Source organism: Rattus rattus, chromosome 2 (genome assembly GCF_011064425.1).
Source record: "Rattus rattus isolate New Zealand chromosome 2, Rrattus_CSIRO_v1, whole genome shotgun sequence".
Classification (NCBI taxonomy): Eukaryota; Metazoa; Chordata; class Mammalia; order Rodentia; family Muridae; genus Rattus; species Rattus rattus.
In genome coordinates this window covers 103,872,457-103,944,545 of record NC_046155.1, presented here as the reverse complement: position 1 = coordinate 103,944,545, position 72,089 = coordinate 103,872,457, and the positions used below count along the sequence as shown (strand labels likewise).

The 72,089-nt window shown below is 37.2% G+C and overlaps 4 protein-coding genes, 1 non-coding gene and 2 pseudogenes across 6 annotated transcripts; 2 read left to right on the top strand and 5 right to left on the bottom strand.

Moving 5' to 3' along the window:
- The first annotated feature begins 16,177 nt into the window (after positions 1-16,177).
- LOC116894129 (olfactory receptor 52E8-like) lies at positions 16,178-17,049 on the top strand. Its single transcript, XM_032895848.1, is given in 2 exon segments — positions 16,178-16,250; positions 16,253-17,049. Coding segments are annotated over 2 exon segments (870 nt in total).
- Positions 17,050-27,050: 10,001 nt separating this feature from the next.
- On the top strand, positions 27,051-27,989 carry LOC116894128 (olfactory receptor 52E8-like). Its single transcript, XM_032895847.1, has one exon. It carries the CDS (start codon positions 27,051-27,053, stop codon positions 27,987-27,989), a length of 939 nt encoding a protein of 312 aa, XP_032751738.1.
- Positions 27,990-34,511: 6,522 nt separating this feature from the next.
- On the bottom strand, positions 34,512-40,065 carry LOC116894127 (olfactory receptor 52E4-like). 2 transcript variants are annotated; one of them, XM_032895845.1, is made up of 2 exons: positions 39,156-40,065; positions 34,512-34,543 (listed from the first exon to the last, which is right to left on the bottom strand). In XM_032895845.1, the coding sequence occupies exons 1-2, from the start codon at positions 40,063-40,065 to the stop codon at positions 34,512-34,514; spliced, it is 942 nt and encodes a 313-aa protein (XP_032751736.1). The 2 variants fall into 2 exon arrangements, with proteins under 2 accessions (XP_032751736.1, XP_032751737.1); XM_032895846.1 differs by lacking the exon at positions 34,512-34,543 and having other exon boundaries at positions 39,127-40,065.
- An 8,501-nt stretch (positions 40,066-48,566) lies between these two features.
- Positions 48,567-48,614, bottom strand: LOC116894916 (annotated as a pseudogene).
- A 13-nt stretch (positions 48,615-48,627) lies between these two features.
- On the bottom strand, positions 48,628-48,690 carry LOC116894914. Its single transcript, XR_004387116.1, has one exon. It is a non-coding gene; the product is annotated as a U7 small nuclear RNA (small nuclear RNA).
- Positions 48,691-52,939: 4,249 nt separating this feature from the next.
- LOC116893187 (olfactory receptor 52N5-like) lies at positions 52,940-53,911 on the bottom strand. Its single transcript, XM_032895090.1, has one exon. It carries the CDS (start codon positions 53,909-53,911, stop codon positions 52,940-52,942), a length of 972 nt encoding a protein of 323 aa, XP_032750981.1.
- A 10,954-nt stretch (positions 53,912-64,865) lies between these two features.
- On the bottom strand, positions 64,866-67,068 carry LOC116891811 (annotated as a pseudogene).
- Positions 67,069-72,089: the final 5,021 nt, after the last annotated feature.

Genomic DNA, 72,089 nt, shown 5'->3' with positions numbered 1-72,089 from the left:
TCTGGCAGAGCTTCTCAAGAAGCACCTGTCAGTACTTCTGGGCATTAGCAATAGTGACTAGGTATGGTGGCTGTATACGGGATGGATCCCCAGGCGTGGCAGTCTCTGGATAATCTTTCTGTCAGTCTCTGCTCTACTCTTTGTTCCTATATTTCCTTCTGTGAATATTTTGTTCATCCTTCTAAGAAGTACTGAAGCATCCACATTGTGGTTCTCCTTCTTCTTGAGCTTCATAGTGTCTGTGAATTATATCTTGTATATTCTGAGCTTTTGGACTAATATGCACTTATGTATTACATGGTATGTATCACTGAGTACATACAATGTGTGTTCTTTTGTGACTGCATTACCTCACTCAGGATTTTTCTAGGTCCATCCATTTGCCTAAGAATTTCATGAAGTCATTGTTTTTAATAGTTGAGTAGTAATTCATTATGTTAATGTACCATATTTTCTATATCCATTCCTCTGTTGAAGGACATATGGGTTTTTTCCAACTTCTGGTTATTATAAATAAGGCTGCTATGAACACAGTGGAGCATGTGTCCTTGTTATATGTTGGTGCATCTTTTGGGTATATGCCCAGAAGTGGTATAGCTGGGTCCTCTGGTAATACTATGTCTAATTTTCTGAAAAACCAGCACACTTATTTCCAAAGTGATTGTACCAGGTTGCAGTCCCACCAACGATAAATGGAGGAGTGTTCCTCCGCACATCTGCTGTCACCTGAGTTTTGTTATTGGCCATTCTGACTGGTGTGACATGGAATTTCACAGTTGTTTTGATTTGTATTTCCCTGATAACTAAGGATATTGAATATTTCTTTAGGTGCTTCTCAGTCATTTAATATTCCTCAGTTGAGAATTCTTTTTTAGCTCTGTACCCCATTTTTAATAGTATTATTTGGTTCTCTGGAGTCTAACTTCTTGACTTCTTTGTATAATTTAGATATTAGCCCTCTGTTAGATGAAGGATTGGTATAGATATTTTCCCAATCTGTTGGTTGCTGTTTTGTCCTATTGACAATGTCCTTTGCCTTACAGAAGCTTTTATGAGGTCCCATTTGTTGATTGTTGATCTTTCAGCATAAGTTATTAGTGTTTTGTTCAGGTAATTTTCCCCTGTGCCCATGTGTTCAAGGCTCTTCCACAATTTCTCTTTATGAACTTCAGTGTCTCCGGTTTTATGTGAAGGTCTTTAAAGACTTAGTCTTGGGTTTTGTATAAGAAGATAACAACGGGTCACTTTGCATTCTTATACATGCTGACCTCGAGTTGAAACAGCACCATTTGTTGAAGAGAGCATCTTTCCATTGGATGGTTCTAGCTCCTTATCAAAGATCAAGTGACCATAGGTGTGTGGGTTAATTTCTTGGTCTCAATTCTATTCTGTTGATCACACTACCAACCTCTGTACCAATACCATGTAGTTCTTCTCAGGATTGCTCTGTAATACAGCTTGAAGTCAGGGCTGGTAATTCCCCCAAGAAGTTCTTTTATTGTTGAGAGCAGTTTTTGCTAAGTGTTTACTACTTAGTCCAAATGAATTTAAATTGTTCTTTCTAACTCTGAGAAGAATTAAGAGGGAATTTTGATGGAGGGTTGCATTGAATCTGTAGATTGTTTTCAGCATGATGGCCATTTTTACTATATTAATCCTGCCAATTCATGAGCTTTGGAGATTTTTCCACCTTCTGAGATTTTCTTCAGAGACTTGAAGTTCTTGTTATACAGATCTTAAACTTGCTTGGTTAGAGTCACAGCAAGTTATTTTATATTATCTGTGACTATTGTGAAGGGTGTCATTTCTCCAATTTCTTTCTCAGCCTGTTTATCCTTTGAGTAGAGGAAGGCTACTGATTTGTTTAAGTTAATTTTATACTTAGCTACTTTGCTGAAGTTGTTTATCCAGCTTAGTAGTCCTCTGGTGGAACTTTTGGGGTCACTTAATTATACTATCATATCATCTGAAAATAGTGATATTTTGACTTCTTCCTTTCCAATTTGTATTCCTTTGACCTCCTTTTGTTGTCTGATTGCTCTGGCTAGGACTTCGAGAACTATATTGGATAAGTAGGGAGAGAGTAGGCTGACTTGTCTAGTCTCCGATTTTAGTGGGATTGCTTCAAGTTTCTCTCCATTTAGTTTGATGTTGGCTACTGGTTTGCTGTTTATTGCTTTTGCTATTCTTATGTATGGGCCTTGAATTCCTGATCTTTCCAAGACTTTTATCATGAAGGCGTGTTGAATTTTGTCAAATGCTTTCTCAGCATCTAATGAGGTGGTCATGTGGGTTTTTTTCTTTGAGTTTGTTCATATAATGGATTAAGTCAATGGATTTCCATATACTGAATCATCCTTGTATCCCTTTGGATGAAGCCTACTTGATCATAATAATTGATTATTTTAATGTGTTCTTGGATTTGGTTCTGTTACTTTCACTGTGTCTCTTTTTAGTTTCTGTTTCCATGATCTGTCCATTGATGAGAGTGGGGTGTTGAAATATCCCACTATTATTCTGTGAGGTGCAATGTTTGTTTTGTACTTTAGTAAGGTTTCTTTTATGAATGTAGGTCCCCTTGCATTTGGAGCATAGATATTCAAGATTAATAGTTCAACTTGGTGGATTTTTCCTTTGATGAATATGAAGTGTCATTCCTTTTCTTTTCTTTTCTTTTTTTTTTTTTTTTTTTGATAGCATTTGGTTGAAAGACCAATATTCGATATTAGAATGGCTATTCCAGTTTTTTTCTTGGGACCATTTGCTTGGAAAATTGTTTTCCAGCTTTCTACTTTAAGGTAGTGTCTGTCTTTGTCACTGAGGTGCATTTCTCATATGCAGCAAAATTCTAGGCTCTTTTTATTTATCCAGGTTTTAGTTTATGTCTTTTTATTGGGGAATTGATTCCATTGATGTTAAGAGATATTAATGAAAAGTGATTGCTGTTTCCTTTATTTTTGTTGTTAGAGGTGGAATTATGCTTATATGGGTATCTTCTTTTGGATTTGTTGAAAGATTATTTTCTTGCTTTTTCTATGGTGCAGTTTCCCTCCTTGTGCTGGAGTTTTCCATCTATTATTCTTTGTAGGGCTGGATTTGTGGAGAGAAATTGTGTCAATTTGTTTTTGTCATGGAATGTATCTTGGTTTCTCCATCTATGTTAATTGAGATTTTTTTCTGCATTTATTACCCTGGGCTGGCATAGTGTTCTCTTAGAGTCTGTATGACATTTGTCCCACATATTCTGGCTTTCATAGTCTCTGATGAGAAGTCTGGTGTAATTCTGATAGGTCTGCCTTTCCATGTTACTTGACCTTTTTCCCATACTTCTTTTAATATTCCTTTTTGTTTTGTTCATTTGGTATTTGACTATTATGTGATGGTAGGAATTTCTTTTCCAACGTATTTGAAGTTCTATAGGGTTCTTGCATATGTGTGGGCATCTCTTTCTTTAGGTTGAGGAAGTTTTCTTCTATAATTTTGCCCAAGATATTTACTAGCCCTTTGAGTTGAGAATCTTCTCCATCTTCTATACCTATTATGCTTATGTTTGGTCTTCTCATTTTGCTCTGGATTTCCTGGATGTTTTTGGTTAGGAGCTTTTTGAATTTTGCATTTTCTTTGATTATTGTGTCAATGTTTTCTAAGGTATCTTCTGCCCCTGGGGTTCTCTCTTCTATCTCTTGTATTCTCTTTATGGTGCTTGAGTCTATGACTGCTGATCTTTTTTTCTTTAGGGTTGTCTCTCTTTGTGATTTCTTTTTTGTTTCTATTCCCATTTTTAGATCCTGGATGGTTTTGTTCATTTACTTCACCTGTTTTGTTGTGTTTTCCTGTAACTCTTTAAGGAATGTTTATGTTTCCTCTTTAAAGTTTTCTACTTGTTTACCTGTATTGTCCTGTATTTCTTTAAGGGAGTTATTTATGTTCTTCTCAATGTTTTCTATCATCATCATGAGATGTGATTTTTAAATCCAAATCTTGCTTTTCTGGCATGTTTCAGTATTCAGGACTTGCTGTGTGAGAGAACTGTCTTATGATGATGCCAAGTAGCCTTGGTTTCAGTTGCTTAGGTTCTCGTGCTTGCGTCTTGCAATCTGATCATCTCTAATGTTAGTTGGCCTTGCTATCTCTGACTAGAGCTTGTCCTTCCTGTGGGCACGTGAGTCAGTGATCTTAGGAGTGGGAGCACTCCTGAGAGAGCAGCTTTCTCCGGGGGAATCTCTAGGGCTATGGGATAGTCTTAAGTCTGGGTGCAGATGGAGACAGGCAGGATCCTGTCCCAGACTGCCCTGTGATTCCTGTGCCCTGTGTGCTCCTGGTGGGTCCCTTTTTGGAAATTATTGGAGCAAAAGTGGGGTTTCACCTGTGGGCTTAGTAGTGAAAGCACTCCAGCTTTCCCCAAGCAGGTTTAGGTCTAGAGTGCTGTGGGACAGCCTTAGCTCTGGGCAAGGATGGAGATGGGAAGGTGTTTTTTTTTTTTTTTTTTTTTTTTTAGGTATTTCTTATTTACATTTCAAATATTATTCCTTTCCCAGTTTCCCATCCATAAGTTCCCTAATCCCTCCCTTTCCCCTTCTATTCTTCTATAAGGGTATTCTCCTCCCCATCAACCCCCCTTACCCCTCCTCCCAACAATCCCCTACACTGGGGTCCAACCTTGGCAGGACCAAGGGTTTCTCCTTACATTGGTGCCCAGCAAGGTCATCCTTTGCTATATATGCAGTTGATGCCATGGGTCAGTCCATGTATAGTCTTTGGGTACAATCTTGTTTGAAGGATAAAGAAGCTACAATACTATTTCACAATACTCTAATACAGAATCCATTGATTATGGTAGAAATGTTTGAAGATATTGTCTATTATTGTTGTACTAGGCATTGACAAAACATTGTTTAATGTGTGGGTTCCAGGATTCCTGCTCAAAGAAATCAACCATAATTCCAATTTCTTTCATGTTGACAGTAGCTCCCATTATTATGTAATGATGGGAAAGAAAAATATCACAACATCACATTGCAATCTCTTCTCACTTTTGAAAAAACAACTAAAGCAATTACATAGGGTCAAATATAGAAAGAATCTTCACTTTGCATCCAAGCAAGAAAGAATTCTTCTAGATGACAAAAAGACACAATGAAGAAATAAGGGTATAGTACGAAAGTAAAGAGACATAAAAAGAGGAAAGAAAACTCCTAGGTTTGCCATCATGAAGTCTCTTGTGCCTCCTGAATGAATATCATCTTTATGTTGAACCATCCCAATTGTCCAAGGATACCTTTGTCTCAGCTCAGACAGGGAAAAATTTACCAAAATATTTTAATTTTGCTTGCCACATAACAAACACCATGTCTCCCAGAATATCTGCGCACGTGTGTGTGTGTGTGTGTGTGTGTGTGTGTGTTCCAATTAGATGATACCCTATAGATAGAGAAGAGTTTAAAGCCTGAAGGAATTCTAGATGGCAAGTATGTCTCTTTCACATGTATTTTAGAAATGCACAGTAATCAGAAGATGGGTCAATGATCCACAAAGTCTTGGTGAGAGACAACTGAGCACACTCTTAACTCATCCTCTGACCATCATCATCACTATTCTGATAGTGATCAGTTAAAAATATTTAAATTTTGCTTTTTTTCTGTGAACTAAGAAAATGACATCTGCAAATCCAGTACTGTAATACGATGCTTGTGACTCATAGCAGACAATATATTCGAAATTGCAACTTTACAAAATATTTTTATTCATGAACAATAAAAAGACAACCATCCAACATTCGAAAGCTTAGCCAATTTTCAAATAGATATTTCAAAAGGAGACGAATGAAAAATAAACACATGAAAACTCACCAGGAAATACAAATTAGGTTATAATGAAACAATATTGCACATCTAAAGGAGCTTTCATGCTTTTTGTTACTATAGCTCAATAACGTATCTTGTAACATAGAATGGTAATCATTCCAGCATTTTTGTTTGTTTGTTTGTTTATTTTGTTTTGTTTTGTGTGTGTGTGCGAGAGCGTGTGTGTCCATTGTTTCTTTGGCTATCAAGAATCTTCTATAAGAATTTTAGGATGCTTCTTCTTGAGCTTCCTGTGGTCTGTGGATTGCATTTTGGATAATTCGGGCTTTTGGGCTAATATCCACTTATCAATGAGTGCATACCAAGTGTGTTTTTCTATGGTTGGGTTACCTCACTCAGGATGATACTTTCTAGTTCATTCCATTTGCCTATGAATTTCATAAAGTCATTGTTTTTGATAGCTGAGTAGTATTTCATTGTGTAGATATGCCACATTTTCTGTATCCATTCCTCTATTGAAGGGCATCTGGTTTCTTTCCAGCTTCTGGCTATTATAAATAAGACTGCTATGAACATAGTAGAGCATGTGTCTTTTTGTATGTTGGGACATCTTTTCGGTATATGCCCAAGAGAGAGATAGCTGTGTCCTCAGGTAGTGCAATGCACAATTTTCAGAGGAACTTCCAGACTGATTTCCAGAGTGGTTGTACCAGTTTGCAGTTCCACCAGGAGTGTAGGAATGTTCCTCTTTCTCCACATCTTTGCCACCATCTGCTGTCATCTGAGTTTTTTATCTTAGCCATTCTGATTGGTGTGAGGTGGAATCTCAGGGTTGTTTTGATTTGCATTTCCCTGATGTCTGAACATATTGAATATTTCTTTAGGTACTTCTCATCCGTTTGATATTCCTCAGATGGAATTCTTTGGTTAGCTCTGTACCCCATTTTTAAATAGGGTTATTTGGCTCTCTAGAGTCTAACTTCTTGAGTTCTTTGTATATTTGTATCTTTTGGTAAAGATCGTTTCCCAATCTGTTGGTTGCCATTTTCTCCTAGTGACAGACAGTGTCCTTTGCCTTACAGAAGCTTTGCAGTTTTATGAGGTCCTATTTGTCAATTGTTGATCTTAGAGCATAAGCCATTGGTGTTTTGTTCAGAAAATTTTCTCTAGTGCCCTTGTGTTGCAGACTCTTCCCCACATTTTTTTTTCTGGATGGGGAAGCCCTTGGTCCTGCCAAGGTTGGACCCCCAGTGCAGTGTAATGTTGGGGGGGGGGGGGGAGGGGGGATGGGGGGAGGGGGGGAGGGGATGAGGGTTTATGGACAGGAAACTGGGAAAGAATAACATTTGAAATGTAAAGAAAGAAATATATCTAACAACGACAAAAGAATTGTGGGATGCTTTGGTTTCTGTTTCTTGAAGAATGTCTTGGGAATTTTGAATGAGATTCCACTAATCTGTCAATTGCATTTAGTAGGATTGGAACAGGCCTGTTCAAAGTAGTAGCCTGGAGGGGGTTTAGAGGAAGTGGTGTTCAGGAGCAGCAAAAAGAACAACTTGAAGTCAAATTGTGTGCACAAGCTGTCTTCTGATAAGAGACCCCTTTCTGAAGACCACTAAACAGCTCATCTCTGGCCAACCAAAGTTCTGGTGGGTTGTTTATTTACATATCAATTCAATCACCCACCTCAGGTTCCCTCTTGATTATCCCAACACTCAACATTTAACTCCTTGACTCCTGGACACCTAGGAAAAGACAGCAAGCACATTTTTAACATTGTAAATGAATTCTGCCTGCCTTTGTAAGAACAGACAGTAAGCTAGCTATACCTATTATCCTAAGGCTTGGACTTCTCATTGTGTCCTGGATTTCCTGGATATTTTGGGTCAGGATTCTTCTGCATTTTGCATTTTCTTTGACTGTTCTGTCAATGCTTTCTTTCCTTTTTTCTTTTTTGTTTATTGGATATTTTATGTGTTTACACTTCAAAAGTTATCCCTTTCCCCAGTTTCCTCCTCTCTCATCCCCATTCCACCTGCTTTTATAAGGATGCTCCCCCTCCCACCCATCCACTTTCATCTCACTACCCTGGCATTCCTCTACCCTGGAGAATCAAGCCTTCACAGGACCAAGGGCTTCTTTGCTATATATGTGGCTGGAGCCATGGGTTTCCCAATGTGTACTCTTTGGTGGTTTAGTCCCTGGGAAGTCTGAAGGGTATGCTTGGTTGATATTATTGTTCTTCCTATGGCATTGCAAACACCTTCAGTTTCTTCAGTCCTTCCTATAACTCCTCCATTGGGGTCCTTGTGCTAAGTCTGATGTATGTCTGATGCCTCATATGAAAGGCTCTGGCAGAGCTTCTGAAGAGACATCCATATCAGCTTCCTATCAGTAAGCACTTCTTGGCATCAACAATAGTGACTGGGTTTTTTGTTTGTATAGGGGATGTATCCCCAGGTGGGGCAGTCTTTGGATGGTCTTTCCTTTAGTCTCTTCTCCACTCTTTGTCCCTTTACAGTCTTTAGACAGGAGAAATTCTGGTTGAAATTTGGAGAAGGGTTGGTGGTCACATCCCGCAACCCAGATCCTTGGCTAACATTTGGATATGGTCTCTATAGGTTCTCCCTCCCCTTTTTGGGCATTTCAGCTACTCTCATCCCTGTTGGGTCCTGGGAGCCTCTTGCTTTCCTGGCATCTGGGACTTGCTGGTGGCTAGCCTCAGTTTTCCATCCCACATTGCTACACACCTCTGTTCAAATTTATGACCCTCTGCACCTGAGAATCTGTCTTCTATCTCTTGTATTCTGTTGGGGATTCTATGACTTCTGATCTTTTTTTTCATGTTTCCTATCTTCAGGATTGTCTTCCTTTTTGATTTCTTTATTGTTTCTATTTTCAATTTTAGATCCTGGATGGTTTTATTCAATTCCTTCACCTGTTTGGTTGTGTTTTCCTGTAATTCTTTAAGAGATTTTTGTGTTTCCTCTTTAAGTGCTTCTACATGTTTACTAGTGTTCTGTATTTCTTTAAGGGAGTTATTTATGTCCCTCTTAAAATCCTCTATCATCATCATGAGGTGTGATTTTAAATCCAAATCTTGCTTTTCCAGTGTGGTGGGGTATGAAAGACTTGCTCTGGTCGGAGAACTGGGTTCTGATGATGCCAAGTAGCATTAGTTTCTGTTGCTTAGCTTTTTGCACTTGCCTCTTGCCATCTGGTTTTATCTGGTGTTAGTTGATTTTGCTGTCTTTGACCAGAGCTTGCCCCTCGTATGGGTGTGTGAGCCTGTGATACTAGGTGTGTCAGTACTCTTGTGAGACCAATTCTCTCTGAGCAGGATTTGGATGTGGAGTACACATAGGGTTAGCTCCAGGGTGCAGATGAAGACTGGAAATCTCCTGTGCCCTGTTGCTCTGTGGTTCCTGTGTCCTGTGTGCTCCTGATGGGTACCTCTTTGACCAGTTATTGCAGCAAAAGTGGTGGTCTCACTTGTGATCTTAGGAGTGACAGCACTCCGTGGAGACCAGCTCTCTCTGGGGTTTGGGTTCAGAAGGCTTTACCTCTGGGGCAGTGCAGATGAAGACCTGGTATATCTTAAATCTTAACTCAATTCTAAATTCTAATCATATGTTGCAAAGACATATCAAGATTCATCTTTCTCTGTGATTCATGTAACAATGGTGTATTTAGTTTTAAAATACATATACATGGCTTAAAAGAAGCCTTTAATATACCTTGGGAGATATTAACAACGTGTGTGTGTGTGTGCGTGTGTTTGTGTGTACATGTGTGTTCGTGTGTGTGTTTGTGTGTGTGTGTGTGTGTGCATGTGTGTGCATGTGTGTGCATGTGTGTGCATGTGTGTGTGTGTGTGTGTGTGTGTGTGTGTGTGTGTGTGTGTGTGTGTGTGTGTGTACTCAAATCCTAGGTCAGGCGGTTAGTAATAAAGTCTCTAGATGCCAGTGTCTTTCGCTTTATAGTGAACAGTAATCCCCTTTTTTATTCCACCAGGTGAAGAGCCATTCTGTGATCACTCAGTGAACAGCTTCACTATATTCGATTAATTTCTATTTTTTGTTATTTCATACATCATTTAGGGAAGTCCCATTTTGTCTTTTGTTTTCTCTCTGCTTTTCCAGTCCCCTCTTCTCCAGCCTGTGTAGTGAGTGTGTGCTTTATCCACTTTGAACTCTACTGAGAATTTATACGCACAGTAGCATTTTTCATCCCTATTAAACACATAAATCATAAATGTAGCGTTTTAAAGTTTGCAGTTCAGTGGCTCATTGCAGTGGTTACAATGTTATCACTTCTATCTTGCTCCAACTTTTTGTCACCTTTCCAAAAGCAAACACTGATTCATTAAGTATCATCTCCCTAGTCATCTCTCCTTCCATCCAGTTCCTAGGAAACATTATTTTGTTTTCTGTGTTTATGAATTTTATTAATGAATTCTATTAATTAGTTCATTCCAGATAGCTCATATAATGGAGCCATGTTACTTAGCCTGCCCAACTGTTCTGTGTACTGTGTCTTTTTTTTTTTTTACATCATCATTGCACTCTGTGGAGTACTATAATTTTTGTTTTTATTTGATCTTGCTTGATGTATCTTTATTTTCAATATTTATTGGGTTTCATAAATATCTCCTTGTATTTGACCCAAACTAATCTTTCATAGCTTCTTTATTCTTTCTTCCTCGTTGCCAATTCCTATTAGTCTGTTTCCTATATTTTTACTTACATTATGATGATTCTTATTCTCTCTCTCTCTCTCTCTCTCTCTCTCTCTCTCTCTCACACACACACACACACACCACATACACAATATAAAAATCTTAAATTCACAACTCAGAGGAAAAACCCTATTTTTGTCTTTCTGGGTCTGATTTGTTTCATGTAATATGCTGATCTCAGTTTGCATACACTTTCCAGGAATTAATGTAACTATACTCTCATCAATGAATAATACTCCAAGGTACACATGTACCACCTTTTCATTATCTATTCAGTGGATTTTAGGTACAAGTCAGCATAGTTTATGTATTGTGAATAGTTTTGTCTTTTCTCCAATTTATGATTGTAATGGTTGACTAAATTAGTAATATGTGCCATATGCACATGGCCAGTGTGTTTCTTGTACCCTATCTTTTTACAACCAATAGTCCAGCAGGGCATGGGAGTGATATGTGCTGAGGTCCATCATAGCTGAGATGTCCACATTTTTTTTTTGTTTGTGTTGTTGTAAAGATGCTGTCTATGAGCATCTTTCTGGCTCTCTCTAATTTGGCCTATTTGGATCCTTATAACTATCTCAAAATGTTTAATAGTTCCCCTTTTTGTGTTAATGAACTTGCTGAGGATTGTCCAGATATAATTTGTATGTGTGTCAGAGCTGGGGTTATGGTGGCTGTGAGATGCCATGTAGGTACTTGGAAGCAAACTCAAGTATGCTGTAAGAGCTGTAACTGCCCAGCAATTTATCCACCTTAAACGAAGATTATTGGCACTGGTTTTGGCAGTGAGATTTTTGTAATTCTCTCCAGAAGCACAGGCAAGAAAGCAAAAAGAGATAAAAGGCTTTGTGAGAGGAGTAATCTGGGGCACTGCCACATAAATCATAAAGGTTAATATCTAAAAGAGGTAAGAGAATGCTAAGATATAAGATGAAAATTATGTAAAGGACATTTGGGTATTTCTCAAAGGCAGATATTTATTATACCAATGAGTATATTAACTTCCCCTTTTTCATGATCTATTAGTTCTTTTAGATGCTCAAAAAACGCATTTTGATCACATTCACCTCTCCTGACTCCTCCACATCCATCCCCTTCCTTACCCCAAACTCAAGAGCAGTTGATGATACTACATGGGCCTATGGCCTTCCATTGGAGCATTGCCAACTCTCCAAGAGCATATTCTGTCACATGTGGGGACATAGATGGACTGAAAGAAGCTATCTTCAGTAGAAGAGCCAAGCACAGACACTCATTAAAAGGATTCAACTGTGCGCTTAAAAACTATGTAATTCCTATATGGAAACAATATAATGCTAATTACAAGAGGCCAGGGTGTGAGTGAAGTTTGTGAAATGAAGACAAAGATGTAAAGCTTTGGTCACAGGGAATGGAGATGTTTTGGAGAACATTTGAATACAGCTATGATTGTTGTAAACAGTGATGTATTTTACTGGCAAAGAGTCTATCTTACAACTCTCATATTACCAAATCTAAGTTAACTGAGTGAAGTATCTTGACTTTAATCATTTACTTATTATATACATGGACATCAAAATATGGTATAATATGCATACATAGAATCTTTAATTGTCATTATACTTTATTAAACCTGGCCAAAACATTTTAGAGCCATAAATCTTTATTATCATTTGTAATATTTGGTACTGCTAATTTCTTCCACCACTTTTAAAGGATTTCTCTGGCAAAGAGTTCAATTTTGTTACCATTCAGAGCCTCCACTTAATGTGCTATGTTGGGAAATCATGCTTGTATTATAATTCGCTAATTTCTACTTACCTTTGCTATGACTTCGCTTTTAATTTGTTGTACTTATTTTTGCTTGTTTACAATCATCTTACATGGCACTTTTACTCACTATCAGATTTTCTTTTTGCATCTGTGTTTATGTCAGGCACACACATAAAGCCATATATGTATGTTTATGAATCTCTTGACACAACTGTGGGTGCATCAGAGCAGTTTTCACAGAACAAATACTTCTTCAACACCTAGTATGTAGCTGGTTAGCATTGATGAGATACATTGAGATAATCAGGTTATATCACAGAAACCCAATGTTGGAAAATTCATTAATTCTAACATAAGCAAAGTAAAGCAAAGAATGGTGTGAAAGGGGCTATGTGAAGGACAGAAACTGAGGATGAAGAGGAAGATAGCAGCCAAAATCCCAGAAATGTTCTGGGAGTTTAAAAGTTTATTTTGAAATTAATATGAAGCACATTCTATCAGTGCAAGCAGACCCATAGGTAATTAAGAAGCAAAGGCCCTTGCCCTTGTATCTTGTGTCCACAAAGAGTGACTGAGAGGAAAAACTCTCCAGAGGCCAAACACTGTGCTCTATCAAGGTTCCCATGATACTGTAGTCACATTCTTCAGGGAATTGGGCCCATGAAAAAATAAAGATGTCTTCTGCTCAGCAAGCAAATAATTTGCCCCAGGATTATCCTGACAGACATTTCACAGTGATTTAGAAAACAAGGTAAGTCGTATTGTGTTTAGAGTAAGAAAAATAGTAAGGGAGATAGAGAAAAGGTACCTGCCCAGATAGATTTAGGAGATGGAGGGATTGTCAATGTATAAGTGCAGAAAAATGTGTATAAATGCAGAAAAATTACATCCTCTTGTAACCTCCAAGGCTCTTCATTTCCTGAATATACTTTTTGTTATGGCCATACAAGTGTTCACATGTAAAACTAAGAGGAAAATCTGAGTATGGCTTTGCAACAATATCTGATTTTTATTCCCCTGCTGTTTCTGATCCTATGTAACTGATCCTTGCAGTGTGAATTGCAAGAATAGACAGACTGTATTTTTCTGTTTTCAAGAGGCATGCATCAAGTGGATCCAAGTTCAGGATTTTCAATTAGTGAATTTACATCTGAGTGAATCATAAATGATGGCTGTTTAGAATAGACATTTATTAAATAGAACCCAGAAAACAGAGAGGAAACTCTGAGAGAGGGCACAGATTCCTTAATACACAGTTGGACATACAATTGTAGAATTAGGTGCAGAAAAGAAAGTCCATGTGCTTATCTTCTCTGTACTACTGAGTGGACACAAGTTTGTGAGAACATGATGTTCTCCTGAGAGGTCCATGGGCAAGAGTTTCTATGGTTTGTAGCCTCAATGTTGTTATTAGTTTCTGCTCTATGAAGCACCTGCCATTGCCCTGGACATCAGTCACATAAAACTCATCAGCCTACTGAGTCTTCCTGAGGTCAGTGAAAGGGCAATAGATTGCATTTTACGTATCAATCAGTCAATGTGCTCCCATTTCCCCCACTTTGATTTTATTTTTTTTTTCTAGAACAAACTGCCTTTTCTCTTTTACCTCGAGTGATTTTTTTTGTGGGGAATACCTCAGAGGAGATAGCTCACTTGACACAGAGCTCACCTTCTAAGCATGAGAAACTGAATTTTACCCTTCCCAGCCTGCATAAAAAGCCAGGTGTTTTTTGGGTTCACAATTGTAATAGTAGGACTGTGGAGGAGGAGAAAGGTAAATCCTTAGGGCTCAGCTGGCCAACCAACTGAGCTTACTAGGTGAGCTCTAGGCCAAGAAGAGAATGTGTACTAAAATAAAAAAAAGTAAATAAATACAAGATAAAATACAATAAAGAGTGTAGGCGGTATCTGAGGAAAACCATCTGAGGCTTCTCTATGCATAGTTCATGTCTTCCCTCATGCATGTTTGTGTGTCTTGATTGTATCCATATGTATGCAATCCCACCCCCAAAGTTCCAATCTCCTCCGGAAACTTAGTCATAAGCCCTTCTGTGAGTCACTGTGTTCTGTGTGCAACCTACCCTACCATTTTCAGTACAATTTAAAAATGCTCCGTTTGGAGATTTATTTTTCTTGCCACAAAATATTTCTGGAGGGAGTGTTTCATCAGTTTTATCTAAATTTGTCTTCAGATTGCCTGGTTGACACCAATACTTGTAGAATCCCTGTAGACATGTGATGGAATAAATTTTCAAAATATTTCCCCAAGTATATACTGTGCATGTTCTCAGCAAATGAAAATTAGAACTACAGCTGTATGTCAATAGGTTCATGTAAAAATTTTTAAGAATTTGCTTTATTTTTCTTAACTTCAGCAGCGTAAGAGATACACACATGTCCCCACATACATATACCCATGCACATAAACATGAACACAGCAATCCTCAAGCAATTTCTAAAAATTATCAAGTTATTTTTCATTTCTGCAGTGTTTATAGTTCTGAAATGGGCACTTCTAGGAATACATGTGGTCATCATATGTTTAAAGTAAGGGACACTGGTATACTAAAAATATTTTGTAAGTCCAAAGATAGAACTCTATTTCTTAATTTATTTTAAGAATTTTCCGATAATATATTTGGTCACATTTTTCCTTTTTCCCACCCCTCCATGACTTCCCATAGCCACCCACATAAAAACATCTCTAGCCATGTTACATTCATAAACATATCTGGTAGACACCTTGAATTCTTTCAAGAGTTAAGCCTTGTAAATATGAATATAATTTTTGTGTAAAATTATACATAGTAGTCAATTACTTCCATATTATTAATATAATAATTGTTTGTAAATAAGTACAGCAATGAGCTTCATGCTTGTTTTCTTCAGAAATTTAATTTACCACTTGTTCAGAATTTACTATAATAGCAACATCTACTGAACATGGTACTGGGATAGAATCAGAGAAGGAGCTAAACAGAAATATCTTGAGTACTTCTGTCTCGTCCATGTATGTAAGTTGAAGCTATTGGGAAATTATGTAGTTCTCTTTTCCATTAGCTGATCCATACCTTGAGAGTTTATCTTTTAAATGATGCATTATTTATTCATTGACCAAATGAAAATTTTGCCTATTTTAAGACAACCTTTCGATTTACATTTTTATCATAGCTAAACATGATCAAAATGACCTTTATCACATATTTTTCCCTCTCATTGTCTTTACTTTCCTGGTGAGACTTTGTAATAGAGTTATAACACACATGAATGATTTATTTCCTACCATAAAAATAAGAACACCTACAGCTTTATGTCTTCATTTATATACAAAAATATAGAGAACTTCTACATGACACATTTTTTTTTTTATGAAGCAGAAAGGGAAGGTAAGTTTATCCTGATCTCAGAACCAGACCAACTCTGTACATAACACCACACACAAACAACACTGTATACAGAAAATTTGGGGGTATCAGCTTCCCAAATAGGGAAAGGTGCAGGTCAAGGTTCCTGAGTAATTCTTATGCATAGTAAGCAAAAGCATATGTAACACTACTTTGCATACCAACCCTGGAATCTATCCTCTCCATGTATTTCTGGCCACTCTGCAGTCTGCATTTCTTCTTGCCTCTCTTCGTCATATCAGTCATTGTTCTTACATGAGTTCAGTGCAGTAATGGTGGCGCTATAGCTGATGCCATGTGGAATTCAGAAACGTAAACATAAAATGAAGAGAGTGTTTTACTTATTTTACAAATATGAACAGCAGATTTAAAGGTTATATTTATGTTAACAGTAATGAAGATTAAAGGCTAAGTAGACAAATAAATAAGCATACTATTGATACATTAAAACCTAATTGAATTAAGCACAGCATCTGTCTATGTCAGAGAGAATGTCTCTGTCTAATGACACCACAAGCCCACCCTTCTTCATTCCTCTGCTGGGCATCCCAGGTTAGAAGATGCACATCTCGATTGGATTTCCCTTTGTTTTCTCTATCTCATTGCAATCCTGGGGAATGCTGCTATTTTATTTGTGATCCAAACTGAACACAGTCTTCATGAGCCCATGTACTACTTCCTCGCCATGTTGGATTCAATTGACCTGGGTCTGACCACAGCCACCATCCCGAAAATGCTGGGCATCTTCTGGTTCAATCTCAGGGAAATATCTTTCGGAGGTTGCCTTTCTCAGATGTTCTTCATCCACTTCTTCACAGCCATGGAAAGCATTACATTGTTGGTCATGGGCTTTGACCGCTACATTGCCATTTGCAAGCCCCTTCAATATACTGTCATCCTCACCAGCAAAGTCATTGGGGTCATCGCAGGTATAGCTGTGCTGCGGAGCCTATACATGGTTGTTCCACTGGTGTTTCTCCTCCTGAGACTCAGAGTCAATATCATGTTTGGACTTATCAACATTGCTCTCTTGCTCCTGGATGTGGTTCTCATTATTTTCTCCTATGTCAGGATCCTCTATGCAGTGTTTTGCCTGCCCTCCCGGCAGGCCAGACTCAAGGCTCTCAATACCTGTGGCTCTCATATTGGGGTTATCTTAACCTTTTTTACTCCAGCATTTTTCTCCTTCTTGACACATCGTTTTGGCCACAATGTGCCCCAATATATCCACATTTTCTTGGCCAATCTCTATGTGGTTGTTCCACCAGCCCTTAATCCTCTGATTTATGGGGTAAGGACCAAACAAATTCGGGAGCGAGTGATGAGGATTTTTTTCCAGAAAGATGACTAGTGAAAAGCAATTTGGAGAGTTTGTTCCAGAAGTTTTCTCATATGCTATTGAAAGTAGCTATTTTGTACGTAGTCCATAGAAAAATGGAACAGAGACAAACTTACTATGACCAAAAGTGTCATTTAACTGTGAATCAAACACCTTATTTTTCAAGGTAGTATTGGGAATATTGGAATCCTTTTGCAAATCTATTTCAGTAAGCATTTCACTAATATTGCTGGATATTGCAGATGGTCCTGTATGGAGGACAATTTCCTCTTTTGCAGAGAATATATTGATGTTTGGGAAAGTTACATGATCTATCTGAATTTCATTGTTAGCAGACAGTACTTATTTAGATCAAAGAAGATTAACCCAAATTGAGACCATTTCCTTTTCCTGCAGGCGTTTTTTTTTGGAATTTAATACAATGCAGAATATTCCTGCTTACTGCAAAAGCATTATGGACAGATTAAGTGGCTTGTAGAATGACAGTAGTGGTGATAACTACATTAACAAATTATTGCAGTATAGCATGAAGTCAGCTTATTATAAAACACTATATAATCAGAGATATTGATAAGAATACTCATTCATTTATTGCATTTACTAGGAACCTACTTAATTATTAATGTGATTCTCTCATGTACTTAGAGAATCAGAAAAAGAAGATTATAAATTAAAGTAATGGAAAGTGTGGATGATATAGCTTTGATACAGCATTGAATGTAGAAGCACAAATAAATATTTAGTTCTATTTGTTGAACAAGTATTATTTATGATAAATTTGATACAAATGATATGATACATAATGATAACACTTATTTTGTACTATACTTACATGTACACATATACTACATGTAAGTATATGTATTTAAACCATTTCAATGTTCCATATATAATTTTATGAACGCTAGAATGATAAAGACGTATGTTGTGCAATAACTTTCATAGGAAATAAAAGGTAGGTTTAAAAGTGGTGAATACCAATATTTCTGAAGATTTCCAATGTCTCAATATAGATAGGAGAAGGGCACATAAAGTCCCACCCAAACGAACCTACTGGAAAATGATTGTGCCTAGAGGAGAAACAGTAAGTTTCTTTCAGGATGTGGTCCCTGAAATACTACCAATGCTTCAGTAAATGGCCCTACATGCATGCACATTTACACAGCATGAAATGAACACAATGGAGCACTTAGAGAGAGGGGGATGGAGGTAGGGAGGGAGTAGGGGGATGGGAGAGAGTGAGAGGAAGAGAGAAGGGAGAGAACATGAAGTTTGGAGCAAAAAGTGGTGGGAGGATAATGGAGGAATTGGGCACAATGGAGTTTGACCAAGACACATTATATGTGCTTATAAAATCTCAAAGACACAAATAAAATTGTATAAAGTCACCAGGAAGGAAATTTAATTTAAGATGACTTCTGTGTTTCTGTACTTCATACACACAAATCTTTTAAAAAGTAATATTTAAAATTATTTTGGATGAAGATGATTTTAGGAAAAAGGCATTAAAAAATGCATTGTTATAGTTAAGGCAGAATTACTCAGCAGATGTGTTCTTGATCTCACAATAGTTGGTTTTAAGGACACAGTATCTCCACAAAGACTAGGCCCATTCACATCTTGCCATGCAGAACTAGCATGAAGTCCCACCTTCCTCTCAGAACTTACAAACAGATAATGGTAGCAGCTAGTAGGGACTGGGTAGCTACATTTCATGGGACCTGATTCCTCCTTTAGTATCAACAAGCATTTAAAGTCACTAGGGGAGGGAGATATACTTTCTACATGATGTAACTACTAGTAAGTAGTCCAGGCTCTGGTGAGTTTCCCCCACCATAGATCTTGTGGCAAACTCTAATAAAATGTTGTTGGTCACAAAAGAAAATGAAAAGAAAGGAAGAAAAGCATGAAAATGCCAAGAAGAAAAGCTGAGAAGGGACTCTGTGAATACAAAGGGAAAAAGCAGGGCACTAGAAGCAGAAGATGATCAGAATTCACTGTATGCATAGATGAAAGCATCATGATGAAATCTAGTGTTATTCATAATTAACAAATGCTGATAAGAGTACAGAACTGTAGAAGCCCCACCCACCCAAAAGATTCCAGATTTCACAATGGACATTGTGGGAAAAGTTAAGCAACACTTATAGACACCACATTGCACTGACCTCTTTGTCCTCTCCAAATTTATTTGTTCACTTATTTTCTTCTTACTTTTATTTAAAAGTGATTAGTGTACATTCTTCTCTCTTTCCACCATGTGCATCCCAGATGGTCAGATTCAGTTTTGGCGGACTTGGTGACATAAATATATAGATAGATACATTTTAAAAGGTAAATGACACTAAAGAGACAAGAAGGCAGAGTGCAATGGAGGAAGATTCATGACATCAATCCCTGGTCTCTACTTGTATACTCATTCATGTACAGACATACACATGCATACATGTAACACACAATATAATACAATCCTAGAGGCAATTATTGTGCTAGATATGGAATGCACTGCATGAAATTGACAGCAGATTAAAAACTGAGGCAGAAAATATTATTGAACCTGAACAGAGGCAATTTAAAATGAAACTTAGAGACAGAAAGAACAAAATAAACAGAACACCAGAAAAGCTCCAACACAACCTCAATAGACCAATGTCTATACAATTAAAGTTACTGGAGGAGGGTATGAAAGGACAAAATAAATACTTGAACAAATAATACTTGAAAATTTATGAATTCATTGAAACCTGTAAACTTTTACATCAAGGAAGCTCAAAGAAAGTCCTAAACAAAAGTCATAAATGAGAGTACACCAAAAAACATGGTTACCAATTGCTTAATGGCAGTGACTGATTGAGAAGATTAAACACATTAATAATAAATTCTGAAACATCCACTATGATGATTTGAACATGCTTGTCCCAGAAAGTGGCAGTATTAGGAGTTGTGGCCTTGTTGGAATAGGTATGGGCTTATTGGAGGAAGTGTGTGTATGTGGGAGTCAGCTATGGGACCCTTCTCCTAACCATGTGGGAAGTAGTCTTCTAGCAGTCTTCAGATAAAGTTCTAGAACTCTCAACTCCTCCTTCATTGTGCCTGTGTGGATGCTGCCATGCTCCCACCTTGATGATAGTGACCTGAACCTCTGAACCTGTAAGCCAGCCCTAAATAAATGTTGTCCTTATTTTAAAAAGGGGATTAGTGTTCAATCAAAATTATATTCAGTTGGTATATGTGTACATTGTTAAGTCAATGAGCATACTTATCAAAATTTTTACTTTTCATTGATTTCTAGAATACACTCCTCTCATAAATGAAGACTTTTTTGTCTGATCATATGTTCACATTTAATTTCTTCTCAGCTGTGGATAAACACTGCTCTGAATTTTGCTTAGTGAGGTCAATAGTCTTACCCAGCACAGGTAAATTAGATCATAATACAGTGCAACTTAACATACTAAAAGCTGTATCAATGTTTGTCATATCAGCATAGTCTAACCAGTTCTCAAAGATTCCATTTGTATAGACTGATACCCTTCACATTGACTCATAGCTGATCCTGAATCTCTCCCATCAGTTCTCTCTCACCACTCTGTATGCACATATATATGGTGTGTGTGTGTGTGTGTGTGTGTGTGTGTGTGTGTGTGTGCGCACGCGCACTATAGTCAATACCTGTAAAGAAGAAGAAACCAGTTATTGTGCAGCATTATTGTTTTGTCTTTGCTTAGGTTAGATTATGGAAGTGCCTATTGTTTTTATTTTACTTTGTCACTGTTGAGATGCCACGGTAGGTCCAATAGATGATAGCTCGTGAAATTGACTTTTTTCTCATGTGCAAATCATGCCCAGGTGCAAGAGTGATAGGTCAGTTTGTGGAGTACTTGCCACGAAAGCTTGAAGACATGAGTTAGAGAACCAGAGCACATGTAAAAATGCAAGGATGGTGGTACTTGTTTGTAATCCCCATGTTGTGGGAGTATCAACAGACAGGGTCCTAAAAACCCTTGGCTACTTAGCTCTTGTCTAGTGGCAGACTCTGTTATTTTTTTAATGAAAAGACTTATACACACATATAAATACACACTAGGGAAGAAAGCCAGACCCCACGACTACATATATCTCCAATTAAGCACAGTATATATTAGTCCCATGATGACCTTAAATAATGAAATTTTATCTGAATTTTATATTATTTTAAATCTTCTAACTCCTTTCTAAAAGCAGTTGAAGTTTAATTCTTTGAAAATTTACAGGTTCTAATAAAAGGCTATCAACTTTAGAGTGAAGGAAGCGTGGAAGGGTATGAGCACGGGTAACTGGAGAAAGAAAAAGGAGGGAGTGATGTGATTCTATTTCAATGAAACTATTTTTTTTAAAGAAAGTTTACTGGTGCTTTGAATTTCTGTAGCTTGAGAGATAATTATTTGCATATTTTAAGTGATTAGCATAATCCAAAAAAAATCAGACTTGGTTTCATAGGGAAAGAAATACAAATATGAAACATGTCTGAGCACATGATCTGAATAAATGGGATGGCTTTCCAGGTCCCAAGTAAGCCAAAGTCCTTAGGGCTTCACTTCATAATGACCAAGAAAATGCTGTGCTTTAAAAATGGCCCAACCATGAGAGAATATAACAACCCTAGATAATTCATATTGGCTGAGATATTCTTGTGGGATGAGTGGAAACAGAGTAATCAGAAAATAAAAAGTGAATAATTATAGAATTATGCAGCTTGGGGAACTGAAGGGAGAAACTCTGAAGTCTCAAGGGGTCCCTTGCCGGTGTACATTTTATGCCCATATGTCTGTGTGAGAATCACATATTGTCTTTGTGATCTGATACCACAAAGACCCAGGGGAGCGACACTTCTTTGTCATGGAGGAAGATTGTAAACTATAGTATTAACTTGAACCTCAGTTTGACAACCTTGGATCAGTTATGACTGCAGATTCTGTCAACAACACTTCTGTCTGAAGTTGATGAATTTGGTATCAACTTGGCTACACTGTCAATTTGGTCACAAAGTTGATAAGTCTTGAGGTAAGATCTATTGATTTAATCCCTTTGTTATTTGTTTATAATTCAAATATTTATTTGGAAGAGATAAAATGCATATGTGCTTATTTCTAGCTTATAGAATTTCAGTAGAATCTGCTCAGCTTATTGGTTTATTTGATTTCTTACAATGTATATATATGTATATATATACATATATGTAACTAATTTTGAATGATGAAAGTCTTTAAAAAAATACTAGTTAAGCATACTGTTGCCTTTGCTGTAGTGCTGTTGCATTTCTCCTGAACCTCTCTCTTGTTTCTTCTGTTTTCTTTCTTTGTCACTCCTACTCTTTCTTTGTTACTGCTACTTTTTCTTAGCTGTCTCTCTTTTAGACTAGTTTTACTGCAACTAATGATTTGAAAATTATTTAGCACTCTTAATATTTTCCAAATTATACCTTATTCTGTAACTCTTTGTAACTCATGTTGAAGAGCAAAAGCAATTAAATCCTGCATTTATCATTATGAAATGTGTCTACAAGCTTGTGTGTTGGTCCTTGTTTTACATTCTGTCATGTTATTCTGGTATTTTGGCATAGTAGCCAGGCAGTGTTGGCCTATCCTTTAATCCCAGTCATGTGAGGCAGATGGAGGAAAACTTCTAAGTTCAATGTCAGTTTGATCTAGAAAGCAAATTCCAGAATGGCCAGGGCTGTTACACACAGAGATCCTGTTCCCCCTACCAAGAAAAACCAAAACCACCCCCCCCAAAAACAAAAACAAAATAGTAAAAATTATAGCAAGTAAATAAAAGGTACAGCTATTTAAATATATGAGTTTTTTTTAAAGCATAGCTCCTTCCCTTCCTGTAAATATAGCAATTGATGGGACATTAATCCTTTCCTGGTTTAAAGTCTACTTTCCCTATACCATATAATGAAAAGTGCACTTTTAAAATTGTTGTTGTTAAAATATTGAATTCTTGCATATACTGGGTAAGATATTGTACCACTGAGGTACAATACAACCTCTATCCCTAAAAGATGTATTTATAGCTACAGTTCTATCAATTTTTGTATGAGTTGGGTAGGGAAAGCTTCTCTGAGTTGACTGACATAAATAGACTTGAGTATGAAGATATCAGATTTCCCTTAGACACTGACAGTATGAGACATCAGTGGCTATTTCAATTTAGGTCTGTTCATTTATTTTCGTGGAGGAAGAACTCTGGTCTTGGAAAAAACATTTTCCCCAAACACTGGCGAATACTTGATAAAATATGTCTTTACATTTTTTGTCTTTGTTGTTTTAGTACTCATATTTCTAAAATCTATATTTTAGAATTTCAAGTATCATGCATGTGTAATATATTTCCATAATTTTCCTCCTCTGTCTCCTCCTTTCAACTGCTCCAGAGACCCCTAGATCTCTCTCAGTTCACAGCAATTTTCTTGAATTATTATTGTTACATTGTATGCTAAACATTATTATATACAAATAAATATAAATATACAAATACAAGCTGATGAATCCACTTAGTATTTTCTTTATGCACATGATTTAACACAGTCCCATATTTCTGTCATTAAAGTATGAATAAAGATCTCCCAGAAAGAAGTTCTCAACAGGTGACTTGAAGAATGAGGCTATCTGCACCAATCTTTTTCTATTTCTTTTCTAATTTTGTTTCTCACCTAAAAGATAATGTCCTGAATTTTCTAGCAAGCATGATTCTCTACTCGTAGATTTTGCAAGTCTCATTCTTCATCTCTTTTCTCCTTGTACAATCTTGTTGGTTTTGACACGGTAATATGGATGAAAGGATCATGTATGTTAAAAATAAGTGCACACAATAAAGAATTGTCTTAGTTTTACAAGTTGCACCAAGTAATGTTTTCAATGGTTTTCAAAAGGCTTTTCATATTGATACAGTTTGAATAGTAGTACAACATACCTGACTCTTTATGAAGATGAACTACGCATAAATTCCATCAGTTATTTTTGACTTTCTAATTCTGTTGGTTATGGTTAGCTGCTCCCTAAACTCTATTTAGTTTAATTTCAACAATCTCTCTGTGTTATATCATGCTTGGTGACAGCCCCATTTTCATGAAGAGTTCTGATAAGACTCATCTCTTCATATCTCTACTGAGACTTCTCATGAGAATTCATCTACCTTCTTGTTTCTACATTCCCAGACATCAGATAGATAAAGTGACTATGTTCTTATTCTTTTAACATATAGGCTTTTACTCAGGAATTAAAATTAAGAGTTTTCTATATATTCAATCTTTAATCAACAAATGCATTTTGGTGGTAGCTATGTTCCAGATGTGATAACAGAGAGAGTGATCAATACAACCACCCTTTTTCATTTCTGCGTGAAACAAAATTAGATGGAGATTCTGAACCGATTGAAAAATCACAGAGAACATTCTGTAGCAGAATCATAAAGTTTTGCAGAGGACATTAAAAACTAATACTCTGAGGTCAGAAAATGGCTTTGTGAGAATGAGTCATTCAGGGCAGGTAAAGGACTGAGAGGAGGCTCATGCTATTTCTTCTTTCTGTTTCTCATGCCTATGTTTGATCCCTCCAACAGTCACTTTTTTGTATTTGGAGATTTTCTTTTTCTGTTTTTTCACCAAACATGCTTATTATTCTTCTCAGTTTAGATTTTGATTTCCTATGCTCTCAATTTTGTACATATCATACAACATCATGATACCATTGGCTAATAGAAATATGTTGGGTTTTCTATTATTAATACTACTTTAGATAATTCAAGGATCTACTATTCATTGATTATTTTCAGGAAGTCACTCACCCTTGGTCCTTTTTATTTAAAAATGTATCACCATGATAAAAGTCCTGGGTTGTAGGATTGGAGGGAATATACCTCAGGTGAATATAAACTGGCTACAATTGTAAGAAACATCAGAGGTAATGCAAAGCATTTCAGGAATAATTTGGCAGAAAATCTGGTGGTGCTAATTATAATGAGAAATGCAGCCCAAGAAACAAATGAGCAATGAAGCACTTGTACTGTAGCACAAGTCCAGGGGAAAAACACTTTGAGAAGAACCCTGGTACCAGCAAAATGTCATAAACCAGCTTCATGTTAAGGGTAGAGATATTCCTTTGGCTGCAAATGTGAGGGAATTTCATTAATTCAGGAACTACACTGTTTCTCATCTTCCTTTTGAGAAGCAAATGTTATTACCTTAAACTTCAAATCATTTCATGGAATCATTATTTTAACAATTGTTAAATTCTAGTGGTAATAATAATGATAGCAATAGCTATATCATCCACTGTTTTCTTTATGGGAACAAAGTTTGATGTGATTTGGATTATTTTAAAAAGAAGTGAGCACATAATATTGCTTTGAGGAATAGAAGACATAAATGAAAGACCAAGGTTAGTGCTTTAAGGCTGAGGCATTCTCTGAAAAAGAAATAATTTCATATCCAAGTTCAATTATGTTATATTGAATATCGAGACACCATGGCCTCGTAGGAGAGGGTCCTTGCTCCATAGATCAAAACAAATATCTTCGCACATTGGTGACAAAATAGAAAGCAAAACAAATCTAGAAAAAGCAGAAAAGTTAATATGGTTCTAAGAAAAAGAACTAAGAATTTCATACAAGCATATACAATTTATTTTATTCTTTTGTGATAAGTTTGGGAGATAACCTGATCTATGGATATAAAGATAAGAATATTACTATGTTCGTCTAGTATTAGGTTCTTTTAGGGGTTATGGCTTGACCAGCCAGGAATTTGGGGCCCATTTTATAGCACCAGGCCTGAGTTTCATTTTGTGAAGTGAGATGTTGATGATGATGATGATGATGATGATGATTATCATTATTATTATTATTATTAATCTCCCGTGTGTGTGTACATGCACGCGAATGCAGTGTTCATGGAGACAAGAAATTTGGGACATTCTCCTGATGCTGAAGTGTTAGGTTTTAGTAAGCAGCCTTATATGAGTGGAGTGAAACAACCTTGGGTCCTCTGAAAGATCTTATGTATTCTTAGTTACTGAGCCATCTCTTCAGCTACTGATGGAGTATTTAAATCACATAAAAATGTTTGGTTATTTTCATACTATTTATTTTACTACAGCACTAGTGGGTTTATCTTGCCAGGCCAATTGTTACTAGAAGTCAAAGATGGCTAATCATTTTTTCTCTTGTACTGTACACAGCATCTCCCAGTTTTATGAAAATTATCCAAGAGGGAATGAAGCTTCCAGGTCAGTAATAGCTCAATTTCTTCATGTTATATAATTGAAATTAGTGATGTCTTCAGCAATAGTATCTTATCATCATGTTCTAGAGGGTAACCAAAATAATGGCAGTAGTCTATAGACAACCACTCACAAAAGAGGTAACCCATACATGGTACTGGGCCTATACTTGATAGCCTAGGTTATTTGGTTAGCATTGTTCCCTGATTATAGTAATTTACAGGAAAGTTAAGGAGCAGGAAACAGTTCCATGGATTATACGTGGAAGTAAGCCATGGCATATTAGTTTTTAGTCACATTTCTAGTTAAATGAATGTCATTTGAAGGATATTTTTGAAAGTTACAATATTATCTGTGGTCTGAGCTTGGAATCACTTATCAATTAGATAACACTTCCCCACAGTTCGTAAGTATATGTTTCAAAATGTTGTAGCTAATACAGAAGGCTGTATGACCTGGCTAGGTTCTTCTCCCCACTAGACTTGGTACATACACAGACAAAACTTCATTTCAGTTATCTGGAACAGAGTCTAAATATCGTCTATTTCTTAAGAAACATCTACCTTCACATTCCATTTACATGAGAGAAAAGAAAAGGAGAGGAAATATGAAGGAAAGCACATTTCTACACTCCATGAGAACGAACACTAATGACATCCTTCTGTTCTTATTTACTAGTGCTGACAAAGTACTGTCAAGTCCTATGTAGATTCCTTCAAATGAGTCTGTCCATCAGAGGCTCCTGACAGCATGTCACCAGGCAACAGCTCATGGATTCACCCTTCATCCTTCCTGCTCTTGGGAATCCCAGGACTGGAAGAGTCACAGTTCTGGCTTGGTTTTCCATTTGGAACAGTCTATCTTATTGCTGTCCTAGGGAATGTCATCATTCTTTTTGTTATTTATCTCGAGCACAGTCTTCATCAGCCTATGTTCTATTTATTGGCCATGCTGGCTCTGACTGACTTGGGCCTGTCTACGGCAACTGTTCCCAGAGCACTTGGCATATTCTGGTTTGGCTTCCATAAGATTGCCTTTAGGGACTGTATAGCTCAAATGTTTTTCATCCATCTGTTCACAGGCATTGAAACATTCATGCTTGTTGCTATGGCCTTTGATCGCTACATTGCTATCTGTAATCCTCTCCAATATAACACAATTCTCACCAGCTTAATGATCTGTACTATTGCCGGTGTTGGATTACTTATAAATTTCATTTTGGTTTTTCCTCTTATATTTCTCATTCTAAGGCTTTCATTCTGTGGACACAATATCATACCACATACATATTGTGAGCACATGGGCATTGCCCGGCTGGCATGTGTCAGCATCAAAGTTAATGTATTATTTGGATTAATACTTATATGTATGATACTTATGGGTGTTATTTTGATTGCTATATCCTATGTGAAAATTCTTCACGCTGTATTCAGACTCCCATCCTGGGAAGCCAGGCTCAAAGCTCTTAATACTTGTGGTTCCCATGTGTGTGTGATCTTGGCTTTCTACACTCCAGCCTTTTTTTCCTTCTTGACCCATCGTTTTGGACACAACATCCCACGGTATATCCACATTCTCCTTGCTAACTTGTATGTGATGATTCCACCTGCTCTTAACCCTCTTATTTACGGGGTGAGAACCAAACAGATTCGAGATCGTGTGGTGATATTTTTTTGTAAGGGATTTTGACGGTGAGGCTCTAACTTGTACTATTATAGGTTTTGTCCCCTTGGTTAAGAGAAGAACTTATTTGTAAATACGATTAAATAGAAAAGCTTCTTTACAGAATATTATGCTAACACACAGTATTTCTGTATTCATGGGCAGTAAACAAAATAAATATTATAGCAAATATTTGTTCCAGGTCTGAATTAAATACTATTGGTTGAAAAAATGTATTTCTTTTCTGTAATTAGAATCTTGTTTCAAGGATAAAGAAGCTACAATACTATTTCTCAATACTTTTTATACACAATCCATTGCTTATTAAGGAGGTGTTTGATGGTGTCATTGTCTAGCATGGTTGCACTGGGGGTTGACAAAATATTGTTTAAGATGTGGGTTCCAGGAATCATGACCAACAAAATCAATCATAATTCCAATTTCTTTGATGATGAAATGGACTTCCATCATTATGTAATGATGGGAAAGTTAATATTGAATAAATTCTCACAGTATCACTTTATAACCCCTTCTTACTTAAAAAAAAACAAACAACTGCCGCAATTTCATAGGGTCGAATATAAAGAGAATCTTCACTTTGCATCCGAATAATAAGAACTTCTTCTAGATGACAAAAAATATACAATGCAGAAATAAGGCTACATTACTAAAGTACAGAGAAGTAAAAAAGGAAATAAATAACCTCCCAGGTATCACCATTAGGAACTCCCTCATGCACAGAATGAATATCATCTGTGTATTGGTCCATCAAAATTATAGAAAGATATCTTTGTCTCAGCCAAGACATGGCAGAAAGTTTGCCAAAATCTTTTTTTTTTTACAAAATTGATTTTATTTTTATTTATGTACACACGTGAGTGTAGGCATCCACAGATCCAGGGATCCCCGAAGAGCTAGAGTTAAATGCTAGTGTGAACTGCCTGATGTGGGTGCTGGGAACTGAACTCAGGTCCTCTTCAGGAACAGGAAACACTACTAGATGCTAAGTAAGCTCTCCACCCTCAATAAATACAATTCTTAATATTTTAATCACTTATGGAGTGCTTTACTAAAGCCCTTAGCATTAAAAAAAAAAGAAGTGTGTGTGGGGCATGCATGCGCATGCGCGCAAGGCGGCTTATGTATGTATGCGTGTGTGTGTGTGTGTGTAATGCGTGACTGGTGCCTGTGTACATATATAAACGATACATAAATATGTACATGAACATGTGTGTGAATACAAACGTGTGTGGAGTCAGAGAACAGCTTCTGTGGTGATTTGAATAAGAATGGACTCTATGGGTTTGCTTGTTTGCATGCTTGGTCATCAGCTGATTAAACTGTTTGGGAATGATTGACATCTGTAGCCTTGTTAGAGAAGGGGTGTCACTGGGAATGGGCTCTGAGGTTCAAAAGCCCAAGCCGGGCCCAGAGTGTGTGTCTCTGTCTGTCTTATCTCTGTGTGCATCTTTTCTCGCCTGTAGCTTGCATTGGATCAGATGAGCTTCTCTCTCTCTCTCCTCTCCTCCTCTCCTCTCCTCTCCTCCTCTCCCTCCCTCCTCCCCTCCCTCCCTCCTCCCCTCCCTCCCTCCCTCCCCTCTCTCTCTTCTCACCTTTTATTAACGTGAGTATTTCTTATTTACATTTCATTGTTATTCCTTCCCGTTTCCAGGCCAACATCCTCCTAATCCCTCCCCTTCCCTTCTATATGGGGTGTTCCTCCCCCATCCTCCCCCATTACCGGTCTCCCCAACAACCACGTTCACTGGGGGTTCAGTCTTGGCAGGACCAAGGGCTTCCCCTTGCACTGGTGCTCTTACTAGGCTATTCATTGATACGTATGCAGATGGAGTCCAGGGTCACTCCATGTATATAGTCTTTGGATAGTGGCTTATTCCCTGGAAGCTTTGGTTGGTTGGCATTGTTGTTCATATGGGGTCTCGAGCCCCTTCAAGCTCTTCCAGTCCTTTCTCTGATTCCTTCAACGGGAGTCCCATTCTCAGTTCAGTGGTTTGCTGCTGGCATACGCCTATGTATTTGCTGTATTCTGGCTGTGTCTCTCAGGAGAGATCTACATCCGGTTCCTGTCGGCCTGCACTTCTTTGTTTCATCAGCCTTATCTAATTGGGTGGCTGCATATGAATGGGCCACATGTGGGGCAGGCTCTGAATGGGTGTTCCTTCTGTCTCAGTTCTAAATTTTATCTCCCTATTCCCTCCTAAGGGTATTCTTGTTTCCCTTTTAAAGAAGGAGTGAAGCATTCCCATTTTGATCATCCGTCTTGAATTTCATGTGTTCTGTGCATCTAGGGTAATTCAAGCATTTGGGCTAATAGCCACTTATCAATGAGTGCATACCATGTGTGTTTTTCTGTGATTGGGTTACCTCACTCAGGATGATATTTTCCAGTTCCATCCATTGTCCTATGAATTTCATAAAGTCATTGTTTTTGATAGCTGAGTAATATTCTATTGTGTAGATGTACCACAGTTTCTGTATCCATTCCTCTGTTAAAGGGCATCTGGGTTCTTCCCAGCTTCTGGCTATTATAAATAAGGCTGCTATGAACATAGTGGAGCATGTGTCTTTGTTGTATGTTGGGGCATCTTTTGGGTATATGCCCAAGAGAGGTATAGCTGGGTCCTCAGGTAGTGAAATGACCAATTTTCTGAGGAACCTCCAGACTGATTTCCAGAATGGTTGTACCAGTCTGCAATCCCACCAACAATGGAGGAGTGTTCCTTTCTCCACATCCTCTCCAGCATTTGCTGTCACCCGAGTTTTTGATCTTAGCCATTCTTACTGGTATGAGATGAAATCTCAGGGTTGTTTTGATTTGCATTTCCCTTATGACTAAAGATGTTGAACATTTCTTTTTCTTTTTTATCTTTATTAACTTGAGTATTTCTGATTTACCCCTTCCTGGTTTCCAGGCCAACATCCCCTTAACCCCTGGCCCTCCCTTTCTATATGGGCTTCCCCTCCCCATCTTCCCCCCATTAACACCCTCCCCCCAACAATCACGTTTACTGGGGGTTCAGTCTTGGCAGGACCAAGGGCTTCCCCTTCCACTGGTGCTCTTACTAGGCTATTCATTGCTACCTATGAGGTTGGATCCCAGGGTCAGTCCATGTATAGTCTTTGGGTAGTGGCTTAGTCCCTGGAAGCTCTGGTTGGTTGGCATTGTTGTTCATATGGGGTCTTGAGCCCCTTCAAGCTCTTCCAGTCCTTTCTCTGATTCCTTCAACAGGGATCCCGTTCTCAGTTCAGTGGTTTGCTGCTGGCATTCGCCTATGTATTTGCTGTATTCTAGCTGTGTCTCTCAGGAAGATCTACATCCGGTTCCTGTCAGCCTGCACTTCTTTGCTTCATCCATCTCATCTAGTTTGCTGGCTCTATATGTATGGGCCACATGTGGGGCAGGCTCTGAATGGGTGTTCCTTCTGCCTCAGTTCTAAACTTTGCCTCCCTACTCCCTGAGCTATTGGTGTTTTGTTCTGGAAATTTTTTCCAGTGCCTATGTGTTCAAGATGCTTCCCCACTTTTTCTTCTATTAGTTTGAGTGTATCTGGTTTGATGTGGAGGTCTTTGATCCACTTGAACTTAAGCTTTGTACAGGGTGATAAGCATGAATCGATCTGCATTCTTCTACATGCTGACCTCCTGTTGAACCAGCACCATTTGCTGAAAATGCTATCTTTTTTCCATTGGATGGTTTTGTCTCCTTTGTCAAAAATCAAGTGACCATAGGTGTGTGGGTTCATTTCTGGGTCTTCAATTCTATTCCACTGGTCTTTCTGGCTGTCTCTGTACCAATACCATGCAGTTTTTATCACTATTGCTCTGTAATACTGCTTGAGTTCAGGGATCGTGATTCCCCCAGAAGTCATTTTATTGTTGAGGATAGTTTTAACTATCCTGGGTTTTTTTTGTTATTCCAGATGAATTTGCAAATCGTTCTAACTCTCTGAAGAATTGGATTGGTATTTTGATGGGGATTGCATTGAATCTGTAGATAGATTTTGGTAAAATTTGCCAAAATCTTTTAATTTTGCTCACTACACAATAAATACCGTGTCTTTCAGAAGGTGTGTGTGTGTGTGTGTGTGTATGTGTGTGTGTGTGTGTGTGTGTGTATTAGAGTCAATTAGATGAAGATGCTATAAGTAGACAAGAGTTTAGAGCTCCTTCCAAGCATGAAGCAATTCTTCTAGATGCAAGTATGTTTCTTCCACATAAATTCTAGAAATGCACAGTTGTCATGGATCCACTAAGCCTTGATGAGAGACAACTGAGCAAACTTTCACTTATCCTCTGACCCTCATAGTCCCTACTCAAATAGAGATCACTTAAGAACATTTACATTTTGCTTTTAACAGTATAGTAAGAAAATGAAAAACACAAATCCAATGCTATAATAAGATACTTGTAAGTCATATCAGACAATATATTTGAATCCCAACTGTACAAAACCTTTCTTAAGTAAACAATAAAAAGACAACCACTCAAAGTTTAAACATTTAACCAAACTTTTAATAGATATTTCATAAAAAGATTAATGACAAACATAAAAACTCACCAGGAAATACAAAATTAGGTTATAATGAAATGACACTTTTTAAAAGAGCTTTTCCCTTGTGAAGCACTTGCTGGAGCAGTTAGCCTAATACAAGTGTTTTCTTTCTTTGTTTAGTTCTATTTGTTCCCTAGATGTTAATCTATTAAAATTATAGAAGCAGAATCAAGACCTAGATGAGACTGAGACACAGCTCTCAGTCTTAGTCTGGATTCTACCTCTTCACCATGAATGTGATTTACCCATTTTCATAACTGAATCATTTGCTATCTTGATTCTTTATGTACTTAGTTTTACTGTGTACTGTGGATATTAACCCTCTGTAAAATGGATAGCTGTCAAAAATTTTCTCCCATACTATGAGCTTCCTCTTCACTTGACTAGTTGTTTCCTGTCTGTGCAAAAGCTTTTTAGTTGTATGAAGTCCATGTTTATGAATTGTTGACTTTAACTCCTGAGCAAACCTTTCAGAAAGTTCATTCTTGTACCTATTAGCTACTTATATTTTCTTCTGGAAATTTCATCCATTCATATTTCACATTGAGTTCTATTATCTATTTGGAGGGAATTTTTGTGCAGTACGATAAATATTAATCTAATTATAGCCTTTTACACATTGATATTCCCAGCATAATTTGTTGAAGATGATATATCTTTTCTCAAGTGCAGTTTGACATCTTAGCCAAAATGGCTATGTTTACATGACTGATGTTTGAGTCTTCAGTTTGTTCTAATGATTTACATATTTGCTTTTCTGTGTGTGGTATGTGTATGTATGATCATGCATGCTTGCACATGCACACACACACACGTGTGTGTGTGTGTGTGTGTGTGTGTGTGTGTGTGTGTGTGTATCATGCTCTTCTTATTACTATAGCTCAGTAACATATCTTGAAATGTAGAATGGGAATCACTCCAGCACTGGACTTTTTCGGTTATTGTTTCTTTGTCTATTAAGGGTCTTCTGTGTTTCCAAAGAGTTATAGGATGTTTTGCTTTCTATTTCTGTGAAGAATGTCATGGGAATTTTGAATGATATTGCACTAAATCTGTAAATCACTTTTAATAGGATTATTACAGGTTTGTGAAAAGGACAAGCCTCAGCTTGGAGAGAGGTTTTGAGAAGGGGTATTTGGGAGCAACAAAAAGATCAACTTGAAATCATAACCTGTGTTCTGCTAGAGACAGTTTTCTGAACATAACTAGACAGCTAAGCTCTCCCAGACTAAAGTCCAGTTTTTTATTTAAATAACAATTCAATCATCCACCCAAGGTTCCCTCTTGATTATCCCACCAATCAGCATTTTTTTTACCTTAACCCCTTGACTCCTAGGAAAAGACAGCAAGCACATTTTTCTTAACATTACAAATGATTTCAGAGACCTGACTGCCTTTGTAAGTACAGACAATAAACTAGCTGGATGGGATCCAGTTCTGGGATCACCCCTCTCTCTATGCCTGGGCCTAAATTCTCCCTGTCCTGGGCTGACCTTGAACTCAAGAATCTGCCTGCCTGTGTATCTGTCTGCCTTTGTATCTTTCTGACAAGCTGTCTCAAAGAGCAGCTGCCTCTGTTTATTTAGGTCCTTGAAGCCTCATACAATTCATATTGCATCCATATGTTATGCATAGTTGAGAAATCCTGCTTATAAATATTTTGAACTCATGTTTTCAGAGTTCTTTTCCAAAGTCTCAAAAACTGTCCTGAAAGTATCAGTGTTTGCTACTTTTGCTGAGGACATAGACATGCCTTTGCCTCCCAGACTCATGCAGTCTCTAATTATCATGGAGTCATTAACCTTGGCAGAAAGGGTATACACCAATAACCTTGGCAGGGAGACTATGTCCCCAAGGAACATGAAGATATGTGTGTGTACACACACACAAAAGTCTGTCATGCTTTCCCTTCCATGATCGTGCAGGACACTGCAGGCCTGAAAAAACTTCTCAAAAGAAGAAATAAAAATAGTTAGTCAATACATTTTAGTGTTCAACATCCTTAGCAATTATGAAAAGTCAAGTTAAAACTATTTCTTTGAGATTTCATCTTACTCAGGTCACTATGGCCAAGGCTTAAACAATAATTAAATAGATAACAAATGCTAGTGACAACGCAGAGAATGGGAACCCTTATTTGCTTTTGGTGAAATTTTAAAATGGTCCATTCACTACAGCATGGAGAATTCTCAAAAGAGTTAAATGTAGATCTACCATGTAACTTAGCTGTATCAATTCTTGCAATAAACCCTAAGACCCCATCACCCCCTCTAACTCCTTCCCTATTGCTCCCACTTCCTCTCAAATTCATTATTTCTTTCTCTTTATCATTGTCTCACACAAATGCACATATAGACATACACCACATATTGAATTTATTTAGTTTTGCTCATATGTATATATTTTTAGGGCTGACCACTTGAGATTAGATAATTTAGCAGGGAGCTTGTACCTAGAGAAAATGGATTCTCCCTTTCTCTGCAGCCATATCTTTCATGTATCTCTTTATTTGTAGTCAAAGATCAGCTGGATAGGACTACTGTACAGAACTAAATGGAGTACATAGACAATACCTTAAATTACTTCCAGATTATTAGGGACAAATTATCTATAATTGCATTTTAAAACAAAGCCAACAGCAATACGAGTTCAGACCAAATAGCATTTGTATACCAGACTGATTGAGGGGATAACTGGTCAAACAGGTGTTTTCCACTGGAATACTTGACAAGGTGGTATCTTGTATGATTGCTTCATTAAAAATTAGTGTTTCTTAAAGAAGAAATGTAATCTATTTCTGAAGCATTAATTATTATAAAGATAGTTGAACAAGTTACCATACAAATGGGAGAAAATTCAGAAAACTGGACCATATTATGTATAGCATTAGTAGTTTATTCATTACAAAAGATATTTTCAGGGATCCTTTACCTTAGAAATGGCTGTACCATTGTTGCTTTGGGAACAAGAAAGATAATCTATATTTTGCAGTAATTATAGCTACCAAATGGATCTCAGTACTTCAAACACTAACATTGAAAATAAAAACTCTGTGTTAAAATGATGACTTTTGTCAAACTTCTGGAAAAGGTTGTACATTGAAATGGAAGTTTCATCTTTTTTCCCCCAAGGTTGAATAATTGGCTTTATAGTGAGACACCTATTACTGAGGGAGATTAGTTTTGGTAAGATGGTAAGATGATGGATAACAGAATATACTGATGTATTGTGGCCTATAAATCATATGTGAAGTGTTTGGTGCTCAGTAGGGAAATGGGTAAAACTTTTCCAACTCTGAGAACTGCGACTGTAGACCACAACTGGGGACCAAGTTTTCACTTACAGAACAGAGAGCTTAGGAATTAGGTCAAAACCAGACAGTTAAGCCTTTAAGTCTCTGATCTTTTTTATTTCTCAATTTTCTGTCTCATCCCCACTTGATAAAACTTCAATGGCTCTCATAACCTATGCCAACAACAACATCAACAACAACAAGAACAAAAGAAACCAGCAAAAAAACAACAACAAAAAAACCAGCAAAATTTCCCAACACTCACCACTTTGTTTTCATCTTTCATTGACTTAGTTTGCTCTGAATCTTAGGATTTTGACTCATCACTTTTGTCTGAATTAGGTAAGATGTTTGAGCCATATCAGAAACCATCACTGATTAACATCCAAATATAGTCTTTAAAAGAGTGAGATATTGACAACTCTTCTATATAGTGATACTTGGTCTGTAACAAAAGCATCACACACTGCAGTGTGGGAGAGATCGACTTATGAAAGAAAAATGGTTTTGACTCAACTGAGAAGCTCATAAGGAAAATTGATCCTTATTTTTATACCATATGTAAAAATCAATTTTGAATGAAACATTAGCCCAAAGGTAAAGGTAAGATCACAAAGAAGAATTCCATGGCATTGGTTTAGGAAAAGACATCTTTAATAGGGCACCAAGAATGTTAAACCTCCTAAAAAACACTTCACAGCTAGTGGAAATTTGAATTCCTTGAATATATCATTAAATTAATGAAAAGATAATCTGTATATATAGTGAAATTAAAACTAACCCCTGAGAAAGATAGCAACCCATGAAAATAGCTTTATAAATTTTATAAGACACAATTGTATTCTGAAGATTAGACACAAAATTTAAATGGTATCTTGCTAATAAGGAAAAGCTAATGAGCAATAGCCAGTGAATTCATATTAGTAGTTAGAAGATTATGTATCACAGTCACAGTCATAGTGTTTGTACTCAGTATAATGGTACCAAGCAAATGAACATCCATCCTCTGAGCTCCCAACAAAACTAATGGTGTTTCTGAGAATGTATAGCAATTGTTATTACTATACGCAATTGATAAACCTGTAATTAGGATGTAATATTGGAAAACTGGTACTTTCCAACTGGGCTAACATTATATTTATCATACATCAATCTTGCTCTGGAGAGTTCTATATTGAGATTAACTATCTCTAAAACAATATGTACAAAAATATTAAAAACAATTTTATAAATAACGGTACAAAATTTAGATAAAAGTCAAATGTTTATCAAGAATGGATAATTTAGTGTATTTATTTAATGTAATACAAGCAATAAATTACAGGCATTTGAAATTATATGAATAAATCACAAAACTTATGTGTGAGTATAAATACGTCTCAGTACATATGTATAATATATCTAATATAAAATTTATAAGGTTATCTCAAATATTGGATAAAAATTATTATGGTGGAAGTAATTAACTGGCCAGAGTATGAAGAACTATTCTGTATTAACAGTAGCTCAACATATTTTGGGCTGAGTTGTGATCACAAGTTCAGGTCTCTGCAAAGTATACACATCCACATGTGAATATTCTTTGTGGGGTGCAATAAAATAGAATTCTCAAAAAGTACGTTGAGTCATACCAAATTAGTATGTGGATGTTATTTGTAGCTCTAAATCTAGCAATTCCATAAAAAAATACTGTGTCACTCATCACAGGGCACCTGATGTCTAATGCACCAACAACAAGGTAGTAGTAGACCCAGGAGAGTCTCAAAATTTCAAGTCTGGAGCTCCTTGGAGCATCTGCTCAATGATATGAATGTAGACAGAAGGTTGGGGAGTGTTGTGAAAGGAAAGAGCTCTAAAAGGGAGAGAAAAAAGGGAGGAAGTAATTAGGCTTGAGGATGTCTGGTAAGTCAAGTCACTGAAAGGAATCAGAACATTTCAAGACAAGATTTGAAAATTCATTATTTATGAGTTCATAAAAGTATATTAAGCTAACTATATTCTGTGTATGTTGTAATTAGGATTTGGAAAACAAAAATGTGCATTGCTAACCAATTAAACTGTAAGAAGACAAGGTGAGGTATACACAAACCAAAATTGTGCAAAGTGAGTTTATTACTGTGTCACCTCTGAATTCATAAGAACAAACACAAGGTGGAAATGACTAGGCATTACAAGATGTTTAATATAAGGTCAATAAAAGGATAACTAAATTCATGAGTCTGAGAGCAATTGACTAGGAAACTTTAAGTTTGATTTTTCTTTTGAGAATTATTTGTATGTATGGGGATCCATCCATTCCTGACAACCTTCAGTTTTCTACTATTTGATACTTCATGAAGTTGTCATCCTTCCTTACCCTTCTGCTCTCTCTGTCATTTCTCCCACTCACCCTCATTATCTCTCCCTTTCTCTGCCCTCTACATTTATATATTTATAAATTTATTTATCAGTATTAAACATACAACACACATACACACTCACAAACACTCACACAAATGCATACACACTCTTCTACAGAGAATGAACTAATTATTTTGAAAATTAGCTAAAGTTAAGGAAGATTTCATAGATGTAATAGGCATGGAAAATGAAAAGAAAACACTTAGAAATGTTAATCACCCTGTTGGTTTTATATTTTCAAGACTGAGTTTGTGATATGTAATACAATATCAATAAAGTCATGGAATTAAAAATAAGAAATTAAAAATACTGAAAGAATATTAAAACTAATAAATCTCATAATATATAACATGTTTCATATATGTATACATTATTTAGGAGTATATATATTATTCTGTTGCCATCATATGTATATATATGTATGTATAATGTTAACAGAATGGACTACATCCTATGTACCAGTCAGAGATAAACTAGAAAGAAATGTAACTCGGCAAATTAATTGTGTCAGTCCTTACAATTTCACACATTTTCCTTTAGTTGATTGTATGTGTTTGCTTGAATTCATTGTGTCACAGTATATGCATCTGTAGCTGTTAAAAGAAAGCTTGTGGGAGTTGTTTCCTTTCTTCTGCAAAGCAGTTCCTGTCATTGAACTCAGGTTATCATGCTTAGTGGCAAGTGTCTATTCTTTGACCCATTCTGTTGACCAGTATGCCATACATTTTCATAGTGATTGTTTTTATATTCATCATACCATATGTTCTGTATTAGTTCTGTATTAATAAATGTAATAAGACTAATGTCACAAGATTTATTTTTTGTAATAATATTCTGTAGTTGACAAATACAATGCTTTCTCCTCCAGAGTAAGATGCATCTCTCTGAGATGGCTTATATCAACTTTTCTTCCAAAAGATGCTTAAAACTTGCTCCCGAATCTGCTTAGTCCTTACCCCGTAGATGACAGGATTCAGGGCAGGGGGAACAACGACATATAGATTAGCCAGGAGAATATGAATGTATGCAGGAACATTCCTACCAAACCTGTGTGTCATGAAGGAAAAAAAAGCTGGAGTGAAGAAGGCCAGGATGACACAGATGTGGGAACCACATGTGTTAAGTGCTTTGAGCCTAGCATCCCGGGATGGAAGGGAAAAGACAGCTCGTAGGATCAGAATGTAAGAGATGGCAATTAGAAGCACGTCGGCAAACACCATTGATATAAGGATCAACCCAAATATCATGTTTACCTTTATGTTGGCACAGGCCAGACGAGCAATCCCCATGTGTTCACAGTAGGTATGAGGTATTATATGGTGACCACAGAAAGGAAGCCTCAAAATGAGAAACACTAGAGGAATAACCAAAATGAAATTTACTCCAAATACCACCACCAGGATGAGTCCTATTGTTCTGTTTGTGAGAATCTGACTGTACCGCAGAGGATTGCAGATGGCAACATAGCGGTCAAAAGCCATGGCGACCAGCACAACAGTCTCCATTGCAGTGAATATGTGAATGAAGAACATCTGGGTCACACATCCCCCAAAGCTAATTTCCCGTAAATTAAACCAAAAAATGCCCAGCATCTTGGGAATTGTGGATGTGGATAGGCCTAGATCAATGGAGCTCAGCATTGCCAAGAAGTAAAACATGGGCTGATGAAGACTGTGTTCATTCTTGATCACAAACAAGATAATGATGTTCCCAACCAAGGCGATCAAATACACAAAGCCAAAAGGAAAACCAATCCATAAATGCATCCTTTCAAGGCCTGGAACTCCCAGCAACACGAAAAAAGATGGGTGAAATTTAGTCCCATTTGAACCTGACATTCCCTCTCTGTCCTTGAAATCTGAAAGGAAAAAAACCCTCAACCATTTGAAATGTATATATGCATATATCAACCATATGTGAACACATACACATACACACAAACACACACCTATTAGGATGAAGGTCTTTTCTTAAAAAGGTGATATTTAAATACATGAACATGATTGCTTAAATTATTAACACTAAACATCTAAGACATGAAACAACAATGATTTGCATTTTTGAAAGAATGTTTGTTTACACTGAGAATTAAGCTTAGGGCTTGCACAAGTTAGACAAATGCTCTACCACTGAGCTTCTGGCCCAGGCTACATAAAGAATGCACTTCTGTGAACACTATATATCCTGCAGACCCTTGGAGCCAGTCAGTGTTCTACTCCTCTCCAGAAATATTGTGGCTGATGCTAGCAAGCAAATGTCATGAACAGTTAGACTTTGTGGTGTTATCACCACTTCAAACAGTCAAGAATTATCTTCATTTAGTTCTCCACACTCCTACAAAAGTAATCAATATTGTAATCTCCACCCTTGTTTTTATATTTTGCTTATTTTACAGTGTTGGGCATCAAACCCAGGGTGTGATGCACATGGGGCAGTTGTTTGATATTTAAATAAATGGAATAACACTTATGAAGTAAGACAGGAATAAAGGAAAGATGATAGGCAAAGGAAGGAAGAAAGGTAAGAAGGAAGGAAGGAAGGAAGGAAGGAAGGAAGGAAGGAAGGAAGGAAACACGGAAAGGACCTTTATAGACATTGAAATAGAGAATGAGAGTGATGGTACCCTTCATTTTGTTGTCTGAGAAGCAGGCTTATGAGGAAGAGTAAAAGAGATTTGTTTTCTTTTTTTCCTTGTGGAGCTGGAAAATTATGGGAGGTTTTTCTCCTTTCTCTTCTTTCTTTCTTTTTCTCTTCTCTTTTTAACCTCTCTATTTCTCCCTTTCTCTTTCCCTCTCTTTTCCTTTTTTCTTTTTCTCTTATTCTCTTTGCCTCTCTTTCTCTTTTTCTTTCCCTCTCTTTCATCCTTTCTTTCTTTGATAGGTAAACTCAGTTTCAAATATACAGATGAAGGATCTCTCTCTCTCTCTCTCTCTCTCTCTCTCTCTCTGTGTGTGTGTGTGTGTATATACATATATGGAAGTTTTCAAACTGTGTTTTTAAATGTCTATAGATACTTAACTCTTTTTTAAAAAATTTTTATTTTGACCTTTTTGTTTTCTCTCAAAGAAGATACAACTTTGGGTGGGTAGATAATGGGTAATGTTTCTAAGAAGATCTGAGGGAGGGTTCAAATGATCAAAATGCATTGTGTGAAATTCTCAAAGAACTAATGAAAAATCTACATTGACATAAAACAATGGGCTTTACATTAAAAATTTGTTTAATACATGTTTTTAGATAATCCGAAATGGAGAAGAAACTGCATGAAAGATGTTAATTACCCCTGCTCTAATATTCAAATATCTGTAATGTCTATGATACATAGTCTGAAATATTCTTGTTTCCCACAGGTTCAATAGCATCTCATAAGTGTCATTTATCCCTGTCTGTCACATTTCACCTTCTTTGTTTCAGTACCTTACTCCAGAGCCTAGACCTCAGCAGCAGCAACTGTCTTGACCATAATCTGTGGCCTGTGGTCTTTCAGGACAGACAGAGAAGAACCTCCCCGTCTGGTTTTATTCTGTGTGTTGTTCCTCAGAAACAAAATTTATCCTTCTGCTGCATTAGACTTTTCACTGCCAACCCATTACCCACAGGACCATAATTACCTAGGGATTTAAATTTTCCTCTTTCTGAAAGAAAATAGTTAATTCTCCTGTGACTGCATTTTTGAACCCTGGAATTGATGACAACCAACTTCCATTATTGGATTGCTCTCTGATTACCCCTACAGAGTCTGTTTTCAGTGAGCAGCATAAACCATCAAAGATGACTTGGATTTATAATCACAGGGCAGTATTATGTTAGTGAAGATGTATAATATATTGTGGAAAAACAGAAAATGTAAAACAATGCTTATGCCATGAAATGAAGCATGGATCTTAACATAGGCAATTAGAAGGCAGGATCCAAGATTTTCTGTCATTTTCCTACTGAGAGTTAACTAAGGAGAAATGGTCACACGGTATACATTTAGGACAGTATTTACTGATGTAATTGCAAAAACAAAACAAAACAAATATAGGAGTAGTTAGGGTTTTACTCCCCAATGAATTAACAACTTTAATTAGGTTTATTTATATGAGCATTGGTGACAGGTTATTTACCATCATGGACAACATGGAAATAACAAATTTTCTGGTTCTACCATTCATAAAGAATTCATTTAATGTTCAACATCTTTAGTCATAAGGGAAATGCAAATCAAAACAACCCTGAGATTTCACCTCACATCAGTGAGAATGGCTAAGATCAAAAACTCAGGTGACAGCAAATGCTGGCGAGGATGCAGAGAAAGAGGAACACTCCTCCATTGTTGGTGGGGTTGCAGACTGGTACAACCATTCTGGAAATCAGTCTGGAGGTTCCTCAGAAAATTGGACATTGAACTGCCTGAGGATCCAGCTATACCTCTCTTGGGCATATACCCAAAAGATGCCCCAACATTTAACAAAGACACATGCTCCACTATGTTCATAGCAGCCTTATTTATAATAGCCAGAAGCTGGAAAGAACCCAGATGCCCTTCAACAGAGGGATGGATACAGAAAATGTGGTACATCTACACAATGGATTATTACTCAGCTATCAAAAACAACGAGTTTAAGAAATTCGTAGGCAAATGGTTGGAACTGGAAAATATCATCCTGAGTGAGGTAACCCAATCACAGAAAAAAAAAAAAAAACACACATGGTATGCACTCATTGATAAGTGGCTATTAGCCCAAATGCTTGAATTACCCTAGATGCCTAGAACAAATGAAACTCAAGACGGATGATCAAAATGTGAATGCTTCACTCCTTCTTTAAAAGGGGAACAAGAACCCCTTGGCAGGGAATAGAGAGGAAAAGATTAAAACAGACACAGAAGGAACACCCATTCAGAGCCTGCCCCACATGTGGCCCATACATATATAGCCATCCAATTAGACAAGATGGATGAAGCAAAGAAGGGCAGGCAGACAGGAGCCGGATGTAGATCGCTCCTGAGAGACACAGCTAGAATACAGCAAATACAGAGGCGAATGTCAGCAGCAAACCACTGAACTGAGAACGGGACCCCCGTTGAAGGAATCAGAGAAAAAACTGGAAGAGCTTGAAGGAGCTCGAGACCCCTTATGAACAACTATGCCAAGCAACCAGAGCTTCCAGGGACTAAGCCACTACCTAAAGACTATACATGGACTGACTCTGGACTCTGACCTCATAGGTAGCAATGAATAGCCTATTAAGAGCACCAGTGGAAGGGGAAGCCCTTGGTCCTGCTAAGACTGAACCCCCAGTGAACGTGATTGTTGGGGGGAGGGCGGCAATGGGGGGAGGATGGGGAGGGGAACACCCATAAAGAAGGGGAGGGGAAGGGATTAGGGGGATGTTTGCCTGTAAACCGGGAAAGGGAATAACACTCGAAATGTAAATAAGAATTACTCAAGTTAATAAAAAAAAAGAATTCATTTAAATGAATCTAGCACCCCTCTTCTGGCATGCAAAAACTGCATGACATAGAATTAGAATCCTTATTCTGCTACGTCAGAATTCAGAGGACAGCCATTGTTTGTTGTGGTATCAAAGCTTCTTATCCTTTTATAAAAATTTATTTCATCATACATGTTGGGTCCCCAGCATCCAGTGTGTGGGATTGATAAGTCTGTGTAAAGACCATGAGAGAATTATTTCTGAAAAGAGTTTGGAAATTCTTCCACATATAAATGGGAAGTTGAGTAATGAGAGAGTAAGAATGCTAGGAAAGTCACAACCATGTGTGATAGCAAGCAACATAAACCACTTTCAACATTTTCGTCATCTAACAAGACACATTATGGTGCCAGTTTATGTACCATTTCCTAAGCATCTAGGCTAGGGTTGATGTAGACCTGTTTGTCATCATTGTACTTAAAACCAATACACAGGGATGCAGTGCAGCATTTCCTGTAGCATACAAGCATAAGGGAAATATCAAAACTCTTCAAAAAAGTTGTATTTCATATTTGTAATCACTGGGTGTCAGGCAAAATGTCATAAAGACTAATATAAAACATAAATTGGTAGAAACAGGGCACTAGGAACAATGCAACAGGAAACAATTTAATTTCAAATCAATTCATGAGAAATTCATTCTGTATTTTTCTTTAAAAATATTTCAAATAGAATTCAAATTTTTTATTAATCTTGACTATAAAAAGAAAATGGTTATAAAGTAAAATTTCATGAAAGCTTAATTTGTTTTGAAAAAGCAGATATCAAGTTATAAAAGGTGTTTTTGCATTGGTATTAATACAGCATATGCTATAATGAAAACAAATAGACTTTCAGGAGAAAGAATACATAAAATGCTAAATAATGTCAATCTATATGTACAAGCTAAAGGTAGCACGATACCAAAGACATAGAATATTTACAATTAAAAGAGCTGAAAGTACCAATTCTTGGAAATTTGTAGAATCTGAAAGGTAACAAAATTAAACTCTTTGCCAGAGAAATCCTTTAAAAATGAAGGAAGAAATTAGCAGTATCAAATATTACAAGTGATAATAAAGATTGATGGCTCTAACTTTGTGCCAGACTTAATAACATATAATGACAATTAAAGATTCTATGTATTTATAGTATACAATATTTTGATGTCTATGTATATTTAAGTAAATGATTATAGTCAAGTACTTAAGTTAATTACCTTAGATTTGTCAATATGAGAACAGTAAGATATACTCTTTGAAAGTAAAATGCATCACTGTTTATGACAATCTCATTAATTAATGCTAAAGATGCAAATTTAAGAATTCTTGAAATTGAGATATAATTATATAATTCCCCTTTTCATTTCCTTCCTCAATTTCTTCCATGCCCTGTCTTGTTCCTTCTCTAATTCAAGCCTTTTCATATATGTATAAATGTATAAATATATCCTGATTAGTCCACTCAGTGTTACTTGTACGTGTTTACCATATCACGATTAAACTCTTGTCATTGGACAACATATTAGGGATCTAATTTCTGGAAGAACACTACTTCTTCCACTCTCAGCATTCCTTGTTGCCTATTAGCCTTTTTTTAGAGGTGATGCCTGGTGAGATTAACTCTACCATGTTGGCATGGCTATTGGTGGAGTAATGTTCCTGGTCTTGTTTACATGGCCCTATTGAGGGTGAAGTGATTTGGGGTGATGTTTCCCTGTTATTTCCAGCTGACACAATCAGTCTCACAGCAGACCTTCTACATATTTTATGACTCATAAACTGGATTCTGACACATATAACCAAAAGACAATTAGGAGAAATGTCAAAAAATTTATATATATATATATATGATCTGTCTTATTACTAGTAATAAAGTTTAAAAAAAACCTGAAAATCTGTGAAGCTGAGGTTTAAAAGGGTCTGTCTTCTACTATGAAGGTCCACAACTGGTCAAAATGTAGAAACTAAATGATCTTAAGAAGCCCAGCCACAACTGGGTACATCTACAGTACAATGCCTCAAGGAACACAGAAAAAGAGGGGACACAGAAGTTCTGATTGTCAGAGGACTAGGATATTAGCTTCATGACAGTGTCTTCTAGCCATGACAGAGATACTACACACATTGAATCTCAACAAGATGGTTGCCTAAGCAAGACGTGCATAATGGCCCTACTAGTCTACATGCCAACATGAATGGGAGAAATTTGAAAAGGTCCTACACCTAGATGGAGAGTTACAAGGAATTAAAGGCCTTTGAGAGGATGACTTCTCTCTGATAAATCATCTAGTTCCAATCAATCAGCCATAAATCCTAAAACACATGTACAAACAAGCATTTGGAGAGCTTTTGGGGCTACCTTCTATGAATTTGGCAGGAATTTGACATTGGGCTAGGACATGGTAGTAGGCTCAGGCAGGAATTTGACTTAGAGCTAGGACTCAGGAAGTAGGTTCAGATTAGAATATTTATACTTAGACTAATAGAAAGCCTAAGGTAAACACAGCCAAGGAGTGTGTGGCATTCCTTTTATCTTGGTCATTCTGATAAAGCCCCTAGAAACAGTGATCATGGGACTTTGTTTATTGCTTTGTTTGCTCCTTGACCTAGAACTGACCTTATTCTTTGCACATGCTTAGAATAGTATAAAAGTAGGCTGGAGAAAAATAAAACTGCTTCAGCCTCATTGGCTAGAGTCATATTATAGTCTAATTGTCTAACTGTTATTCTTTTCAATCCCTACTCCCTCCCTTGAGACCCAGTTGACTGAGCTGGCTTGGTCCTAAGCAACACAAAATGACCTCAGAAAATTATTTGTATGTATATAAAATTATTTGGGATATATCAGTAATAATGAAGAAGTCATAAATTTGACAAGGAGTGGGGAGTATAAGAGCAGCTAGGCAAGGGAAGAATGGAAATGATCTAACTACAGCACTCATGAAATTTTAAACTAAAAAAGAAGTCACCTTTGTATGCCATTACAATTAGATCCCTAATCTGTTATCCAATGACAAGAGTTTAATCCTGATATGGTAAACACGTACCAGTAACACTGAGTGGACTAAACAGGTTGTATTTAAAACTGTACATTTTAATCTCTATATTATGTGACTTAATTATAGAGGAAGAAAACCTCAAAATGTAGCTTATTGGTGCAGGGTTCACTCAGTACATATAAGGACTTAGGTTAGCTCCTTAGTACTTTAATGATAATACATCTAACTAAATAAGTGAATATCTAACAAATGTAAAGAATTTGCTTTTAATATATTTAACCAGCAAATCTCAGGAGTTTTGGTCTTTGTTCCCACTTAACTCTATTAAATTTTATTGAAGCTCTAGAAAGTTGTACTTTATATGATTTATATCTTCATATTATAATATTAAAAGTCCTGAAAAATATTTGTTTAATATACCATGTCTATTACATGTTCTCATAAAATATGTGCAGATGAAAGTATGCTAAATTTTAAAGGCAAAAATCCAAGTCAATAAAATTGCATCTATTCCAACATATTTTAATACATGTTTCAAAATATAGTGACTTGCTTTTCATATCTATTTCTGTAATTTTTGAAATATACTGCTTTGAAGAAAATATGGTCCCATAAAGAAAAATAAATGGGAGAAGAAAGACAAGTTTTGATAAAATTTTGCAAATAATGGTAAATATTTTTTGACATTACACTCACAAAAAATAAAAACCACTGTCTCAAAGGTAAGTTGTGGTATAAAATATGAAGTTTATTCATGAGCTTAAAGTATTTGTGTATTTACTTAACCAGTGGGTGTCGGCAATTTTTTTTTTTTTTTGGTTCTTTTTTTCGGAGCTGGGGACCGAACCCAGGGCCTTGCGCTTCCTAGGCAAGCGCTCTACCACTGAGCTAAACCCCAGCCCCGGCAATTTTATATATCACATGAACATCTGGTTCTTGCAGAGGTCAAAAGAGGGCATCAGATCTCTTTGAGCTGAAGTTTGTGAGCCATGATAATGGTGCTAGAATTGAACCTGGGTGGTCTAGAAGCATGGCTAATGCTCTTAATCACTGAGCCATCTCTCTAGTCCATATATCAGTGAATTTTGATACACTGCTACGTAAAAAGCAGTGGGTCTATCTTGCATATAAATAAATTTTAATTATGCAACATTTATTATATCAAGTCTCATGTTCTGTTTTTTGCTTCTTCTTTTGGTGAGTCCAGGTGCTGCAGCACACCAAGCAGGAAAGGATGAAGCAGAGCCACGTTCTGAATTCCATGTTTTCCCTTGAGGTGTCTGGACTCCGGTGCACACTGGAAAGAAAGGATGAAGTAAAGTCTGAACTAGATGGTCAGCCAAATCCTTGTCTGGCAGTTGAGTGCTGGGAGGAGAAGATTTTTCTCCAAAGATTTCAGTGTTACAGCTCTTTTTTGTTACAGCTCTTTTAGACAACATTCAATGAAATAGCACTCTTAGATGATACTCAATGAGACAAGTTGTACACTTTATTCAGGGTAAATCAGGACTCTATAACCCTTATAAAGTGGGAAGTGGTTCTTCTTTGGGTGGAGTTTCATTGGCTGAGGTTTAAGGTTCTAGGGATATTTCACCTGCGTGGAGAGACTTTCCAGAAGTTCAGCCTATAATTTTGCCAAGGATTAGAGTCCTTACATTCTGACATTCCTTGGTTAGAGTATGGGTTGGGCTCCTCAGATCAGGCTGAGAAGAGGAAAACCCCCAGTAAAAAAGGGGAGTCCTCAATTTTGTACCAACATATTGAAAGGTTCCTGAAGAAGGTGTGTTTGGGAGCATTGAAAGAATTATTTGAAGCCAATATTGGGGTGCAAACTCTGTAGACTGCTTGAAATGACTCTTTGGATAGGTCTCTAGATAACTCTTGGGTTTCAAAAACCTGCTGGAAAATTCTAAAAGAGCTGTAATAGCTCTCCAGTTAGCTCTGGTGTTTTCCAACCAAAGTCAGAAAACCTGTTAGAAAACATTCTCAAAGAGCTTTAACAGCTCTCTAAATAGCTATCTCTCTCTTATAGACTAAAGCCCAGTGTTTTATTTATACATCAATTCAGTCGTTTACTCCACATTCCATTTTGATTATTTCATGAATCAGAGCTTTATGACCTTAGCCCCTTGATTCCTAGAAAAAGGAATGTTTTTTTTTTTTAACATACCAAATGAACTCAGAGATTTGTCTGCCTTTGTAAACACAAACAATAAGCTTAGCTGGGTGGGATCTTTCCCTGAGATAAGCACTCCCTTTTTCTCTTTATCTCTTTCTTTAATATCTTTCTGACAAGCAGCTTGTTCTTTTAGGTCTGTGAAGCCCCTTATATAATTCATAATGCATCTTTATATTTTGCACAGTTGAGAAATACTGTAAAGAACAGCTCTTATAATGATTTATGTACTATCGAACACATGTTTTTAGAGTTCTTTTGAACAGCCTTAAGGGCTATTCCGAAGGTCTCAGCATCACAGAGACACATGCTTGATGCCTGGAGTCATACTGTCCCTGATTATCAAGGAGTCATTAACTTTGGCAGAGGGGACCATCATCTAAAATAGGAACATGAAGTAAAATATATACATTATTATACAAGTAAGTCTTATGCCTACAGTAACTATCAACAATCTTGAACAATCTTGGAGGTCCATGGTCTGCTGCCACTGACTATGTCACATTGTCCCTTCTACGTCCATGTAGGACTTGGCCTTTCCCCTTTCTCTTTTAATTCAAGAGTGCCAAGGTTGGTTGTGAGTATGGTTATTGGGAGCTCAACTTGCTTGATGCAGACTGAAAGAAGAAACAAAACCAGAAAGAATAAATCAACTGCTATTTCTCCATTTATCAACAAAGTCATCCAGGAAGACAAAGAAGTATACCTGTGCACAGCAGAGGCAAAAGCTGCAGACACCTCCTCAATAGAAGTGGATCCCACTCTAGAGTTACTAATAATATCCATGAACTTATGGTATAGGGAGTCTGTATCCAAAGGCAAATTAGAATCATTCTAGAACCCCTTTAAATGAGACTAAATTTTAGACCAGCCATATTCAGTGGTATTATACTCCAAGGGAATTATACAGACCCAACTTAATAGTGAATTACATTGCACCAAGTGCCTGATCTTAATAGTTTGAATTTGATTTCCCATAAATAGAACTGCTTCTTCTAAAGCATTAAGCCTATCCTGGAGTCCCCTGTCAAGAGTTTCCCAGATTATGAGTGCTATAGACACAGTTTTGGATTAACGATTTACATGATGTGCTGGGAGAATATCTTTAACCAACGATATAGTATATCGGAAAAAAACCAGAAATCACATCTAATAAGGCTGTAGTCCCCAATATCAAGACTGCAACAAATCTTTTAGATCTCTTGAGAGCCAATGTAGCCCTGTGCAAAACCTCTATGTCAGGATTGGAAAACCATGAGCCAGTAACCTAGAGTGGGTCTCTCCCATCCATCGAGCTGGAGACAATTGAGAGCTTCTAGGACTTCCTCTGTTTTATTAGGAATGTTGCAGATTTCTAGCTGCATTGATTTCAATGACTGACTGGACTTCCTTTTCTTATAACAATAGACTTGTGGAATAGTCACTACAGGGGTGAAGAACTCTGGCAGGGTTTTTGTTTATGTTTGTTTGTTTGTTTGTTTTCACCAAAAGAGGAGAAGCAGTAATGGACATATTAAGTCTTTGGCAGCACATCAGTGGTCGACTGCTATAGACCTAGAAAAGATGCAAGAGTGTTAAGGGAATCTTAGTCCTGAAAATAATACTTTAAGTGGGGAAGTCAAATAATGCTTAGTGTTATGACTTCCCTGGATGTTAAAGAAAGCAAGAGATCACCTCAAGTGAATCCAGCCACATACAGAATCATGAAAATAACTGAATACCATCCTGTCAAGTCACTAATCTTTGGAATAGCTTATTATGCAGCAAGTTAATGAGAAATTGTAGTTAATATGATGGAATGTTATAATGAACTATTTTATTGAATTAATGATTTATTTGGGGTGTCAAATAAAAATTTAACCATGATTTTAAAGCTAAATTTATATGATGACATTTCGTTATTGATTCTTGGGAAGTATTGATTCATTGTTGAGGACATTCTTGCCGAAAGTCCTGATGTTATGGTTCAAATATGTAAAAATAGTAACTAGATCAAGAGTTTTGGCATGTAGCTCTTCCTTAAAATAAACACAACTTCACACCAGTCTACAGCCCAGAAACCCAGGATAGAACCAGATGTAATTGCCAAAAATGTCAATGAAATGATTCCTAATGCTATTATTCTATACTTGTAGACCAAAGCCTAGTATAATCTTTATCCCAGAGGCTTCATCCAGAAGCTAATAGGAACAGATTCAGAAACCCACAGCCTAATATTCAGACCTCAGGAAATACCACAGGTGAGAGGGAAGATGTAGTATAGGCTCCAGAGAGGTCAAGGTCACTAGGAGAACACAACACACAAAATTTACTAAGCAGGGTTCATAGGGACTCAAGAGACTGGTCCAATAATCAGGGAACCTGTATAGGTCTGATCTATGTCTTCTGCATAGTTGTTATGACTGTGTAGCTTGATGCTCTTGTGGAACTACTGACAGTGGGAATGGGGCTCTCTCTGACTCCTTTGTCTGCTTTGGGGCTGTCTCTCCTACTGGGCTGTCTGGTTCAGTCTTGATATGAAGTATGTGCCTAGTCTTATTGTAACTTATTATGCTATTTTTGGTATATTCCTAGGATATCTGCTCATTTCTGAAGGGAAATGGAAGAGGAATGGTTCTGGAGGAGAGGGGAAGTGGGAGGAGGACTTGGAAGGGAAGAGGAAGGGGAAATTGCAGTCATGCTTTGTTTTATGGAAAAATAAAACTAATAAATTAGTTAAATATAAACACAATATGATAGTTATATAAAATATAGATATAATAGTTTAATAAAAGTTTTACTGTACTTTTGTGCAAATATCACTTAAATCTACCCAAGATAATAAAGATTCTCTCAGATTTTAATTAGGGTCTCAACTGAAGTGTTGATTTACCTCTAACACAAATTTTGTAATGAGGAAATATATGGCATTTATACCCTGGAGATGTATTATTTATGCAATTTAACTTTTCTGTTAGAAAAACATTGCATAAAGTAGACTTGCTTTTTCAACTTTGGAATTGCTGTGTGAAGTTGAACAGGAATAACAGTGAAAAAAGCATCCTGACTTCATAGATCACCCAAATTCTCTCTAGGTCCTGAGCAGTCCTTATGTAATACCTTAATAAATATTGCAACTGATATTCTGAAGTGGAGGGAACCAAAATTGCAAATTGCATATGTTTCCAGTATGAGATATGACTGAACTATAAAATTACATTGTAGCAAAACATCCAAGATGCTGTCACACACCTGGCAGTATTGGGCATTATTGACATATTATTTCAGGCCAATCAATTAAATTTGTTCATTTGGTAGATTTGTTCATTCATTTATACTTACATTTTCACTTTCCAAATTAAGCATTTTTATATGTTCAACTGAAAGTTGTAATGGAATCTTCCATTTCTCTTTCTGGTCATCATCATTCTTATCAGAAAGTTTAATGGAGGCAATTATAAACAAAAATATTTTGAATTATAAAGCTAAGATACTGCCCTTTACAATATTCAAAGAAAAGATAAGCAGTCCATTCACACTAAAAAGAGTGGAAGCCAATTATACTTACTTGGGCATCTTAGCAGAAGATAAACAGAAGTTTAATCATTTAAGGAGAGTATATCAACAGTTTGACAGCAGTCTATGAAAGGTATACGACAGTTTTTAACAAATGCTAAAGCAGCATAAAAGATGAACATCTACCCCAATAGAATTAAAAAGTCACAGACAGATGGTTTTCAACTCATAATCTAATACTATAATAATGAATTTACTTAGGTTGGAGGTGAGAAGCACCATTTGACTCTCTAGGCATATGAGATTAATAGACTTAACTGTAACAAAATTTATCTTTACTTTAAAATACCATGTTGTATATGACAAACACAATCTTATCAGACTAGTAAAGATAAATTATTTTTTAAAGTTAATAATGGAGAAAAATAGGGGAAAACATTGAGATATAAAACACAGATACAAATTTTCCTCAATGTTCTTGGGTATCTTTAAAATGTATATTCTTGAAGAGGTAATGGAAAACATTTATGGTTTTTTCCTTGTTATAGTTTTATTCATCATTCCTCTGCTTACTTTCAAAAGGTCATGAAAATTTTCTTGGGTTACCTTGAACCTTTTCATCATGAAAAAATTTAATGATGCTATCTCTGATCTGTTTGGTCTTCATCCCATAAACAATGGGATTTAGAGTTGGAGGAAGAAGAAGATAAAGATTAGCCACAATGATGTGAAGAGAAGGTGGGATGGTGTGACCTCCAAAACGATGAGTAAAAAAGGTGAAGAAGGCTGGAACGTAAGTGATGATGATAGCAGATATGTGGGCTGTGCAGGTGCTGAAGGCCTTCTGCCGAGCATCTGCGGAGGACAGGCTGACCACTGCCCGGAGGATCATAGTGTAGGACACAGATATACAACAAATGTCAAACACTCCAATCAGGAGTGCAACCATGAGACCATAAATGACATTGATTTTGATGCTGGCACAGGATAACTTTACAACAGACATGTGGTCACAGTATGTATGGGAGATGACATTGCTTTTGCAGAAGGGCAAACGTTTAACCAAGAATGGAAAAGGAATCATCAGTAACACACCTCTCAAGAAGGTGGCAAGTCCAGCTTTAGCAATAACAGGGTTGGTAAGTATGGTAGCATAGCGTAGTGGGTAGCAAATGGCCACATAGCGGTCCAGGGCCATTAGCATGAGCACCCCAGACTCCACACCTGTGAATCCATGCACAAAGAACATCTGAACTAGGCAAGCAGTGAAGTTAATTTCCTTGAGTTTGAACCAGAAAATGAAGAGAGCATTGGGGAGAGTAGTCGTGCAGGTAAACAGGTCAATGAGAGAAAGCATGGCCAGAAAGAAGTACATTGGGCGATGTAAGGATTCCTCATAGTAAATGAGGTACACAAGACCAAGGTTGCCTACTAGGGAGATGATGTACATTGTACAAAGTGGGAGGGAGATCCATATGTGCACTGCTTCTAGACCAGGAATTCCATTAAGAATGAAAGACTGTGGGGCTTCATATGAGTTGTTGGAAACCAGCATAGCTAATTCAGTAGACACACGCTATTGTTCCAGAAGACTCTATCCTGAGAAAAAAGAATTAAAACATAAAATCTTAATCAATGGCTTTCCAGATGAAAACTTAAAACTATAATAGAATTACACTTATGAGTAGGGTCAGCTAAAGGAGCAGTTATTGAATGACACTAATAATCTAGGCAATAATTTAATGGCTTTTAAAATTATTTAAATGGAATTTTAAAGCCTAAGCTTAGATTGATTTTACCATGAAATAGAAGCAAAAAACTGAGGAACTGAGATGTTTCATAGGGTTATCTCTCTCTCTCTCTCTCTCACACACACACACACACACACACACACACACACACACACACACACACTCAGAATCAGTCACTGGTAAGCTGACATACTTCTGTAAATTTCTTCTCACTGTAATCTGATAATTATCTTTAATGAAACTCAATGATTCACTAATTTTTTAAAAGACATGAGTAGAAGAGGAAGCTGAGGGGATCAGTAAATATTGGAGGAAGACAAGGGAGAACAATGGGGGAATATGGTTAAAACACATTATGTAAGTGTATAATAACAGTACAATGAAATCTATTATGTATAATTTATATATACTAATTAAAAACAGTATTCATGCAAGACACTGGTACTTCTTAGTCTCGCTACTATGTAACTTGCCTTTAAAGAGGACACAACTTATAGTAATAAGTTATTATATGTGAAGAACACCCTTAATATTTTCACATTAAATTAATTTCGTGTGTCAGCATGTAATGAGAAGATTATAATTATTTTTATTACATAGCTTCTATCTGCATTTCAGTTCATTCTGCACCAATAGTGTGACTTACTCTGCATAATCTAAGAATAATTTATTATGAAAAACATAGCATACTAGCAAAGTAATTAGATCAGTAACAACTTAGTTTCGCTCCTAAGTTAAATTAAACAGTGGACAGTATGAAGAGAAGGCACTATTTCTAAACTCACTTTATGAAACTATCATTATCCTGATGCCAAAGGCAGATAGATATCTAGAAAGAAAAGGAGAGAAGGTAAAAGAAATAAAAAGGAATGAAATAAAAGGAAGGGGAAAAAGAAAGAGATAGAGAGGAAAAAGAAGAAAGAGAGAAAGAAAGAAACAAGAAAAAAGAGAAAAAGAAAAAAAGGGAGGAAACTGGTTTATATCTTCCATAACCTAAGTGTGAAAACCTTCAATAACATACTAGCAACTTTAGAACATTAAAAACATCACTCAGTATGACCAACCACTGTTGAACAAGAGAGGAAAGGACTCAGCATACCATAAAAGTCAATAAATGCAATATATCACAACTATAGTAATTTCAACAACATCATACTGGCACAAAAACAGACATATAAACCAATGGAACAGAATAGAGATCTCAGAAATATATCTACAGGTTAGTAACTAAATTAATATTTTAAGAGAAAGAATTACATAACTTTTCTCCCCTCCTCCTTCCTCAAGGCTCCTTCATGCCTCTACTATCAGGTTGCTAGCATCTAATCTTTTAAAATTATATATGTTTATATATATTTGTGTATATGTGTACAAATATATATATATATAAATTCAATTTGCTAAATCGATTTTTGTTGTTGATGTGCATATGGTTTCAAGGCTGACCATTCTGCATTCAAGAACCAATAAGGGGGCTCATCCCTGGGAGAGGCTAATTCTCCTCCCAGTGCTCAGTATTTGTCTGTAGTTCTTTGTCTAGGGATGGGACTTCATAAAATGTATCTTTTAAAAGGATGTTAAAAGCATATATCTAAGAAAGGAAATTCCCTTGAATAAATCATAGTGGAACAGAAATACAAGTGTTCTAGAGACATGCAGGCTGCCCACTTATCTCAAGAAGTCTTTTTGAAGCAGGGCTAGCATGTCATTCTTTAAAAAGACAACTGCTTTCAAGAGCATGGGGTGGGTTCCTCCCATTAAACACAGACTCTTTAATTTATCTTCTAGTAGTGGTTAATTTGGGCAAAATTCTGTGATTTTTTTTCCTCACTTAGACAATCTATTGGTTCCACTAGTTAAAACTTCTTGTGAAGGTAATGCCAGACTTATGAGCACACAGACTGGGTGAGTTACTCTCTCATTTATTCAATTTAGCATTTAATGAAAGAGCATAGCACATCCATGCTCTGACAGCACTCACATTTTCTGCGCCCCTTTGATGACAATGAGTGCATTACCTGAGCCAGAGACCAGAGCTCCAGGACCTCCTGGGAAGCACAGAGCCTGATGCTACCACTGCTGCTTCTGCTGGGTCCTCATCCTGCACTGGGCAGCCATTTGATGCAAAGCCCTGCCGCACCCATGCTTGCCTCTGGCTGCTAAAACAGAAAACAGGCGCCTTTGTATTATCGCTTGGTCCAAGTGTCCAAGTCAAGAGAGACAAGAAGACTGGCCTTCTTGGTTTTGTTTTGTTTTTTTTCGCTCTCCTGCTAGTAATATTTCTAGTAAGGGGCCAGGCCAGAAACATTTTATCTTAGGAATTCAGGAACAAAGTCACAAAATACAATCTCATGATCTATCTGACCACTCCTTTTTCCAATCTACTGGAGTAAAACATCAGGAATAAGCAGGTCCAGGAAGTGGGTGTTTAGACTCTCTGATACAATTTCTGCTTAGCTGTGGCTTGTACCTCAAAATGTCAATTTCAATGTGACAAGAAGGATGTGCCATCACTGAGCTTAAATGTCTTAATGTAGGGAGTCTATCTTGCTAAACTTTGAAAGACACATCAGATATCTGCCATTGCAGGGCAACAGCACCAGTGCTGACTCTTGAGGCTCAATCTAAGTCTATTCTCCGCTGTTTCTAGGTTCTCTTTCCTCATAAACAGCAAATTTAACTCTAACGTTGGTCAATAAGCCTGAATAAAAAAAATTAACAGTTCCTTTTGATTATGTATAGTCATCCATTTACTGTTTCTTAATTATTATTTAAATTGTTACCTTGATCTCACATAATGAGACTACCAACTTAATATTACCACGGCTATAATAGCTAGCCAAGAGAATATATCCACAGCTTTCCCAAGAATGTAGAATTTTGTGAAAAAAAAATGCTGGTGAAACAAACACAAAGCCATAATCCCCTCTTTCTCTTTGTTACCAACACAGCTTCATTTCAACAGTGGCAGTAATCTAAGCACCTCTACTAGGACAATTAATAGGGTATCCGTACACTGATCTGTCAATTGTTTTAGTGCATTGGTTAAATCTGTTACCTGGAATGAGGAGAATACCTCCATTAAAAAATACTCTGGTGAATTAAAGTGTTGATTGGTTGCTCATTGTGTGACTGAAGAAAGGGAATGAGATCCTAGTGGTTAGTTGTAGTGCTGATCCACTTATCCTTTGATTTAGGGGTCTTAGTGAGTTTATTGCATAATCCTACATATTTATCTCTGGTAACAAATCATTGAAACAAATGAATAAATAAATGAAGGCTTTCCTATTTTTCTAAAAGAGATGTCAAGAGCATTTCACCTTGAGATAAGACTGCCCACCTTACCCATTTGAATATGGCAAGAGCATACTCTTCTTAATTTTGACAGACTATATCCTTGACAGGTCAGTTTCTGACCCATTTGGTTCTTGTTATGATACAGGTAGAATGAAATGACACTTAGGTTTGCTGCATGACAAGCCAAGGATGGGATTGCCTGGGTTGCGGATTCTTTACCTTAAATAAAGCTGTAGAGAAGGAGCCTGAAGACCACTCATGTCAGGGATAGGATTCAGGATTATATGATGGCAACAGCTGCTTTACTTTATAGACAGAAGATCAGAAGTATATTGCCCAGTTGAGATTCCAGGGGAAACATACATAATCTTGTATCCTCTGAAGTGCCAAGTCTATATGTAAAACAGGGGCTAAGAGCCCCCAGAGGTCACACAGTCATATGGGAAATAAAAGGCTTTGCATATATGGAGAATTTTAAAAAAGGCTTTTCTTAATCACAACTAAACCCCAAAGGAGAGATATTCAGGATATAACTTCCATATAATGATGGGATTAAAAGTTAGAAATTTTTGGTTGGAATAATTAAAAACAAAATGAACTTTATGGCGTGTGCGTGCGTGCGTGCGTGCATGCGTGTATGTTTGTGTGTCTGTTTCATTTTATCAGGTTTTTGTTTTATTGTTTGGTTTAATTTTTGTTTTTTTTGTTCTTTGATGTTTATTTGGTTTTTATTTTAAGGGGAAGTGAAGTTCTGGAAGAACTTAGGGGGAAATATGGTCAAAATATTTTTTTTTAAAAAGTAAGGTTATCAATGTACATGATTTCATGAATAATTACTTATATTGTGAGCTCAAAAATGGTAGAGAGTCATTGCCTAAAAGAAAAAAAAAGACAGTTAAAAATAATAGAAATTTCTAATAGAAATACATATTATTGAGATTTTGTTTATATTTATGAATGGCTAAATTTTCCAAGTACTGTAACCATAGTTTTTGGAGTTTCTTTTGTATCATGAAGGCATGAGCCAGTGAACAAAATTGGTAGAAGTTTCTAGTTCTTTATTCCTTCCTTTCTCCCTTCCTTCTCTTCCTCCTCCTCCCACTCCTTCCATAACTCCTCCCAATCTTTCTCTTCCTCGTCCTCGTCCTCTTCCTCGTCCCTCATCCTCATCCTCCTCATCCTCCTCCATACTCCTCGTCCTCCTTGTCCTCCTCCTCCTCCTGCTCCTCCTCCTCCTCCTCCTCCTCCTCCGCCTCCTCCTCCTCCTCCTCCTCCTCCTCCCTCCTCCTCCTCCTCCTCCCTCCTCCTCCTCTTCTTCATTACTTTCTAAGGAAAGCCAGTATACAACATTAATTGTTGTAGAATACAGAAAAGCTAGAAGGGGGGATTTCTGTTAAGATGGCTTGAGAGGTTGAGAGTTGCAATTTTATCATGTGATGTAAGTTGTAACTGATTCTTTAACTTTAACAATATTTTTAAAAACTTTTTCTCCATCTTTATTAAATTGGGTATTTCTTATTTACATTTCAATTGTTATTACCTTTCCCGGTTTCCAGGCCAATATCCGCCTAACCCCTCCTTCTCCCCTTCGATATGGGTGGTCCCCTACCCATCCTTCCCACATTACCGCCCTCCCCCCAACAATCTCGGTCACTGGGGACTCAGTCTTGGCAGGACCAAGGGCTTTCCCTTCCACTGGTGCCCTTACTAGGCTATTCATTGCTATCTATGCAGTTGGAGCCTAGGGTCAGTCCATGTATAGTCTTTGGGTGGTGGCTTAGTCCCTGGAAGCTCTGGTTGCTTGGCATTGTTTTTCATATGGGGTCTCAAGCCCCTTCAAGCTCTTTCAGTCCTTTCTCTGATTCCTTCAACGGGGTTCCCATTCTCAGTTCAGTGGATTGCTGCTGGCATTTGCCTATGTATTTGCTGTATTCTGGCTGTGTCTCTCAGGAGCGATCTACATCCGGTTCCTGTCAGCCTGCCCTTCTTTGCTTCATCCATCTTGTCTAATTGGGTGGCTGTATATGTATGGGCCACATGTGGGGCAGGCTCTGAATGGGTGTTCCTTCTGTGTCTGTTTTAATCTTTTCCTCTCTATTCCCTGCCAAGGGTATTCTTGTTCCCCTTTTAAAGAAGGAGTGAAGCATTCACATTTTGATCATCTGTCTTGAGTTTCATTTGTTCTAGGCATCTAAGGTAATTCAAGCATTTGGGCTAATAGCCACTTATCAATGAGTGCATACCATGTGTGTTTTTCTGTGATTGGGTTACCTCACTCAGGATGATATTTTCCAATTCCATCCATTGTCCTATGAATTTCATAAAGTCATTGTATTTGATACTGGAGTAGTATTCCATTGTGTAGATGTACCACATTTTCTGTATCCATTCCTCTGTTAAAGGGCATCTGGGTTCTTTCCAGCTTCTTGCTATTATAAATAAGGCTCTATGAACATAGTGGAGCATGTGTCTTTGTTATATGTTGGGCATCTTTTGAGTATATGCCCAAGAGAGGTATAGCTAGGTCCTCGGGTAGTGCAATGTCCAATTTTCTGAGGAACCTCCAGACTGATTTCCAGAATGGTTGTACCAGTCTGCAATCCCACCAACAATGGAGGAGTGTTCCTCTTTCTCCACATTCTCACCAGCATCTGCTGTTGCAGGAGTTTTTGATCTTAGCCATTCTCACTGGTGTGAGGTGAAATCTCAGGGTTGTTCTGATTTGCATTTCCGTTATGACTAAAGATGTTAAACATTTCTTTAGGTGCTTCTCAGCCATTTGGCATTCCTCAGCTGTGAATTCTTTCTTTAGCTCTGAACTCCAGTTTTAATAGGGTTATTTGTCTCCCTGCAGTCTAACTTCATGAGTTCTTTGTATATTTTGGATATAAGCCCTCTATCAGTTGTAGGATTGGTAAAGATCTTTTCCCAATCTGTTGGTCACTGTTTTGTCCTAACAACAGTGTCCTTTGCCTTACAGAAGCTTTGCAGTTTTATGAGATCCCATTTGTCGATTCTTGATCTTAGAGCATAAGCCACTGCTGTTTTGTTCAGGAAATTTTCTCCAGTGCCCATGTGTTCGAGATGCTTCCCCAATTTTTCTTCTATTAGTTTGAGTGTATCCAGTTTGATGTGGAGGTCCTTGGTCCACTTGGACTTAAGCTTTGTACAGGGTGATAAGCATGGATCGATCTGCGTTCTTATTTATATTTATGTACATGTATGTCTGTGTGACTGCAGGAGGTAACAAGAGGTTGAAGGATCTGCTGGAGCTATAGTTATAGGCAGTTGTGAAGTGTTCAATATGGCTGCTTGGAATCAGACTCTAATCTATGAGATGAACAAACTCACTTGAATCCTGAGCTATTCTTAGCCCCATTCTTAACTCACAAAACATACTAATACTGTTTAAGCAGACCACAAACAGGGAAGCATAAAACACTGCAAAATGGACAAATGTCAGTATATAATAAGCACTTTTCAATAATAATTCTGAATATTAATAGTCTCAATTAGCCAATCAAAAGACACAGACTAATCTGGAAAGTGGGCTAAGTGACAGTGTTCATCTACCAACATTTGCCACCAACAAATACACTTTACCTTAAAGTAAACAAAGGATGGGAAAAGGTCATCTAAGCAAATGGATTCAAGAAACGAGCAAGGTGTGTGTGTGTGTGTGTGTGTGTGTGTGTGTGTGTGTGTGTGTGTTGCTTTGTTGTAGCAATATTTTTTTCCCTGTATATTTGTAAGATTGTCTGGATTGCCTGGTTATTGGTGAGAGTAGGGTATTAAAGTCTCCCACTCTCAGTGTGTGAGTGTAAGTAGTATGTGATATAAGATGTTTCTTTTACAAACCTTGTGTTTGGGGTACAGATGTTAAGAATTGGAATATTATGTTGGTAGATTTTTTTCCCTTATGTAGTATATGATGTCTTTCTCCCATATCATTTAATTAACCTTGGTTTGAAGCCTAATTTGTTAGATATTAAAATGAATATACATGCTTGCTAGTTAAGTCTATTGCTTGCTATATTTTTCCAATCCTTTATTCTGAGCTAATGTCTGTCCTGATAATGAGGTGTGTTTCTTGGATACAGCAGAAGTATGGGTCATTTTTTAAAATTATTTTCTTTTGGATATTTTTTATTTACATTTCTAATGTTATTTCCGTTCCAGGTTTCCTGCCCATAAGCCCCCTATCCCCGCCTCCACTTCTTTTACAAGGGTGTTTCCCCTCCCCAGCCACACCCCCTTCAAACACCCCCTGACATTCCCCTACACTGGGAGATCCAGCCATAGCAGGACCAAGGGCTTCTCCTCCCATTGGTACCCAACAAGGTCATCCTCTGCTACATATGCAGCTGGAGCCATGGATCTGTCCATGTGTAGTCTTTGGGTAGTGGTTTAATCCCTGGAAGCTCTGGTTCTCTGGTATTGTTCTTATTGGGTTGCAAGCCCCTTCAGCTCCTTTGATCCTTTTTCTAATTCCTCCAACAGAGACTCAGTTCTCAGTTCAATGGTTTGATATTAGCATTCACCTCTGTATTTGACATTCTTTGGCTAAGCTTCTTAAGAGACAGAAGTATCAGTCTCTTGTCAGCATGCATTTCTGACTTCATCAATATTTTCTAGTTTTAGTGTATATATATATACACTATATATATATATGGGCTGTATCCTCGGGTAGGACAGGCTCTGAATGGCCATTCCTTCAGTCTCTACTCCAAACTCTGCATATCCCTCCTATGAATATTTTTGTTTCCCCTTTTAAAAAGAATTGAAGGATCCGTGCTTTGGTTATCCTTCTTGAGTTTCATGTGGCTTGTAGATTGTAACTTGGGTAATTCAACCTTTTGGGCTAATATCCACTTATCAGTGAGTGCATACTATGTGTGGTTTTTTTATGATTGGGTTACCTCAGGTAGTACTATGTCCAATTTTCTAAGGAATCATTACCAATTTTCTAAGGAGTGATTACCAAAGTGGTTATACCAGCTTGCAATCCCACCAGTGGAAGAGAGTTCTTCTTTCTCCACATCCTCGCCAGCATCTGTTGTCACCTGAGTTTTTTATCTTAGCCAACCTGATTAGTGTGAGATGAAATCTCAGGGGTTTTTTTTTTGATCTGTGTTTCCCTGATGACTAAGGATGTTGAACATTTCTTTTTCTTTTTCTTCATGTGCCCCATAATTTTTTTTCTTTTTTGTTTATTGGATATTTTTTATTTACATTTCAAATTTATTTCCCTTTCCCGGTTTTCCAGACATAAGTCCCCTCTCCTGCCCCCCTTCCAATTCTTCTATAAGGGTGTTTTCCCTCTTCAACAATCTCCCCTCCCCCTGATATTCCCCTACACTGGGGTTCCAGCCTTGGCAGGACCAATGGCTCTCATCCCATTAGTGCCCAATAAGGCCATCCTCTGCTACATATGCAGCTGGAGCCATGGATCTGTCAATGTATAGTCTTTGGATAGTGGTTTAGTCTGTGGGAGCTCTGGTTGTTTAGTACTGTTGTTCTTAAAGGGTTGAAAGCCCTTTCAGCTCCTTCAATCCTTTCTCTAATTCCTCCAACAGGGACTCCATTCTCAGTTCAATGGTTTGCTGCTAGCATTCACCTCTGTATTTGACATACTCTAGCTGTGCCTCTCAGGAGACAGCTATTTTAGGCTTCTGTCAGCATGCACTTCTTAGCTTCATCGATCTTAACTAGTTTTGGTGGAGATATATACACACACACATATATATATATATATATATATATATATATATATATATATATATATATATATATATATGGACTTTATACCAATGTGGGGCAGGCTTGGAATGACCGTTCCTTCAGTCTCTGCTTAAAACTTTGTCTGCATATCCCTCCTATTAATATTTTTGTTCCCCCTTTTAAGAAGGACTGAAGCATCTGCACTTTGGTCTTCCTTCTTGAGCTTCATGTGGTCTGTGGATTGCATCTTGGGTAATTTGAACTTTTGGGCTTATATTCACTTATTAATGCATGCATACCAAGTGTGTTTTTCTGTGATTGAGTTACCTCACTCAGGATGATACTTTCTAGTTCAATTCATTTGCCTATGAATTTCATGAAGTCATTGTTTTTGATAGCTGATTAGTATTCCATTGTGTAGATATCCCAGATTTTCTGTATCCATTCCTCTATTGAAGGACATCTGGGTTCTTCTCAGCTTCTGACTATTATAAATAAGACTGCTGTGAACATAATGGAGCATGTGTCTTTGTTGTATGTTGGAGTACCTTTTGGGTATATGCCCAGGAGAGTTATAGCTGGGTCCTCAGGTAGTGGAATGTCCAATTTTCTGAGGAACTTGCAGACAGATTTCAAAAGTGTTCGTAACCAGTTTGCAATCTCACCAAAAATAGAGGAGTGTTCCTCTTTCTCCACATCCTTGCCAGCATCTGTTGTCACCTGAGTCTTTTATCTTAGCCATTCTGACTGGTGTGAGGTGGAATATCAGGGTTGTTTTGATTTGCATTTCCCTGATGACTATGGATGTTGATCATTTCTTTAGGTATTTCTCAGCCATTCAATATTCCTCAGCTGATAATTCTTCGTTTAGCTCTGTACCCCATTTTTTTTTTTTTTTTTTTTTTTTTTTTTTTTTGGAGCTGGGTACTGAACCCCAGGGCCTTGCACTTACTAGGCAAGCCCTCTACTACTGAGCTAAATCCCCAACCTGTACCCCATTTTAATAGGGTTATTTGGCTCTTTGATGTCTAACTTCTTGAGTTCTTTGTATATTTTAGATATTAGCCCTCTATCAGATGTAAGATTGGTATAGATGTTTTCCCAATATATTGGTTGCCATTTTTCCCTAATGAGTTCTTTGCCTTACAGAAGCTTTGCAATTTTATGATGATAGTTTGTTGATACTTGATCTTAGAGCATAAGCTATTTGTGTTTTGTTCAGAAAATTTTCTCCAGTGTCCATGTGTTTGAGCAACTTCCCTACTTTTACTTCTATTAGTTTGAGTGTATCTGGTTTGATGTGGAGGTTCTTGATCCACTTGGACTTAAGCTTTGTACAGGATGATAAGAATGGATCAATTTGCATTCTTCTACATGCTGACCTCCAGTTGAATCAGCACCATTTGTTGAAAATACTCTTTTTTTCCACTGGATGATTTTAGCTCCTTTGACAAAGATCAAGTGTCCATAGGTGTGTGGGTTCATTTCTGGGTCTTAATTCTATTTGACTGATCTACCTACCTGTCTCTGTACCAACACTATATAGCTTTTGTTTAATCACTATTGCTCTGTAATACTGCTCGAGGTCTGGGATGGTTATTCCTCCAGAAGTTCTTTTATTGTTGATGATAGTTTTCACTATTCTGTTGGGTTTTTAGTGCCAATTTAAATAGTTTTATTGTTCCATGTTACTTGTTTTTGTCCCTTTGTAACAATGCTATATCTTCTACTTGGACTGACTTAGTCTACCTCTTCAATGGTGGGACCTGAAGGAGCACCACAAGATGGAGGAGCTCCTCCACCAGGAAAGCCACCAGGCATTCCTCCAGGCATGCCACCAGCACTCTGATACAACTTGGTAATTATATGGTTGCAGACTTTCTCCAGTTCTTTCTACTGATGCACAAACTCTTCTTTCTCTGCAGTCTGGTTCTTATCCAGCCAGCTAATGATTTCATTGCAGTTGTCAAGAATCTTCTGTCTGTCTTCATTGATCTTGCCTTGAAGTTTCTCATCTTCATTAGTTGCTTTCATGTTGAAGGCACAGGTCTCCAGTGAATTTTTGAAGGAAACCTTAGCTCTCTGCTTCTCATCCTCAGTTTTGTACTTCTCAGGTTCTTGGATCATTTGCACTCTGGTACAACTTGGTAATTATATGGTTGCAGACTTTCTCCAGTTCTTTCTACTGATGCACAAACTCTTCTTTCTCTGCAGTCTGGTTCTTATCCAGCCAGCTAATGATTTCATTGCAGTTGTCAAGAATCTTCTGTCTGTCTTCATTGATCTTGCCTTGAAGTTTCTCATCTTCATTAGTTGCTTTCATGTTGAAGGCACAGGTCTCCAGTGAATTTTTGAAGGAAACCTTAGCTCTCTGCTTCTCATCCTCAGTTTTGTACTTCTCAGGTTCTTGGATCATTTGCTCAATATCCTCCTTACTCAAGCGACCCTTGTCATTGGTGATGGTGATACTGTTCTCCTTTTCTGTGCTCTTATCTACAGCAGAAACATTGAGGATGCCATTGGCATCAATGTCAAAAGTAACCTTAATCTGGGAATCCCACCGGGTGCTGGAGGTATGCCTGTGAGCTCAAACTTTCCAAGTAGATTGTTGTCCTTGGTCATGGCCCTTTCACCTTCATACACCTGGATGAGTATTCCTGGCTGGTTGTCAGAGTAGGTGGTGAAAGTCTGAGTTTGTTTGGTGGGAATGGTGGTATTGTGCTTGATGAAGATAGTCACGACTCTACCAGCAATTTCAATCCCAAGAAAAGAGGAGTGACATTCAAGAGCAGCAAATCCTGTACATTCTTAGACTTGTCTCCAGATAGAATGGCTGCCCTGACAGCTGCACCATAGGCACCAATTTTATCAGGGTTATTGCTCTTATTCAGTTCTTTTCCATTGAAGAAGTCTTGGAGAATTCTCTGAGTCTTGGGAATTCTGGTAGAACCAACCACCAGGACAATATCATGGATCTGCGACTTGTCTAGTTTGGCATCTTGAAGGGCCTTCTCAACAGGGTCCAGTGTGCCACAGAACAGGTCAGCATTCAATTTTTCAAATTGAGCACTGGTAATGGAGGTGTAGAAGTCAATTCCCTCATAGAGAGAATCATCTCAATACTGGCCTGGATGCAGGAGAAGAGGGTGCACTTGGCCCATTCACAGGCAGTGCAGAGATGCTGGATACCTCTCTTGTTCTTACTGATGTCTTTCTTGTGCTTTCGCTTATACTCAGCAAAGAAATGGTTGACCACTTGATTGTCATAGTCTTATCCACCAAAGTAGGTGTCTACAGCTGTTGATTTGACTTCAAAAATTGCATCCTTGATAGTGAGGACTGACACATCAAAAGTGCCACCTCCCAAGTAAAAAATCAAAACATTCCTTTCAGCTCCAACCTTCTTATCGAACCCATAAGCAATAGCAGTAGCAGTTGGTTCATTGATAATTCAAAGTACATTGAGGCCAGCAATAGTTCCAGCATCTTTTGTTGCCTGCTGCTGAGAGTCATTGAAGTAATTTGGCACTATGACCACGGCATTGGTAACAGTCTTTCCTAGGTAAGCTTCTGCAAATTCCTTCATCTTTTTCAGGACCATGGAGGACACTTCCTCAGGGTAGAAACTTTTTGTCTCCCCTTTGTATTCAACTTGAACCTTGGGCCTGCCTGCATCATTCACTAACATGAAGGGCCAGTGCTTCATATCAAACCTAAGTCTGATCAGATGTTTGGCATCAAAAACTGTATTGGTGGAGTTCATTGCAACCTGATTCTTGGCCGCATCCCCAATTAATCATTCTGTGTCAGTGAAAGCAACATAGCTCGGCCTTGTGCAATTACCCTGGTCACTGGCAATTATTTTAATCTTTCCATGCTGGAAGATACCCAAACAGAAGTAGGTGGTGCCAAGATCAATCCCAACTGCAGGTCCCTTAGACATGGTTGCTTGCGTGTAGGCCTGGCTGTGCTGACAATGAGACCATGCAGACACCAGAGATATGGCTCTGCGTTCGATATCCTAGGTTTTTTATTATTCCAAATGAATTTGCAAATTGCTCTTTCTAACTCTATGAAGAATTGAGTTGAAATTTTGATGGGGATTGTGTTGAATCTGTCGATTGCTTTTGGCAAAATGGCCATTTCTACTATATTAATCCTGCCAATCCATGAGCATGGGAGGTCTTTCCATCTTCTGAAATCATCAATTTCTTCAGAGATTTGAAGTTCTTGTCATACATATCTTTTGCTTGCTTGGTGAGAGTCACACCAATGTATTTTATGTTATTTGTGACTATTGCAAAGTGTGTTGTTTCCCTAACTTCTTTCTCAGCATGTTTATCCTTTGAGTAGAGGGAGGCTACTGAATTTTTGAGTTAATTTTATACCCAGCCACTTTGCTGAAGTTGTTTATCAGGCTTAGAAGTTCTCTGCTGGAACTTTTGGGATCACTTAAGTATACTATCATACCATCTGCAAATAGTGATATTTTGACTTCTTCCTTTCTAATTTGTATCTCTTTGACTTCCTTTTGTTGTCTGATTTCTTGGCTATGACTTCAAGTACAATATTGGATAAGTAGGGAGAGAGTGGGTAGCTTTGTCTAGTACCTGATTTTAGTGGGATTGCTTCAAGTTTCTCTCCATTTAGTTTAATGTTGGCTACTGGTTTGCTGTATATTGCTTTTACTGTATTTAGGTATAGGCCTTGAATTCATGTTTCGAAGACTTTTATCATGAAGGAGTATTGAATTTTGTCAAATGCTTTCTCAGCATCTAATGAAATGATCATGTGGTTTTTTTTCTTTGAGTTCATTTACATAGTGAATTGTGTTGATGGACTTCTATATACTGAACCATCCCTGCATCCATGAAATGAAACCTACTTGATCATGATGGATGATCGTTTTGATGTGTTATTGGATTCGGTTTGTGAGAATTTTATTGAGTATTTTAGCGTTGACGTCCATAAGTGAAATTGATCTGAAGTTTTCTTTCTTTGTTGGGTCTTTGTGTGGTTTAGGTATAAGAGTAATGGTGGCTTCATAGACAGAATTGGGTAGTGCTCCTTCAGTTTCTATTTCATGGAATATTTTGAACACTATTTGTATGAGGTCTTCTATGAAAGTCTGATAGAATTCTGTGCTAAACCAATCTGGTCCTGTGCTTTTTATGGTTGGGAGACTTTTAATAATTGCTTCTATTTCTTTAGGAGTTATGGGACTGTTTTGATGGTTTATCTGATCCTGATTTAACTTTGGTACCTGGTATCTGTTTAGAAAATTGTCCATTTCCTTCAGATTTTTCAGTTTTGTTGAATATAGGCTTTTGTAGTAGGATCTGTTTTTTTTTTTTTTTAATTTCTTCAGATTCTCTTGTAATGTCTCCTTTTTCATTTCTGATTTTGTTGATTGGGATACTGTTTCTGTAACCTCTGGTTAGTCTGGATAAGGGTTTATCTATCTTGTTGATTTTCTCAAAGAACAAGTTCTTGGTTTTGTTGCTTCTTTGAAAGTTCTTTTTGTTCTACTTGGTTGATTTCAGCCATGAGTTTGATTATTTCCTTTCTTCTACTCCTTTTGGGTGTATTTGTTTCTTTTTGTTCTAGAGCTTTTAGGTGTGCTGTCAAGCTGCTAATGTATGCTCTTTCCATTTTCTTTTTGGAGGCACTCAGAGCTATGAGATTTCCTCTTAGCACTGCTTTCATTTTGTCCCACAAGTTTTGGTATGTTGTCTCTTCATTTTCATTAAATTTTAAAAAGTCTTTAATTTCTTTCTTTATTTCATCCCTGACAAAATTATCATTGAGTAGAGAATTGTTCAGTTTCCACATGTATTTGGATTTTCTGTTTGTTGTTGTTGTTGTTGTTGTTGTTGTTGTTACTGAAGTTGTCTTAGGCCATGGTGGTCTGACAGCATGCATGGGATTATTTCAATCTTCTTGTATTGGTTGAGGGTTGTTTTGTGACCAACTATATGGGTGATTTCAGAGAGAATACCATGAGGTACTGAGAAGAAGGTGTATTTTTTTTGTTGTTTTAGGGTGAAATGTTCTGTAGATATCTTTAAAATCCTTTTGGTTCATAACCTTCGTTAGTTTCTCTATGTCTCTGTTAGTTTCTGTTTCCATGATCTGTCCATTGATGAGAGTTGGGTGTTGAAATTTTCCACTATTATTGTGTGAGGTCTAAGGTGTGCTTTGAGCTTTAGTAAGGTTTCCCTTATGAATGTAGGTGCTCTTGCTTTTTGAGCATAGATATTCAGGATTGAGAGTATATCTTGGTTGATTTTTCGTTTGATGACTACGAAGTATCTTTCCTTATCTTTTTTGATAACTTTTAGTTGAAAGTCAATTTTATTCTATATTAAAATGCTACTTCAGCTTGTTTTTTGGGATCATTTGCTTGGGAAATTGTTTTCCAATCTTTTACTCTGAGTTAGTGTTTGTCTTTGTCTCTGAGGTGTTTTTCCTGTATGCAGCAAAATGCTGGGTCCTCTTTATGTATCCAGTCTGCTAGTCTATGTATTTTCATTGGAGAATTGAGCCCATTGATGTTAAGAGATATTAAGGAATAGTGATTTGATTGTTGTTTCATGTTATTTTTGCTGTTAGAGGTGGAATTATGTTTGTGTGACTCTCTTCTTTTGGGTTTGTTTCAAGGAGATTACTTTCTTGCTTTTCCTAGGGTGTAGTTTCCCTGCTTGTGTTGGAATTTTTCATCTATTATTCTTTGTAGGGCTGGACTTGTGGAAAAATATTGTGTAAATTTGGTTTTGTCATGGAATATCTTGGTTTCTCCATGTATGTTAATTGAGAGTTTTGCTGGATATAGTAGCCTGGTCTGGCAATTGCATTCACTTATTTTCTGTATGACATCCGCCCAGGAACTTCTGGCTTTCATAGTCTCTGGTGAGAAGTCTGATGTAATTCTGAAAGGTCTGCATTTATGTTACTTGACCTTTTCCCCCTTACTGCTTTTAATATTCTTTCTTTGTTTTGTGCATTTGGTATTTTGACTATATGTAATGAGCGCTATTTATTTTCTGGTCCAATCTGTTTGGAGTTCTGTAGGCTTCTTTTATGTTTTGGGCATCTCTTTCTTTAGTTTAGGGAAGTTTTCTTCTGTAATTTTGTTGAAGATGTTTACTGACCCTTTAAGTTGGGAGTCTTCACTCTCTTCTATACCTATCATCCTTAGGTTTGATCTTCTCATTGTGTCCTAGGTTTCCTGGATGTTTGGGGTTAGGGGCTCTTTGCATTTTACATTTTCTTTGACAGTTGTGTCAATGTTTTCCATGGTATTTTCTGCCCCTGAGATTCTCTCTTCTATCTCTTGTATTCTGTTGGTGATGCTTTCATCTATGACTCCTAATCTCTTTCCTAGGTTTTCTTTCTCCAGAGTCATCTCCCTTTGTGATTTCTTTATTGTTTTCATTTCCATTTTGAAATCCTAGATGGTTTTGTTCAATTCCTTCACCTGTTTGGTTGTGTTTTCGTGTAACTCCTTAAGGAATTTTTGTGTTTCCTCTTTAAGAGCTTCTACTTTTTTACCTTGGTTGTCCTGTATTTCTTTTATGTCCGTTTTAAAGTCCTCTATCATCATCATAGATGTGATTTTAAATCCAAATCTTGCTTTTCAGGTGTGTTGGGACATACATCATCATCATCATCATCATCATCATCATCATCATCATCATCATCATCATCATTATTATTATTATTATTATTATTATTATTATTATTATTATTATTGGTGGGAGAATTGGGCTCTGATGATGCCAAGTAGTCTTGGTTTCTGTTGGTTATATTCCAGCACTTGCCCCTCACCATCAGGTTTTCTCTGGTGTCTCTTTTCTTGCTATCTCTGACAGTGGCTTTGACCTCTTGTGACTTGTATGTCAGCACTCCTATAGACCTGTTTTTTTTTTTTTCAGCCAGATCTGGAAACAGAGAGCTGCTCCTAGTTTCATGTGACCTGAAACCTCCAGGCAGGTCACTTGGAGCAGAAGAGTTGGTCTTACCTGTAGTCTCAGGTGTGTAGGTGCTCCTGTTGACTGGCTTTCAGCTCTCCTTGCAGGCAGAAACCGGAAGTATCCTGTCCCTGACTGTTCCTAGATCCCTGTGCCAGAGGGTACAGGAGGTACTAGGCAGGTTCCTCTTGGGTCGGGAATGTGGGCAGAAGTGGTTGTCTCCCCTGAACTCTCAAGATTGTTCACACTTCTGAGAGTCCAGCTTTCTCCCTTATGGTATTTGGGTGCAGAGAGCTATGGAACTGATTCAATTCAGGTCTGGGTGCAGGCAGAAACTAGAAGGTCCCTGCTGCTGACTGCTCCTATATTCCTGTATCCAGAGGGCACTAGACAGGTTCCTTTTGGGACAGGAATGTGAGCAGGAGTTGAAGACCTATTTCTGGCTTTTTTTTAATAGCTGGGAAAAAACAACATGCTTCAAACTAAAACTCATTAGACAAGGTAAAAGATTTACATTATACTGATTAGTGGAGCAATTAATTAAAAAGACATTGTAATTTTAAACATATTCATAAGTATACTTAATGGCATAAAACTACTACTCAAGATAGTGATCTAACTTTGCAAAAAAGTAGTGGTTGTCTTAAATATACAGCCCACACCAATATAGATTATAACAAAGATATTCCTACCTACTGTCTCTGAATTACATGCCATTGTATAAATATAGTAATAATTCATAGTCAATCCATTATACTTAGGTTATATAAACATTCCCACAAATTCCTTTGTTGTCCAACGTTTTTAGTAAAAACTAAGAATGATAACATCATATCATTGAATGATATTTGCAAAACTAATGACATTTCTCAGGTAATTATGCAATTTTACACTTTGTTAGTTGGTATGTTAGACATATTTACAGGCATTGGTACTGATATATTTTCAATAAAACTAGAAAGTTGACTTTCTACATCGTGTTTTTTGGAACTCT

Excerpts from the sequence above, each read along its gene's own strand:
- LOC116894127 (XM_032895845.1), bottom strand. The coding sequence starts at position 40,065 with ATGTCAGGTTCAAATGGGACTAAATTTCACCCATCTTTTTTCGTGTTG. Across the intron at positions 34,544-39,155 it reads TAAGCAGATTCGGGAGCAAG|TGCTAAGGATGTTGAACACT; the intron begins TTTTAAGCATCT and ends ACTTTTCATAAT.
- LOC116894128 (XM_032895847.1), top strand. The coding sequence starts at position 27,051 with ATGTCACCAGGCAACAGCTCATGGATTCACCCTTCATCCTTCCTGCTC.
- LOC116893187 (XM_032895090.1), bottom strand. The coding sequence starts at position 53,911 with ATGCTGGTTTCCAACAACTCATATGAAGCCCCACAGTCTTTCATTCTT.